The following is a 72,089-nucleotide window of genomic DNA, read 5'->3' on the forward strand; positions in this document are numbered from 1 at the left end:
GTGCCATGGTAGTTTACTGCACCTATCACCTAGGTATTAAGCCCAGCATGCATTAGCTATTTTCCCTAATGCTGTCCCCTCCTTGCCCTCCCTCAACAGGTCAGAGCAAGTGTTGTTCCCTTCCCTGTGTCCATGCGTTCTCATTATTCGGTTCCCACTTATAAGTGAGAATACTCAGTATGTGGTTTTCTCTTCCTGCATTAGTTTGCTAAGTGTAATGGCTTCCAGCTTCATCCATGTCCCTGCAAAGGACATGATCTCATTCTTTTTTATAACTGCATAGTATTACATGGCGTATATGTACCACATTTTCTTTATCCACTCTCTCAGTGATAGGCATTTGGGTTGATTCCAAGTCTTTGCTGTTGTGAATAGTGCTGCAATGAACATACGAATGCATGTATCTTTATAATCGAATGATTTATATTCCTTTGGCTATATACTCAGTAATAGGATTGCTGGGTCAAATGGTATTTCTGGTTCTACATCTCTGAGGAATCACCACACTGTCTTCCACAATGGTTGAACTAACTTCTCAACAGTATAAAAGCATTGCTATTTCTCTGCAACCTCACCAGCATCTGAGATTATCTGATTGGATTAGTTGGAGATTAGATAATATGAAGTGTCATTATTGGGCAACGTTTTGTGGCAACCACCTCGTAGCCTACTGGTCTGCCTTCATTTCCTTATGGAAGTTGGCTTTTGAAGTAGGATAATTCCTCACTGTGCAAATCTGACCCACACATTGCAGGACATTCGCATCTGTCGTCCTGGCACTAAATGCCAATGTGCCTTCCCTGTTTAGACATTGTGATAATCATCCCTTCTTCGTTTCCAAAATAGACTCTGGGCATGTTAGACCTTCAGGCTCTCCTGGATTCTTCTTTGAAAGGGGAACAAAGAGAAAGGCTTTTACCTCACAACTATAATAGGAATTTAGCTTAAATTTTTCTTTAAACATTCTGACCTGAAAGCATACTTTGAAACATATAACTGAGGAGAGCTCTAATTTTTCTTAGTGTAACACTACTGCAGAGAGGAAAATAAACCAGGTCCATTGTGATATGTGATTCTATGTTAATAACATACCCATGTTTTAAATTGTTGTAAAACAGTTTCTTGGTCTCTAAATTTTATTAAGAATCTACTGAAGCCAGGAGCAGTGGCTCATTCCTGTAATCCCAGAACTTTAGGAGGCTAAGGCAGGGATTCACTTAAGCTCAGGAGTTTTGGGAGGATCACTTGAGCCTAGGAATCCTATTTAGGCTGCAGTGAGCTGTGATCACCCACTGCACTTGAGCTGGGCGACAGTGAGACCCCGTCTAAAAAAAAAAAATTCCACTGACTTAATTGGAGCATTCATCTGTCAGTAGGTCTGTAATCTATAGCAGCCACCACAATGTAAGATTTGAAAAATACTACTCAAGAATTGAGTTATAGGCCTGGTAAAGTGGCTTATCCCTGTAATCTCAGCACTTCGTGAGACAGGAGGATCGCTTGAGCCTAGGAGTTCAGGACCCATCTAGGTAATATAGAGATATCCCATCTCTACAAAAAGTTAAAAAATTGAAAAAGAAAATAAAACAATTGAGTTATAAGCCAAGCATTTTTTGAATTCTGATTTCTAACCTTAATTTTGCATTTGACATAAGCATTAGCTGAAACAGGCCACTTTATAATTGATACTTTACAACTTCTAAAAACTACTTGAGTAATAATGTACTTTTGGAAACAGGAACACTAAAACCTAGGCAAGATCCTTTAGCCATATTAAAATTAACAAGAATATCAGAAAACACCTTGAGCACCCAGGCTTAAATCTATGAAGGAAACCATTTCAAAAGATGAGTGTAACTAAAGGACAGAGAGTTCTTACGTTGTCCCATGCTCCTTCTAGGTAAAATTAAAGATGATGTCACCTTTAATTCATGCAGAACTAGCACTACCTCTCCAGAGGCATTTGAAAAAAATATGAGGTGCTTTTGGTTGTCATAATGACTGGGAAGGAGAGTTCTATTGAGATTAGTGTTTGAGAGCCAGGGTTACTAAATCTTGTTCAATATGCAGAACATGAGATAAAAGAACAGTCCTGCCTGAAAGCCAATAGTGCCTGCATGAAGAAACACTGTTATGCATTTAACAGAGATAAACTCAAGTCCCACTGCCTGGGGAAAAGAGCAAGTTAGTCATCTGTCTCTTGACATCAAGATTGAGCACCTTGTTATCAGCCAGGTGCAAATGAGACCCAGAGATGCTGTTCACATGTCTAGTAAGTTTCTCCCTGCTCTGGGTTATTTTCTCTCATTTACAAAGAGGGTATCAATATGTGGTAAATTATTTACACTGCAATATCTCACAAATAGGGTAGAAATCCTTTGCAAACAGGGTTAGGGAAAATCTTTAAATATATTCTTTTGAAATGATGCTTTTTTTTCTCTCTCCCTGATCTCATTCCCTCTCCTTCCAAGTATTCTCTGTGTTTAACCACTGGACATCTAGATGAGAGTAACAACCTCCAAATAGCTACTTCTTCAGGCTAATTTCTCCTCTATCCAATTCAGCCGCTCTCTCCAACTAGTGTTAGACATTCCCTAAACATCGCTTTTCCCACATTGCTTTTCTACTCAAAAATCTTCTAGGAGCTTCTATGTCATCTCACATTACACTTTCATTGTTATACCAAAATGTATAAGGTACAACAGTGTCTTTTCTATCTTTGTATCTTCCATGTTGTTATATAACGAAGTGTCTGACACATAGATGCTGAACATATATTTGCTTAATTACTATACATTAAAATCTTGGTTAACTTTCAAGACTTATGACCAAACGTTTTTTAAAGCTGTTTTGCTTCCTACTTAATTCCAAGTCTTTATTAATTTTCTCTTTTGTATTTCTACAATATTTCTAGAGCAAAGAATAGAACATTTAATTTGCTATTTTCATAATTTGTTACTATTGCAATCTTTTTCTGCTCAATTAATTAGATTATAAACTGCATACTGTTGAACATAAAGCTAAGCAAATGGTAGCAACACTCCGACAGGGCCACAGATAATTGTTTATTGCTTGCTGAGAACAATTCCACAGTTGTTTTACCAAATTCCATCATAATGTATAATGAGTATTTGGGGCTTATAGGTCATTTTATGATGTACCTGGAGTTATAGTATAACCTAATCCTTAATACAACAATATGAGGCTTGTCATAGACTATAGGAGAAGACTGTAGAGTTAATGGAAGTCTACTACCATAGGCCAGGAACTTCACAACAGACCTTTCAGTGAAGAAATATGGAAAAGATAAAGAAGCAGAGCTGGAAAGATAGTGTTATCAAATTGTATTAATTTATATGTAATGAATCCTTCACTTCTGAATTAGCCTTTGCATCTAGCTAATCCCTGAACATTCATTTATTTTCAATGTACAAGAAAGTACTCCGTAAAATACTGCTTCTAAATCTGAAAAGCTTCAAATAGTCTACAGTTCACAATTTCTTTACATTTATAGGTATGGATATGACATGCAAATGTTTTTATATAGTATTTAATCAAACACCTTTACTCCTTAATCTCATATCCAAAGGAGCTGAGATTAAAGAGTAAATCCCCAGCATTTTTCAGAAACAGTACCAGCCCTAAGAGCACGAAGCCTTTAAAAATATTTCCATACATTATTTCTTTTATTCCTTTTAATCCTTTTTAAATAAAGAGAGGAAAGCACTTATCATCTCCATTCAGTTACACAGAATTGGAATGCTGCTATGTGACAGAAATCATCACACTAATGCACAGATATTGAAAGTCAAGCAACTTTGGTCTAGGCTGAATTGAATTAAGTCTTGACCTTGTAAACATTTCCATTGGAGGTAGAACATACACATTTGACTTTTTGTCAAATAAGGGATAGTAAACAATGATTCTGAGATCCTAATAAATTAAAGGTATTGTAAAGACATTAAATATACTTTTTTAAAGAAACCAAAGACAAAAGGGCACACAGATGTTTAATAAATTAGAAAGTGAAATGTAAGTCTTCATAGTTGAAATGTTTGCATCTTTAAATCTTCGCTGGTTTTATTTGATAATTTTTGAAACCATGATTAATAATGAGCTCACATTTTAAACTCTTAGTATGCATGGTAAACTCTGCAAGTATCTCCATTCACTATGGAGTTGTCCACAGTACCAGCGACTTAAAAACAATGTCAGTCACTGCATATTCATTTTTCTTTACTGTCATGGAAGTCTGAGTGAATAAGGATATTTGCACTGTAGAGATATTTTTTAAAGTTTCAGCACCCCTTCTGCATTGGTGGTTTAAGTGCCTCCAGCTGCTGTTCCCATGAACACGGTGTTGATAGGTGGTAAAGAGGACACCATTTCTCTACTGCTTGTTCCATGGGAGTCCAGGGTTTCTTGAGCTGGATACTGGTTGGAAGTTCCATACATACATTGGGATGAGGAAGAAGGAATTGGGGTTTGCAAACTGGAAGCTGTAAGGGAAAATATAATCAGCAATTGAAAATTTATTGACGCTTTCTTTTCTCTGCAAATGCCACTCATTTTAGTTCTCTGTATTTATTTATGCACATAGCACACACACCCATTCTAAATTTGAGTTTGTGTGGTTTACCAGAGCAGTCATCTTTTCTTCCATTTTTTCCCCACTTGCTATTCTCCCAGAAATTATTTCCTCTACATATTTCACAAAGAAAACTCAATTTCAACTTAAGTGCTACCACCAAAATATGTCCTCCAAACCTACCTCCTCTTTCCATCTGCACTTTCACAGTTGCAGTTCAAACCACTATCTTTTCTTTCCTCGACCAACACACCAACCTCCTGACTGGTCCCATGATCTCCACCTTTGTCTCACCCATTCACCCTCCCAAGAGCAGCCAGAATGATGTTGCTGAAGTGTAGATCAAACTTCCACTTGTCTCAAATGCCATAGTGGCTTCCCATACCCTTGGAATATGATCCAGGCTTCTTACCTTATGTAGATGGGTCCCTGCCTTTTGATTTATTTTGCTCTACTCTCTCCTTCACTCAACATGCTTAAAACACACTGGCCGGGTCTCTTGCCCATTGATCTTTTCAAATTTATTCTGATTTCAGTGGTTCTGCATTTACTGCTTCTTCTGCCTGGAACTCCTCCCTCAGATCTTCACATCTCTGCCTCTTTCTCATCACTCAGCTTTCAACTCAAATGTTTCTGCCTCAGGATTCCTTTCTCAGCTATCCTACTGAAAGCAGCTCCTCCTTTACTGTCTGTCATTTTATCCTACTTAATCAAGTTCAGAGTACTTGGCATTATCTTTTTAATGCATTTGCTCATATATTTATTGCCTTACTGTCCCTCTACTAGAATGTAAACTTCTTACAGGCGAGAACTATGGCCTGATCACCGCCATATCCTCACATCTAGGATGGAGGCTAGCTCCTAGTAGGGTCTCAATAAAATTCACTACCTGGCTCACTAGCTCTGTATTTCCCTCACATATGGTTGCTGCCTTCTTGCTGACATGACATGCTCTCTGTCACTAAGAACCAGGCTTTATAATTAAGAAAACCTAGAGCTGAACTCAGTTCTCCTTGCACCACTTATCTACTTATTCTATCCCCTCATTTTACCCTGCAGCACACTTTGCAATCTACTTGTAAGCCAGCCCTGATCAACTAAAGCTTAGAATCCACGCTACTCTTAACCTACGTTTCGTCAAAGCTTTCACTATCTCTTCAAGTAAATAGAACTAATAGTAACAATAGCAACGCAGTATATTTTAGTCCCATGGTGAGAAAACTTCCTGAAGTGGAATTTTCTGCTTCATTAGAGTAACCTAGAAGCAACGACCATTTGCAGATAGCAAGAGATGAGCTGCTAGATTCTGCTCAGGGAGCATGTGTGACAGTGACAGGAAGAGAAGGAGTACTTCCTATTGAATTATTGGAAAGGTACACTGAGTGAGGAGAGATGGAATTGATTTCATTTTCCCTTAGGCTCTGGTTGTGTGTCAATGCCCTTTACTTTTGCTAGTCTGAAATCAATTTCATTGGAAGATTTTAACCATCTCATATAAACATTAACACTCTGCCTTGATACTTAGTGAGTGTATACTGGCCCTATGAAACATTATTAGTAATTTTAGAAACTAAATATATAGTGACTAAATCTATGTTATAAGTAATAACATACTAATTAATTGTTTATAGCCTAAATGTATGTATAGATTTGGTTTTTACTCCATTTTCCACTCACTGATTTATTGAGTTCCTACTGTGGCAGATATTTTGCTAGGTGCTGATGATGCATTTAGCACAAGTTGCAGAATTTCCTCATAGATGAGGATTAAGGAAAGTAACCTTTTTGGAAGAAGATTCCAGGAGGCTTCATGGCAAGCACACCATTTTTCTTATTTTTACTTAAATGATGTGTTGGAGACCAATAAAAATAGCAACACTTTCGAGAGAAGTGTTGAATCACATTTCACATAATGAGAAAGTGATAGTAGCACCCATCACAGGACACCAGCTTTTTTTTAAACATGGAGTGACTTTTGGATACTGATGGAGATCATGAGGTCCAAAGATATTTCTTGGCGCTATAACTGGGTCCACCACTAATCAAGAACGAGAAAAAGATATTATTACTGCCCTTATAAAACTTACAGTTTTTAGACTGCATTTGACAGGTCATATTAATTTTTGCATACTTAATAGATACCAGCTAATTTTTTTGTAAAAAATAACAGATCTAGAAGTTGGTTTCATAATAGAGATATACAGAATAAGAAATGAAAAACTGTTATTAACTGTGTAGTCAGATACAAAAAATACAACTTTAGATCCAAAGTAATAAATCAACTGTGGGAACATGCTTGCTCAGTTCACCCAGCATATCTCCCTCAAGTAACGCTGCATACCTGAGGTCAATGACTTCTTAAAATGTTTTCAAGAACTACTAAAATAATTCACCTAGGACTGGAGTTCGACATGCAACTGGAGATGATGTATCTGCATAAAACGAGCTGGTCTGTTTTCTACCACTGTCATCTAAAATGTTAAGTGGATCGTGGATGTCACTGTAGGGGGGCAGTGAGCGAACACTGCTGATGACAGAAACGTGCTGATTCACCATTGATCCGAGCCTATGGGACTCTGGGTAGTTTATGTTACTTCCATAGTATCCTGTAACAGAAAATGTTGAAAATTTGCTGTTAACTTATCACAAAGAACTTTCAGGGAAAAAAAAGTGACAAAATAATTAAGTGATACTCTAAAGATATCAGACTGCAAGTATTACATGTATATCTACATAGGCTACAGAATTGGATTTGTGCTTGCATATGGATAAGGTTTACTGTGCTGTTTTTTATGTTTATTAATACATAAGAATTGTAGCATAATACATAATTTAATACATAAGAATTGTATTAACTTTAAGACCAGATTACACCTCTGTCACATTTCCCTAATCTACATGAACAAGCTCTGCCTCTGAAGAAAGAAAAAAGCACTTTTAGCCTGTCACAAAAACACTACTTTCATGTATAGATGCATGTTTGTGGGAGACAAAGCCTGGGCTACACTTAGGAGAAAGGCACCAAAGAAACCTACACACAAAGCCTATTTTGGTGACTCAAGGTCACAGATCTCTCTACTTCCCTTAACTTCTATTGGCCTAACTGTTCTGGCCCCAATCTTTAAAATCTGCTTTTAGTTAGCAGGAAGAAATATTGTCCACTAAAAATGTTTTCAAAAGGCAGAACATTCTTCTTTGGGGCTGTTAAGGTAGGTCTCAAACACATGACTTAACTTATCTTTTTTAGCATGTGTGGTATTTAGGAGGGCAATTTTAGGCCAGAGGTGGTATCCCACACCTTTAGAAGGCACCTCAGCACTTCGGGAATCCAAGGAGAGAAGACTGGTTAACTTAGTAGTTTGAGACCAGCTTGGGCAAACATAGCGAGACTCTGTGTCTAGAGAAAATTTAAAATGTAGCCAGGAATGGTGGTGCATGCTTGTAGTCCCAGCTACTTGGGAAGCTGAGATAGGAGGATTTCTTGAGCTCAGAAGTCTGAGACTGCAGTGAATCTTAATCCTGCCAATGCACTCCAGCCTGGGCTGCAGAGCAAGAACCTGTCTCAAAAAAAAAAAAAAAAGAAAAAAAAAGGAAGAAGGGTAACTTTAATAAAGCCACAAAAATTAGGAGGTATATGTGTATGTAATAGAAATCATCTCCAAATATCTAAGACTCCATGATCTTTGGAAGCCATAAATGAAAGAACATGCTACTTAGCAGAGGTGGAGCTCAATGTCTGATTTTACCTCATTGCCATCTCAAAAACTAAGAAAAATTCTTTTAAAATGTCAATACCATTTGGTGAATTAGGAGGCAGTGTCGTTCCTTGGCAGCTGGCAGCCCCTGTGTTGCTCAGGAAATTGAAGCTTCCTGTATTTAAAAACTGCATATTGTGTGAATCCTGGGCTTGCAGGGATGGGCCATAGCTGGATGGTGGCCGGGAGTTATATTGAGAGCCTGCACAACTGCCACTGAAGAAGTCTCTTGAAAGCTGCTGTTCAGTCCAAGCCATGCATCGACCATGCTCAGTGTGATGAGGATAGAGTCCTGATGGTGGGTGGGGCTGTGCCCGAAACACAGTCTGGTAGTTAGAGCTGGTGCTATAAAAGTCATGGTTGGCTTGAGGAAGAGTAGGATAAATGGGCTCTGGGTATGTGGAGCAGTGTGATGGAGCTGACAGTACTGGGCCCACACTTGGGGGTCTCCCTGCCATTGGTCCTTGGTTAATGACACTTCCTCGGCTTGTCATGGCTGGAGAAATGGGTGGTGTCATCAGATGACCAGTATTCTGTGAAAGCTCCATTTGACCTAGAAAAAATTACCAGACGTTCTTTTAGTGTCATATTAAAGTAGATGGGCTCACATCTTTAAACAATATTCAAAAGATGTATTAATATATTGTTTTCCATCTTGCTTAATTCCTGCCCTCCAAAAACAACTAAACTGGAAAGTACCAAAAATCCAATAATTAAAAAAATATTATCACAACACATGTATGTATCACAACAGTGGAGAGTTGGAGTTGGTGACTATAGAGGAGAGTCTGGCTTCATGGTTTCTCCAGAGGTAGCATGGTGAGAGCGTGGGTATCTGCTGCTCATATTTCCCATTAATTAAAAATTGGCTGATTGTTAAACCATTTGATTTTTAGGGTAAAAAGAAAACATCACTAATGTCAAAATGGCCATGGCTTCGAAGCAGTCAATTCAAAATGTCATGCAAATACCTCTGATAAGTAATGTGATTTATGAATGCCACCAACTCTCTTGGGCCTCCAGTGTTCCATTGATAGAATTGGACACCTGAACTATAAGGCTCTTCTAGGTTTAAAATTCTGTAAATCAAATAAAGTAATGTATATAAAAAGATTTCAAAAAAGACACAAGGCAATAAGCAGATTTAAAATACTCCCAAGCAGCTTGTTCAAGCTGTCAAATATTCATTTGGACACAAAGAGAACCTTTAACAAAAAGGGAGAATTATTGTAATGATTATCCTAAAATGGCCAAATCCACTTTTTAATGGAGGAGAAATAATAAAGTCTCCTCAAAATCCAAAAATAAGCAACCCATTTTTTTTAGCTTCAAAGCATCTTAAGGATTTTATGTATACTTCATCTAATTATTTCTTCCACTTAATTAACTAATAATTTCTGATATAACTTATGGAGTGTGTCAAAACATGATACCTGTGTTAATAATAGTATTATTACTATGACTGAAAAATCATAAAAATATTATAAATCTTTATTAAAACTCAGTTAAGATCATCCTTTTTTATTGTTGGAATTCCTGGAGTGGAGGTTACGAGTTTTAAGAAAAATGAAGGAATAGACTTCTCTGAGATGTGTTGAAGCCTAAGCACTTCTCTTTAGCATACCTGTGAGCGGCATGTTGTCTGTATTCCCAGGAGGGAACGGGTGCAGAGCAGGGCCTATGCCTCCAGGTTGACTGGATGGCAGAGGGAGATAGGTTGTCTCCACATGGCTTTCATTCTTTACAGGGTCACTGGAAACCAAGCTCCCTTTATTACGGTTGGCCAGAAAGCATGAACTTGGAGAAGCAGTGAAGGCAGCTTTACTTGCATCTGGAAAACGTTTTTTAAATGGGAAATTTGAGATTTTTTTTTCTCATATTCCTGGTAGATAAACCCAAGTAAAAGAAAATGGAAATGTTTCATTGTTGAGTATTTAATCTGGAAACTCCTAAGCAATGTTTGCCATGGGAAGTGAGGCTGGCAGACCTTTGCTCTTGGCAGGGATGCTGGTATATTTTTAAGCTTCATATTTGTGGATGCAGATGTAGATGAGGAGCACAGAATAATCTACTTTGGAGTGAAGTCTTCAAAATGCAAGTTGCCCCATCCCAAATAGATGTGTTTCCTTCCTTCTCTAAACTCCTATAGAACATATCTTTACACCACTTACCTATGTAGTATACCATATGTATCCTGAATTATACTTATTTTTTGTATTATGGTCACTTCTCCAACTGCACCTAAATTCCCAGAAATTAAGATTACCAGTTTTTTATCCTTCAGAGTTTTCAGTAAAGTAGTTTTGTCTACATATCAATGAATGAAAGAAAAATAGTGCTCCAATAGTGTGAGTATATGGTAAGAATTAGTAATGACATGTTTGGAGAAAAACTCTGAGGTTGATAAACCCACTTAATATCTGCACTTACAAATTTCTGAACTTAAGATTTAAACAAAGAATATGCAAAACAAATAAGTTACCTGAATTCTTCATATACTTGTCCAATAAATTCTGTAACTCTTGCTCTTTGTCATTATTAAACTGAGTCTCCATGGCCAGGAGAATGTATTCATCGAGAAGCATGCGAATCAAATGAAAAGAACCTTGTTTATGGATGGAGAATGAGGAGAGGACAGTGTAAAATGTATAAAAAATGGAGAGAAAGAGAAGGAAAAGGAAAGAAGTCAGTTATCTTTGTGACCATCTCGCAACACTTTACAAGGAGCAACTGAAATAAACAAATACTTGTTGGACTTTAAATGACCTGCTAAGACCAACATGCTTAACTTGGGTCTCTAATCTTTCTGTGTATTGCCTGCCCTGCTCACTGTGTGTACTGTCTTGCCAGCTGTTTGGCCACTAATTACATCAAAGGAAAATACGGATAAAAGTGAGACATGCTTTATGCTTTAAGAGGGCACACATTGGAGTGTGATAAGCTTTAACTTGGGGAGAATGAGCTCTACTCTGCTCTATTTCTGTTTACTTTGTACTAAATAATTAGACAATGGCCAACATAGTCGAGAAAAGGCAAGTAAAGAGATGTCTTTTTAGTCTGAAACAAAATATTCTTAGATTTGGCAAAAACTAAAAGAGTGATTTTCAAGTGAAATATGTTCTGGAAACCTAAAATTTCTTTTAACTATTCAATAGATTTCCCAATAAAAGGATTATTTTTGTAGTAAGACCAGGCATCAATGCTGTATATTTTACAAAACCTTAAATATGGACAAGTCTATTTCAAATAATTGACAATGCATTTTGTTTATTCTTCAATACAAGTTCAATGACTTTATTTAATTCTATAGAACATTAAATAAAACAATTTAGTTAACTGTAACCTCTTTCATAATGTAAAGATTTCCTGAAATGCAGCTACCAAATGCAGAGTTACTACCCATGAGTTTAACATTATAACTACAAAATAGGAATTTCCGGAATTTTAATGAAAAAGAAGGTATTCAATTTTTTAAAAAGCTATCCTGACCCTGTTTGTCTCCCAAGTCATATAGAACAGGAAAAATGGGTCAGAAACATGAGAGTGTGTGTTCTAAGCTGCTTGTTGATTCCTGGAGTGCAGCTATATGTGTTTTCACAAAAGATGCAGGAATTTTCTGTATTGCAATGAATAATAACTTTGGAAAATAATATCTTCATTATTGTTGGTTTGTTTGTTTAACAGAGAAAATTTATCCAAGCACTGATGAAATGTAATGATAATAGCTTCTATGCATTAAGCATTTCCTGAGTGCTAGCCAGTTTGTTTTTATATGCATCATCTCAACAAAGTACCTATACAACCCTTTGAAGAGAATATTCTTCCCCTTTTTCAATGAGCAGATTGGCCTATCGCCAGAGAGAAGCAGTGTTAGGATTTAATCCTGCGTATGGTCTGATTCCAAAACCCAGGCTCATAACTACCATTTTCTCATAGTTCAATATTCAGATACAGTTTAAGAAGTGACAGTGTAACATGTTTAAAAGTCGATAGGAGATGTGACTGGGGAGCAAATGATATAATTTATTTAAGAAGAGTTTTATAAGGCACATATGTTACCAAAGCTGGATGCATTGTTCAAGGTGAGATTATGCATTACTCGAGCACCAAAAAAACTCCACTTTAACAGAAAGTCTTGAGCTCTCTTCTTTAATGACCTTCCATTTTGTTTGCTGGTCTAAAAGTAAAGGAACAAAATAAAACTATAAAATCTGTCCTCTCATTACTGCATGAATCCTATGTTAGATCAAGAGGTAAATAGACTGTCTAACAAATGGACAGATGGCATGGCATTTATTTCATCAAATAAAACTATCTGTCCAGGGATTTTAACGCTAGCCTGTCTTTGCTGACGTTTTAAGGGTAATACCTCTTTATTCAACATGGCTTTGTTTCCTAATAGAGTTAGACAACAAAATGAAATAATTTTCAAAGTATTTTTATTTTTTAATATTCCTTTGACAGAGCTTTAAAAAGAACAGAAGGTGAGGTGTGAAGGAAGGGCTATATATTTTTGTGAATGATTAACTTTGACTTCTTTGGTACTGAATAATAATCTGTTTTCCTTCCAGAAGAAAAAAGTCTCGAAAGTATAACTAGTTTCCTTGACATGGAATGGTTAACACCAACTAGCGATGGATATATTTGTTCTAATTGCTTGTTTCATGATGGATGACTAGGTTAACCAAAGAAGATGAAGAAACCCCAGAGAAAACACAAAATATTGAGCTTTTGGAATTCAGAAATGCAAATGCTTAAAACCATGTTTTCTGTCAGCATTTATAAATCTTCCTTTTTAGAAATGGGCCAGATCGTTCCAGTTTCTAAGTTTATCTTTATCTACTGATGTTACTCAGCTGTAACTTTATTGACCGATAGGGAAGGCAGGGCATCTTGTAGTCTTTGGGCAAGAAAGGAGAAATATAATGGAATCTATGTCCAATGCTCTCAAATCTTGACATATTTCTAATTTCAATAATTGGCTTACCTTATTTGTACAGCATCAAAAGCTTTTCAAAGCCTTTACACACACAGCCTGTCACCCCTCTCCCCCCAGTCAAAAAATTGTAGCCAGTTTAGCATTTACTCTTAACAAGAAATTTATTTTCTGGATCTGTCATTAAAAAGTACCTTAATAACTCTCTGTTCTACCACAGTATCCAGCCATTCAATAAAAGCCTCCACGGTGGCATTCTTCTTAAGGAGATCCTTCAGTTCTTGGAACACAGTGATAGAGTCATCTACCCAGGATAAAAAAAAAAAAAGAAAAGAAAGAAGAATATTTTACTCTACTTACAATCTAAGAGAAAACCTAAAAACTAGGAATTATGAATACTTTGATAGCATAAAAGGGAAAAACAGATAAATGTGTGAAAAGAATTAATTTCATATCTTGAAAACAGTAACAAAAAATCCTTAGTACTGTACTCTTCAATGTTTTTGTCTGTTTGTTTTTGAGACAGGATCTTCTTTTTTTTGTAGAGATAGGGTCTTGCAACGTTGCCCAGGCTGGTCTTGAACTCTTGGGCTCAAGTGATCCTCCTACCTCAGCCTCTTGGAGTGTGCCCAAAATTTTAACAAGTGTATATATCTTGGTATATATTGAAATATAGGTTTAAATATTTTATATATATATGCATATACTAGGAAAGATTACATTGTTAATGTAGTTGAATATTCACTTTGAGTCCAGTGTTTTCATTAAAGGGAACAGATTAGTTAAAAGCTAATGAATGAACCTAAGCTTGGCGATTTCCTGCTTTCCAAAATATCCTTTATCTTTAGTAAAAGTTAAGTTATTCACTGCAGTATTCAGTCATTTAGTTGAATAACTTTTATCATGTAATATTTAAAAGGAGAGTTTTAGACTATCCTTTTATTAACGAATTTAAGGTTTACTGAATCTCAAAAGGTAATACTATTTTATGTTAGGAAATAAAAAGTGGAGTTGAGATTGGTCCCTAGAGAGGAGTTCATAGTTTGTGTTCCAGTGTATAGGAGGCTGCAGATTTTGTCTTTTCAAAGACAGTAGGAGGAAAAAATAGTGGCTGTTATTCCTTAGTAATCAAGCCTAGCTGTCTAGCCACACATATTAGTTTGGTAAGCTCTGTCAGATGGTCCAAATCAGAATAGAGAGTCTGCTTTGAAAAACAATATTGTGCTGAGATACCATTTTGTTATGTATTACATACCACAGGATGACAAGATTATAAAACACATGCAAATTTGTATACATGTAACGTAAAACTGAAAGAAAACTTACAGAACTCAAAACCATTTTGATTATTTTCAGATTATTTCCATTTCATTTATTTCTGGGTAATGAGATTACAGATGACTTTTATTTTCCTCTATATTTTCTGTATTTTCCACATTAGTAATTATAATTATTTTTGATTAGAGGATAAATTTTTTAAATTAAAAATATTTTTATAAACCAGCTTATTTTATAATCAGATGTGATTTTTCAGCTCAGAACACTTTTGACAATGCAGAGAAAGATTTTTGGTTGTCTCAACTTGGGGGAGGCTGCTACTGTCATCTAATGGTTAGAGGTCAGGGATGCTGCTAAACATCCTACAACACACTGGACAGGCTCCTGCAACAGTTACCCAGCTCAAGATGTCAATGTGCTGAGCTTGGGAAACCTTGTTCTAAACAAAGAGAATGGACTTACGTTCAGTGTAGATACCAGATTCAGCGTCTGTGCTGCCTGAAATAGTAAGAAGGGCTTGAGAGCCAATGCTGTTCAAGTCAACCCTTTCAATATCAGATACCATAGAATTAACCACATGCTGGTCAAAGAGAGCTGGTCTGGCAATCTGCATAGAGAAAGTAAAGAAGACACTATGCTATATCATTTCTAATGTATCTAGAAGAAATTTTTAGCTATACGAAAAAATAGTTCCTTGAGAGGAATGTATCATAAATAACTTTTTTCTTATTTTAAAGCTAAAAGCAGCAGCGGAGACTCATGATCATCTCTGTTAAAAGTCTGAAAAATATTTTAAACTTAGAAAACAAAAATAGATTTTCTTTGTCCATGATCACAAAATGAGAATTTTTACATGTTACATTTCCTATCTGAAATTATCTCAAGCTTGCCTTTTAAAATTTAGAAGGCAAGAAACTTTCATAAAGCAAATAATCATTTTGAGGAAGGAAGGAAGAAGTATATTTTAACAATACACAAATGTGGCGTTCTTAATTTATGAATTACTTTTGTTCTCCTTATTTAAGAGAGCCATGATTAGTAGGCATTTTTAAATGTGTTGAGTTTGTGGTTTCACAATATTTAACATCACATAGGCTCATTTCTCACAACCTTAATTTGTACCACTTAGATTCACATGGCAAATAAATGTGATTGCATTCAAGTTCTTTAAATTTCAAATCGCAAAAAAGTTGCAAAGACAGTGCAGAGTATTTCCATATACTCTCCATCCAGCTTCTTATCATCTTCCATAACTATTGTATATGACCCAAATCAGGAAATGAACATTGGTACAATACTATTAACTACAGACATAATTCAAATTTCACCAGCTTTCCCACCAATATCCTTTTTCTGTTATCGCAATCGCTTTTCGGTCTCACATTGCATTTAATCGTTGTCTACTTAGCTTCCTTCAATCTATGAAAGTTCCTCAATCTGTCCTTATCAGAAGATTTATTTTTTTTTGATGACTCAAATGCTGTCAGCTTAGCAACCAACATACCTGAGCAAGATGTAAGAAAGATGTTTGTCGTTTCAGAGAAGACACAAATCTTCGCACAATAGGTATTTTCTTATCAGTCAGGGCTTCTGGCAAGTTTTCCAAGGATGAAACAACCCACTGTTCCCAATTTTTAGCAAAATTTCTTATGTCTGCTAATAAGCTACAAAGAAAGCTATGTGTTAAATGCTTTATTGTTAAAAATGCATTAAACAATTATATTTTAATTGACGTATGCTATTATTCTATGATTTCAAGAGCAGTACTTTTGAAGTCAGACAACCTAGGTCTGCCATTTATCGTATTTTCTTATGATATATTTTTAAATGCTTGTGGCTATGTAGTAGGTGTATATATTTATGGGGTACATGAGACGTTTTGTTATCATCTTGGTCAAAACACTCAAGCTCTTCGAACTCCACTTCAAGTACCCAATTCAGAGTACAGAATAGATATTTAAAGACTGCAATTGATAATTAAAAGATATTATTGACCAGTCTTATACCAAATATTATATAAATAAAATAATATAGAGTAAAAGGTAAATAAAAAGTAAAATTTGTTTTATCAAGCAACATCTATTTATGGAGCACAAACTATGTCCAGTCCTATATGAATTTGTACCCTCAAAGTACTAAATTTTATCAGTTCATTAGACTTTGTTTTTGGAGAAAAATTTGGCTTTTTTTTTTTTCAGAATTCTATTGTTCTTACATTGCAAAGTTTTTTTGAAAAATCTTTAGGTGTTGTTTCAATAAACTATTTGAGATTTTATTCCTTAGTTAAAAGAAGGCAATAATTTCATCATGCCACTTTCTGATTTTCTAATTAAGACTAAAGGTAATAATAAAATGTAATAATTTCTCCTATAGTTTTTATTACTGTGGTTTTCCATCAATTATCTTTTTTATCATAATCAAGCTAGTTTCCATTGAAACATTTCTTGAAGGTCAATGGTGCTTAATTATCTGTTTTTCACTTTAGCAGCTCCCAAAGGTATTGAAGGATTGTTTCATCCATTTTGTTTATTGAGGCCCAACTATAAGACATATCTCTTCCAGCAAATACAGAGGGACAAAAGTAGAAAAATAGACTTCTTGATAAATGAATAAATGGCTACTTAATGTTTTCTTCTAATATAACGTATAAAGTTAAATCCTATACTAGAAAATGCTCATGTTTTATTAACTGAACATACCTTTCAGGCATTTCTTGCATTGTTGCAGGAATGAGAACATCTGTAAGAACCTTAATCATAGGAAAAGAGGTTAATACAAAGCTTTACTTAGTATTTCTATAGAAAGACATATTATTGCTCGACTACTCCTTATTCCTAGCTTGCTAGAGAATCATATGTTAACTCCTTTCTGAGAGTTATAATTTTATTTCTAAAATGAATGTATGTATGAGTTGTGTGTGAGTATGAAAATAAAACAAGAAACAGTATTGTATATGTATGTGCTCAGTATGTTAATTACCAATGGATTGGTCCATGGTAATCATATACTGTTTTTGATGAAAAGTTGACCACTTTCAGAGGTAAAAGGAAGATTTTGCAGAAGTGCATTTTACACTGTTCTACTTACAGAGCTTACTGTGCCTCTCCTGGTCCACCATGAAAAGGAGAAACCAGGTTCATTTAAAGATACTTAAAGTCAGGATTTTAGTGTTAGACTAAAAAATATATATGATTTAAAGGGAAAAGTATATTTTAAAATTATTTCTTGGACAAGCTGAATGATGGTCCAAAAGCTTTTCTCTGATGGAAACGTGTGTGCATGAGCCCAGGTCTTTTCTTACACTCACTCATGGAGCTGTTTCCTCTCCTGTTTTGGGAGCTCTGTCTAGTGTTAAGCAATACAGACAATTCATGCAAATTAAACCATTTTTCTCTAAATGGTGGCATTCATATTCAATCCAGAAAAAAAAAAAAAAACAAGATAATCCTTATTCTCCTTTGAACCTTCTTCAGCTTTAACTTGAACTAAAGGCAGAAAATATATTGTATTTTATTCCTGCTTTCTCCCATCCCGTGATGAGGAAGTACTAGACAGCGGATAAAAATATGAGCTCTCTTATTCAAGCTGTCTCATTAGTTCTTGGTCTGCATGGGGGTTTCTGGACTTAATTTACCTATAAATAGTTTCTGCTTTACTTTTCTGCAAAGCTGAGAATCTGATAGTGGCAACTAACTTAGAAGGATTCTATTTTCTAAATGTTTAACAGGGTCCAGCTTGGGTTTTCTTGCCAACACAGATTATTTTTTAAAAGGAAAGCTTTTGTTTTTCCTTATGATAAGTTAACAGATAAATGTAAGCAAACTCACTTTAAAGTACACACATTGCAATATAGTTTTATCCGTCAGCTTAGACCTTGTAGCCACCAGGGAAGAGACTGTCAGGAATTAGTGTCTTTCTGTCTCCCATTAAATGTCTGGCTAGAAGGACAATCAGTTTGTCTTTATTTAGGATGTCTTCAATATCCTTCTGTAGATACTTAGGAACTCTTATTTGGTTTGAGAAGAGATTTAGACATTAATGCATTAAAGTTAGAGGTTTTTGAGATTTTCAAATTATTAATCTCAGGAGGGTGCCTAACTCTGCTATTTGCCAAAACACTGGCATTATGGGAAGTAAATCCATTACGTTATTTTAATATGAAAACATCTTAGAGACTTAATAAAATTTAACTAAGTTTTCACATATTAATAACTGTATCACATATAGATTCATTATTAGCTGTAAAAAGAAATTGAGTTTGTTTCACTTAATGTAAACTACAATTAAAACATATACACTATTAAATATGCACTATTAAATTGCTAGCTTTCTCATCAGAAAAAAATTGATAGTGTATCTCCACCATGAATAACACATTTACTGAAAATATATGGCAAGAATTTAGATAGAATGCTATGTAAAGAAATAAGTGGATCATTTAAAGACATCCAAAGTGCTTACCTTATATAGAATTGAGTCACAAACACAGAAAATATCAATGATAACAGGATTTTCGAGCAGGGGAAGAAGATGGTCAGGCATTCCTTGCCAAAAGTGTAATAAAAAATGCTGGATCTAGTTGCAGAGTAAAAAGTATGTTAAGATTTTTTCTTTAACATGAACTTGTTAAGAACAGAACATGAAAGTATATATAGCAGGGTCAACAAAGCATTCTTTGTTATTCTTACCTCTTCAAAGTTCCCATTAATTGCATTGTCCAGGATACACTGGCAGTGAGTTTTGTACATCATTATGAGCGTATCAACCTATTTCGAGGAAGAAAAAGCTTAACCAAAGCAACATTTTAAAAAACACTGCCTTTACTTGTTAATTTGTTCAACACACATTTTTTTAAAGATCCTATTATAACCAAGCAGTATGCTCAAGGCTAAAGACTCAAAAATTAAGGCAAAATCCTTATTTCAAGGACCTTACTGCCTTTGAAGGAATAAAAGCAAACAAATGGACAACTACAGTGTAGTATGATAAGAACAATGAAAACGGTAATTGTTCAGAATACTATGGGCCAAAATAACATCCTAGTTTTATGCCTACTAAAAAATTAAATTTTTAAATAAATTTTTTAAATTTAATTTTTGGGTAAATAAAGTAGTAAAAGTAGTAAAAAAGATTTGGGTGAATAAACATAAAGTAGTAAAATACATCAAATCTTCGCACAGTTTTCTGAAGTGGATGCTTGGAGCAGTATGGCATAATGGTTTCCAATTTTGGTTCCGGAGTCAGCTCAACCTGAGTGCCACCTTCACTGCACTACTTACCAGGTATGACTGCAAAAGTTGCTTTGTCTCTGAGCGTCAAGATTTTTAAGTAGGTAGCAATAACATATTATATGGTGTTAAGAAAATCAAATCAAATAAAATGTGATACATATGGAACAGTACCTGGCACCCAGTAAGACCATACTAAACATTATCTAGAATTAGTAGTAAAAATGATGCATTTTCCAAAAAAAAAAAGTTCAAACATTGAATGTCTATTATAAAAAGTCTCTATTTCCAAGTTACCATGGATATTTGCATAGCATAGTTTAAAAAGTTTTAAGTATATTCTAAAATTTGCAATGGGTAATATTCTGGCAACTTAATAACATTCAAACTAAAACTTACTTCACGTGTCAGAAATTTCCCTACCTGTTGCCGGTTACATGTTCTATGTGAAAAGAAACAATGTTTAGAGGTTAAGTATGTGAGCTTTGCTTTCGGATTACCTGGATTTCAATCTCAGCTCTAATTTGACACTTACTAGTTATTACTAGTTATATAACGTTAGGCACGCTACTTGATATTTATGTGCTTTAATTTCCTCATGTCTAAAATTGACATGATAATAACAGTAGCTATAAAATAGGTTGCTAGGAAGACTAAATGAATTAACAAATATAAAGTGTTTGGAATAATCCATAATACATATTAAGAAATTGATGGATGTCAGCTATTTTGATTCCAATAGCATCTAGAGTGGTGGTGGTGATGGAGGTGTCCTATCCTAACCCTTTGCATTTCCCTTTATTCCTACAACCCAATGCACATATCTTTGTGGTTTAGCTTACAGCAGTATAACAATGACATGAATATTACTGATCCATTTGAAGGACCTGTGCTGCCTATAGAATACCTCTAGCAGGATATGTCACCATCAATGTAAATGAGACTTACTCTATACTTCAGGCAATGCTATTATATTTTCAGATTACTCCAAGTCATATTTTTAAAATGAGGATGAGTATGATGTGAAAGATGGAAGTGAAGTCCTAACTGTTGTCAAACATTAACCCTTTCTGTATATATTTAAAAAAAAAAGGAAATCAATATATCAAGGAGAGAGATCTGCTCTCCCATGTTTATGGCAGCACTATTCACAATAGCCAACATATGGAATCAACCTAAGTGCTCATCAATGGATGAATGGAAAAAGAAAATGTGGTATATACACAAAGGAATATTATTCATCCATAAAAAATAAAATCCTCTCATTTGCAGCAACATGGATGGAACTGGAGGGCATTGTGTTAAGTAAAATAAGCCAAGCATAGAAAGACAAATATCACATGCTGTCACTCATATGTGGGACCTAAACAAGTGGATCTTATGAAGGTACAGAGTAGGCTCATGGTTATCAGAGGTCGGGAAGAGGAGGGGGAGAGGAAAATAAACAGAAGTTGATTAATGGGTACAAATACACAGTTTGGTAGAAGAAATAAGATCTAGTGTTTGATAGATCTATAGGGTGATAATAGCTTACAATAATCTATCGCATATTCAAAGTAATTAGAAGAGAACAATTCAAATGTTCCTAGCAAAAAGAAAAGACAAATATTTAAGGTGATCAATAACCCAATTACACTGATTTATCCATACAAATTATATGAGCATATTAAATTATCACATGTGCCCCAAACTATGTACATCAATTCTGTATCAATAAATTCTTTTAAAATTAGTCCTTTGAGTCCTGAAATCTATTAAAGTACAAGTACGCCTTTATCTTCACAAGTCTTTCTATTGTTATAAAATTTATTGCTTTTTATACAAATCATCAAAAATTTTTAATCTTTTTTTTTTATTATTACACTTTAAGTTCTGGGGTACATGCGCAGAAAGTGCAGGTTTGTTACACAAGTATACACAAGCCATGGTGGTTTGCTGCACCCATCAACCCATAATCTACATTAGCTATTTCTCCTAATGCTATCCCTCCTGTTGCTCTCCACCCCTGGCAGGCCCCATGTGTGATGTCCCCCTCTCTCTGTCCAACTCCCACTTATGAGTGAGAACATGCAGTGTTTGGTTTTCTTTTCTTGTGTTAGTTTGTTGAGAATGATAGTTTTCAGCTTCATCCATGTCCCTCCTGCAAAGGACATGAATTCATCCTTTATTATGGCTGTATACTATTCCATGGTGTATAAGTGCCACATTTGTTTTATCCAGTCTATCATTGATGGGCATTTGGGTTGGTTCCAAGCCTTTGTTATTGTGAATAGTGCCACAATAAATATACAAGTGCATATGTCTTTATAGTAGAATGATTTATAATCCTTTGGGTATATACCAAGTAATGGGATTGCTGGGTCTAATGGTATTTCTAGTTCTAAATCCTTCAGAAATTGCCACACTGTCTTCCACAATGGTTGAACTAACTTAATTTGTTTATTTAATACTTACATAGTCTTAGAGCAATAAATTTTAATTCTAGTGTACTTTGCATTCTTTGTAAACATAATCTTAGTCAATTTTCTGAGAATAGACATTATATTAGAGAGGGCAGGAGCAGAGGAAAAACTTAGCTCCACTAAAGACAGTGAGCATGTTGTGGGGGAGGCAATTGCCTCGAGAGACACTATGAGTAGCAGGCCCCTGGATTCAGTCAATACCTTTATGGGGTTAGCTTTTCACTGGGCAGCATCTATTTCTTCTGTCTTAAAGAAGCAAGTGCTGGCTGGGCACGGTGGCTCATGCCTGTAATCCCAATACTTTGGGAGGTCAAGGCAGGTGGATCACTTGAGGTCAGGAGTTTGAGACCAGCCTGGCCAATGTGGAGAAATCCTGTCTCTACTAAAAACACAAAAATTAGCCAGGCATGATGGCAGGTACCTATAATCCCAGCTACAGAGGCTGAAGCAGGAGAATCACTTAAACCCTGGAGGCAAAGGTTGCCGTGAGCCAAGATCACGCCACTGCACTCTAGCCTGGGCAACAGAGCGAGACTCTGTCTCAAAAGAAAAAAAAAAGCAAGTGCCTTAAGTGTTTAATTTTAGTCCCACCACACTTTCTAGGAACTGACAAATTACTTGAGAAACTTGGCTAGTGGCAAAGAAGGTGAAAGAGCTAAATTGTCCTCAAAGAAGGGTGTCAGTCCCTGGCTTTCATGATGGAGTCCACTGGGAATAAACCTAGAAACCAAGGGTTATAAAAGCGCCTTGATACCTGAGTGATAAATGATCTACAGACTAGCCTTTCAAATTGGCAGGAGGACAGGAGAGAAACTGAAGTAAACTATTGGAGCCTGTTTTTTACTTCTCCTTTCTTCTTTGTTGCTCGCCTTTTTGGTCCCCTCCCCCACCAGGTATATTTAAACCATAAACATCTTCACGGTAAGTTTGCATGGAAGCAATCCTCTCCACAAAAGTAACCCAATAATACCCTCCCTCAAAAGACCGAGATCCCCCTGATTTCCACAGGAATCCTCACAAACTGCCACATGTTAGCATTTACTGGGGGTTTCTCAAATATGAACTCATCACATGACACATTACATCTATAAGGTAAAAATTATGTAATAACCTTGAGAAATGTAATGGGAGAGACCAGTCAGAAGTGAACATAGTTCAAGAGACTCCCTTGGATTTGGCATCTGAGAATTACCTTCAATACATTGCCCATTCTTTTTTTAAGGATATATTTTACTTTTTTTTTCAACTTTTATTTTAGATTCAGAGGGTACATATGCATATTTGTTACATAAGTACACTGAGAGATGCTGAGGTTTGGAATACAAATGATTCAATTACCCAGATACTGAGCATAGTACTCAATAGTTAGTCTGTCAACCCATTTCCCCCTCCCCCTTCCCCAGCAGTAGTCCCCAGTGTCTACTGTTGCCATTTTATGACTAGGGATACTCAATGTTTAGCTCTCAATTATATGTGAGAACGTGTAGTATTTAGTTTTCTTCTACTGCATTAATTTGCTCATGTTAATGGCCTCCAGCCACATCCACATTGCTGCAAAAGACATGATTTCACTCTTTTTAAAGAAAGTTTTGCCTGCTCTTAACTAACAGAGTATGGGTGTCATCAAAATGAACCCTGTAAGTTACTATGTATCTCTACTTACATGCCAATAAATTTTTTTAAATCAATATACTACCTTGACTTCCTTTCTATAAAAAGCCCATTACTAAAGTAATGCATCTGGACATTAGTTAATCATATTCCTTTATCTTAGCACCTCAGAAATATGAACTGACTGAATACACTGTAAAAGACATGTTCTTCAAATGCTAATGAAATATATGCTTTGGTTGAAACAAAAATGTATAAATAATTATGCTGTAATTTAATAATGGTCCCTGCTACTAAGCAGCCAACAGATCCCCAACAAATGACTCTAGAAGAACAGAAATAGAAGATTTAGCTTACACGCTGTTACATAAACATTGAAAAGTCATATTGAGAATTATTTATAAACTGAACCCCAATGAAAAGAATTCTTTCTTAACTTGGAAAAATGCAAATGTAAGAGAACATAGAATTTGAGAATTACGGAAAGTTTGTGCTCACCTAGCATAGTCCTGGCATTCATCTAGATACCTCCCCCTCAGTGCTAGAAACAGATTCTGTCCTAGAGAAGTGCTTGATGACTACTTACTTAAATAAAATGGAGATAACTGAAAACATAAAACTTTTAGCTAAAGACAGCGTAAGTGACAGACACATTCTATGATTTTCTTCCTCAATAGAGCTTTAAATAAAAAGTAGTATTTAGTCCTTTAAAGTTTATTTTACCACCCTCTGATTACACACTATCATGGAGATGGTAAATAATTAATTGAAAGTGTTGATGTTAACAAAAGTTTGTCCCTCCTATAAATCAGTCAATTATGTTTGATTATGCAGATTTCTTATCACTTCCTGCAGTGCCATGAAATTCCCAGTAAACTGACATATGGAGCCAACATATCAGAAAATCAATAGAGAAATATCTGCAATTGATACCTTGTCCTTAGAAATGCATCCTTGGTATACAAGGTGTTGAGCGCTGGGGAATTCTGGAAGAAGTGTTCCAGTTTTTGAGCTAAGCGAATATTTACGAGTGAAGCCACCCTATAATTTAGAAAAATGAAAACAAATACATCATTATCAACTATATGCTTCCAAAATACTATTCTAGTAAAATACAAATCCATAAAATTTCATTCTTCATCATCCTGCAAACCATGAGAAATTAGGAGATTTGAGTAGACTGTTTAGATTGCATAACTGAATAAACTAGGCATGTCAGCCAAATGGCTTTCAAACCTTCAATAAATAGTTTCATAGTTAGGATATTTTACTTATCAGTTTGAATTTTAGTTTTGAATATTTGTCAGTTTTCACAACTTTAAAAATTTAAGTACACATTTGCTAATGGCATACATTTAGGAAGATCTGCCTTTGGAACTATTGAAATTATTTTAACTATAAGAGGATCAGGAATTGTCAAATTCAATCTCCTTCTTCACAAATTAAGTAAATGAGATGATTAAAAGTAAATTAATTTATTCAGTCTCAGAGGTAATTACTAGTAGAATTTTCATTGGAGTCTATCTTTTGATTCTCAAGCTAGTTCACTGGACTCTTCCACATCGTTTCCTCTACCCTAAATTCAGGCATGTGTTGTTCATTCACATTTCTTGGGGAAAGCACACCTCTAGCCATTTTCAGAAAATTAGAAAAGTGACAAATAACTTATAATGCTACTGTGCTGGTATACTTACAGGAAACCCATATGGAAAGAACAAATGCACATTCATGACAGAACTGGAGCCTCAGCAAATCTGTCTCCCAGGCCATAACTGATTGTTTCTCCACTTCAAACAAAATTTTAGCAAACTGGTTTGTAATCAATAGTTTGGAGAAAGAATGAAATTATGAATATAATAAAGGGCACAAAGTGTCCCTGACATGGGAAAAATTTTGTTCTTTCCCACAGTTTTCCTTCCTTTATTTCTAGACTGCATTTCTTTGTTTATCGCTGTCCCATTAGAGATGTTTAGTAGACAAAAACTTAAGTACTGTTATAGATAGGTTGGGTTCCCATCCTGTCTTTCTAGAACTTATAATGGTAGAGCGAAAGGAACTGGGAGGACTTTTGAGTCCTTGAACACCAGATATTTTAGAAGCCCTGATTTCTTGTTGACTTATTTAATATAAGACTTAAACAAGTTTTATATTTAAAATATAGTAGAAATTCATTTTTTTAATTAGGTTTAAATTTTCAGCTTTATTAATCTCTTTTCAAGTATAGTTATTAATTTGTTTTAATTAATAACTATTACTAAATAATTATAATAAACTTATATAATAGCAGAGTTAATCTCAATCCACTCTATTTATTATAAGAAATGCTTCAAAGACCTTCAATGCTTTGGGCTTTCCATTTATGAGTACCAATTACTGCTGCACTGTCAAAGAATATCAATAAATAGAGAAAAAATGTAAAATACAAGAAAATAAATAATTTATTCCTTAGAGGAAGGAATTTATATGACAAAATAGAAAACTAACATTTGTTAGACAAGCATAATAAAAATTTACCTAAATCTTAATTTTAGAAAGGTTTGTACTTTTCACATATTTTTTTTTCTCTTGTGTGAAAAGTCATGTTTATTCTTCCCAATATGTGATTTGGTGATATGTGAAAAGAGAAACAAAGAAATATAAACCCCCCAAAATGACAATACACAGTATTATATTAAATTGAAGTTAAGAATAAAGGAATAGTCTTATTTCCATTAAAAATATATAATTAGTAATCAAAAATATTTTTACAAAGAAAAAATAGACTCAAAATATTTTAACAGGTGACATTTTATCAAGCATTCAGGAAACAGACAATTTCACACTTAATAGATTTTTTTTCTGATGATAGCAAAAAAAGATAACTTTCCAATTCAATTGAAAACATATATGTAAAAAGTAAACAAGAACAGAAAAAGAAAAATTATGTTTCAATCTCACTTATCACTACACTTAAAACAGTATTAAACAAAATACTAACAAAATTCAGTAGTGTATAAGTATGATCATACTCGTTAGGTTTAAATTCATCATATTAACAACAAATAGAGGAAAATGCTGTATATTATACAATCATCTCAACTGATGCAGGAAAAAAAAGTTTGTTTAAAATGTAACTACCATTCATTACTTTCTCTCTCTCTCTCTGTGTTTGTGTGTGTGTGTGTGTGTGTGTTTGTGTGTGTGTGTGTGTGTGTGTGTGTAAGCTAGAAATAGAGGAAAACTTAATTATTATACAAAGACTAGCTATCAGAAGCCCACAACAGATGTCTTACTTAGTGGTAAAATACTACAAAAATTCCCTTGAAAACCACAAACAAGATAAAGTTGCCTGCTGTCACCTTTTTTACTCAACACTATACCAGTTTTTATAGCCAGAATAATAATGAACTCAAAAAAGTAATAAAAGGTTAAGTACTGAAAAGGAAGAGACAATATCAGCATTACTTGCCACTGATGTAATTGATTTCACTGAAAAACTAAAACAAATTATACAAAAATTACGGTTAATAAAGTTTTTTTAGCAAAATTGCTGAATACAACATCAATTTAAAAGTCAATTGCAACAATATGGATACAACTGGAAACATTATGGTAAGTGAAATAAGCCAGACACAGAAAGACAAATATCACATGTTCTCACTCATATACGGGAGATAAAAAAATTGATCACATGAAGTTAGAGAATAGAATAGTAGTTACAAGATGATGGGAAGTGAAGTGGGTAATGGGGAATAATGAGGAGTTGATTAATGGTAATTATTTTAAATGTAAATGAATCAAACTCTCCAATCAAAAGATAGATATTGGCAGAATGAAGTTAGACAAAATAGCCTCTAAATTTAAAAAAAATCTTATGAGAGACAAAGAAGGACATTATATATTAATAAAAATTCAATAAAGCAAAAAATATCTAACAATCATAATCCTTTATGTACCTAATAACATAGGTACAGGTAACAGATAATAACAGATAATCAAAATATATGAAGAAAAATTGATAAAATTAAAGGGAGAAATGAAAAGTTTCACAATAATATTGAAGACTTCAACACCTCATTCTCAATAATGGACAGAACAACCAGACAGAAGATAAGTAAGAATACAGAGGATGCAATGGCACAATAAACCAACTAGATTGACCAAACATATGCAGAATACTCTACCCAACAACATAATACACATTATTCTCAAGGGCACATGGGACATCTTCCAGGATAGACCACATACTAGGCCACAAGCTAAGTCTCAATGAATTCAAAAAGATAGATGTCATACAATGTATCTTCTTCAACCAATAAAGGATGAACTTGGAAATAAAAGAGCAAAAAACGAAAATTTACAAATTTGTGGTAATTAACCAACACACTCAAAGAAATGCCGCAGAGTTGGCTTCACCAGTGAATTCTACTAAACATTTAAAGAGGAACTAACACCCATACATCTCAAAGTTTTCCAAGGAATTGAAGAGGAAGGAGTACTTTGTAACTTATTCTATGAGACCAATAATGAACTGATACCAAAGGTTGACAGAAACATTGTAAGGCAGGAAAACTACAGATCAATATCCCTTATGAACTTTGATGCAAAAACTCTCCACAAAATATTAGTAAGCCAAATTCCACACCACAATAATGGGATTATACATCAAAGTGAGATTTATTTCTGGAATGCAAAGATAGTTCAATATATAAAAATCAATAAATGTGTTACATCACATTTATGGAATTTAAAAAAATGATAATCTCATTAGATACAGAAAAAGTATTTGAAAAAATTCCACATCCTTTCATTATAATAATACGCAACGAAGTAGCCATATAGGAAAGCTAACTCAATATAATAAAATTGTTTATGAAAAACCCATACTTCATATGAGTTTTTCAAACAACCCAAAAGTTATTTATGAAAACATCATACTTAATGGTAAAAGACTGAAAGATTTTCCTCTGAGATCAGGAACAAAGCAAGGATGTTTGCTTTCATCACTTCTACTCAACATGGTACTGGAAGTCTTAGCCACAGTAGTTAGGCAAAAAGAAAGGCATCCAATGGCATTAGGAGAAATACCTAATGTAGATGACGGTGTGATGGATACAGCAAACCACCATGGCATGTGTATAACTATGTAACAAACCTGTACATTCCAGACGTGTACCCCAGAACCTAAAGTATAATTTAAAAAAAGGAAAAGAAAAGAAAAAAAAGGCATCCAAAACGAAAAGGAAGAAGTAAAAAATCTCTGTTCACAAATGATATAATCATATATGTACAAAACCCTAAAAATTACACACACACACACAGACACTCACATGCACACACACAAACTAATAAATGGATTCAACAAAGTAGCAGGATTCAAAGCCAGCATGCAAAAATCAGTTGCAGTTCTATTCACTAATAATGAACAGCCTGAAAAGAAAATTAAGAAAACAATTTCATCTACAATAGCATCGAAAAGAATAAAATACTTAAAAACTAATTTAACCAAGGAAGTGAAAGACTTGTACAATGAAAACTACAAAAAAAGAGCTGAAAGAAATAAAAGAAGACATAAATAAATAAAAAGACATCCTATGCTCATGGATTAGAATTAATATTTAAGATAGCAATACTGCCTAGAGTGATACCATGCAAAATCCTAGTGGCAGTTTTTCAGAAACAGAAAAATCCACCTAAAAATCTCTATGGAATCTCAAGGGACCCTAGGTAGCCAAACAATCTTGAAAAAGAAGACCAAAGTCATAGAAGACTTCCTGATTTCAAATGTACTGTAAGTTTACAGTAATCAAAATAATATGGTCCTGTCATGAAGCCAGACACATAGACCAATGGAATAGAACAGAGAGGCCAGTAATAAACCCTTACACATATGGTAAAATAATTTTTGATAGGGATGCCAAAACCATTCAATAGGGAAAGAACAGTCCTTCCAGCAAAAGTGCTGTGAAAGCTGGATGTCCACAGTCAAAGGAATAAAGTCAGATCTTTACCTAACACCATATATAGAAATTAATCCAAAATGAATCAAATATCTACGTAGGAGCTAAAACTATAAAAATCTTGGAAGGAAACATAGAGTAAAAGATTCATGACATGTGATTTGGCAAAACATTTTTATATGTGACACTAAAACACAGGCAACAACAAAACATAGACAAATTATACTTCATAAAAATGAAAGACTTTTTGTTCTTAAGTTATATATATAAAACTGTATATGACACTATGATCAGAGTAGAAAGGCAACATATGGAATGAGAGAAAATATTTGCAAATCATGTTTCATAAGGAATTAATATGCAGAATATATTGAGAACTCCTAAAACTTAAAACATAAAAATAAACAACATGATTCATAATGGGCAAAGGACTTGATATACACTTCTACAGAGAAAATATATGAATGACTGTAGATTCATTAAAAGATGCTCAATGTTACAATAATTAAGGAAATGTGAAACAAACCCTAAATGGGATACCACATCACACCCACTGGGATGGCTGCTATAAACACATACAAACATATACAGCAAAAATAACAAGTGTTGTCAAGGATGTGAAAAAATTGGAATCCTTGTTCATTGTCGGTGAGAATGTAAAATAGTACAGCTGCTATGTAAAACAGTTTGGTAGTTCCCCCCAAAATTAAAAATAGAATTACTATATAACGCAGTAATTCTACTTCTGGGTATATACCTAAAAGAATTATAGCAGGATCTCAAAGAGGTATTTGCACATCCACATTGACAGCAGCATTAGTCACTATGGCTTAAATGCAGAAGCAACACACATGTCCATCAACAGATGACTGGATTAGCAAAATATGGTGCTGTATATACATACAATGAAATATCATTCAGCCTTAAAAGGGAAGGATGTTCTGACATATGGTACAACATGGATGAACCTTGCGGCCATTACGGTAAATGAAATAAGTCAGTCACCAGAAGACTAATACTGTATGGTTCCACTTAAAGAGGAACTTAGAGTAGTACAAATCACAGAGACAGAAAGTAGAATGGTAGTGACCAGGGACTTGGTAAAAGGAAGATGGAGAGTTATTGTTTAATGAATATAGAGTTTCAGTATTGCAAGATGAAAGAGTTCTGAGAGTGGATGGTGGTGATGGTTACACAATGATACCAATGTACTTAATACCACAAAACTGGCACCCTCAAAAATGACTGAGATAGTATATTTTATACGTAGTTTACCACAATAAAAAATTTTTAAAAACCAATTACAAATGAAATGACTCAAATGCTCAGAGTAACTTGATGCTTTCAAAGTAATTTATGGAGAATATTGTTATAATCTTGTAATATGCACATTTTTTAAAAAAGATATAAAAAGCACTAACTGTAAAATAAAAAATTATCTTCATCAAAAGATATGATAGAGTATTGAGTCATGCCACTAATAGGAAGAAGTTATTTACAACACATAACTTACAGAATATTAGTATCCAGAATATATAAAAAACCTCTTAAGCATTAAAATTTCAAACTGAAAAATTATGTAATCTGAACAAACATCTCACAGAAGAGAATTGGCCAGTAAAAATCCAAAAATACATTCTAGCTCATTGGTTGTTAAAAACAACTTTCAAATAAAAACCAGAGACCATTTTACACCCACAAGACTGGCAAAAACTAAAATGTCATTTAATACCAAGCATAAGAATAATGTACAAAAGTAACTATTACACACAGCTGAAGAGACAGAAGTTGATACAACCACTCGGGAAAATAATTTTGCCTTTACTAGTAAAGTTAAAGATGAGTATACCTTAGGACCTGGAATTCGACTCCTATAGATGTGTACCTGGAGAATTGTTTGTGTCAATATTGTTTTTCAGGCAAAAAAAGAAAAATCCCAACCACAATGGAATGAATAAATGCATGGTGATAGTTTCCTACAAGGGAATTTTATACTGCAGTACAAATAAATTAGAACTTCATGTATCAGCATTAAAGAATCACAAAACCTAACATTGAATGAAAACAGAAAGTCACAGGGAAAACAAGGAACCTATTTTTATGTAGGATACAACTGCGCAAATACTAAACAATACACTATTGAGAGATTTATTTGTAAGTGGTAAACTTTAGGGAAAAAACAGTGAGTAACACCATATTGAAGAGAGTGGCAACTTTTGATGAGTAGGAATGAAAAAGTGATTGAAGTGGGTGCACAGTGGAATTCTCTATTTTAAGTTATGAGAAAGGGATTGAGTTTTCATCGTATGATTATTTTTGAAATTCTATACATGTGCTGTGTGTTTGAGAGGTTTAGTAGAGATGAGTGTTGTGAATAATACATTTCTCAGTAAAAAAAAAAGTTAGCATGCTAAAAAAACACATATTAAGAAACAAAGTATATAACTTTTATTCGAATACCTTTTAAAAATTCTCATATTGGTAAATAATTTTGTGTAATCAAAGCTAACAATACCCACAACATCAAGAGGCAAAAGAACCAAAAAAAAACCTTAAAATTAATTTTGTTTCGGATATGTTAGCAACTGGGTACAAAGATGATATAAGTTCCATAAATCAAACAATATCAAGTAAGTGTAACACAAAAAGGAAGGAAGGAGTGATCATCTTTAAAATAGTAAAATGTACTCATTTTAATTCCACTAATACGTTTGCCATTACAATTGTACTGAAAGAGGTGCCAGATCATAGGCCAGCTACAGAGGTCTGGGTTTGTTTTGTTTTTTTCCTTCCTCAACTGATGACTTTGGTACTCTTGGGTGAACTATTAAGAATCGTATTTCTAAAAGAAAACAAGAAGGACCCTACAGAAAAGAAACAAATATGACTAGAAAGCAAGAGGGTCTGATTTATGAGGAAAGATTAAAGGAGTTAAGTTGCACAGCTTGGCTAAGTGATGACAAAGGAGAGCATGATAACAGTCTACAAATATTTGAAAAGCATATACCAAGGAGAGAGGATTTGATATTTATCTTAGTACAAAGTTGTTCAGCTGACTGTGAATGGTTGATGTTAAGGAGAAGAAAACTCAGGCTGTCAAGGAAACTTCCTGGTAGAAATGTATGAAATCAATGGACCTATTCCCTAAGAAATAATGTCAACTTCATTAGCTGCTTGAAACAAAAATTTGGCCCACACTAGAAGATTCACGGGAAAAGAAAAGCTTTCTTTGATGGGGAGAAAATATTATAATTAAATTTTGTTCATTTGTTTTATTCCTGTGAATTAACAGATTCTCAGACAATCTCTAAGATATTTCTGAAATTTAAACCACTCCATTTATGAATAAGATATTTAAAACAATGAAAATTATTTCTAATAAGTAGTAATCGCTCTTACCACCCTTTTCCTGTTTTTTGTATTTTGCTTTTGTTGGTGGTGGTTTTGTTTGCTTTATATTTTGAACTATTTAAAACTTTTTAAGAGATATAGAGAAAAATAATAATAAATACCCACTTACCAACCTGATTAAGACATGAGACACTTCCAACACTAAAGCAGCCTTGCCTAATCTTGTTCCCTTCTTCCCCAACAAGAAATAATGTTCTGGGCTTGGTGTAGATCGTTTCTACTCAAACATTAAAAAATTTACCTAGTATGTAAATGTTCTTAATATTATACTGTTCTTTAAAACTGGTATCCTTACAATATGTATCCTACCTTCAATGTGCTTTTTTCACTCAACTTTATGTTTTTGAAATGACCTTAATTTGATTTTTTTTTTTTTTTTTTTTTTTGAGACAGAGTCTTGCTCTGTCTCCCAGGCTGGAGTACAATGGCGCAATCTTAGTTCACTGCAACCTCTGCCTCCAGGGTTCAAGTGATTCTCCTGCCTCAGCCCTCTGTGCATCTGGGATTACAGGCACTTGCCACCATGCCCAGATAATTTTTGTATTTTTTAGTAGAGATAGAGTTTTGCCATGTTGGCCAGGCTGGTCTCGAACTCCTGACCTCAGGTGATCCACCTGCCTTGGCCTCCCAAAAAGCTGGAATTACACGGATGAGCCACCACACCTGGCCCTAATTTGATTATTATAACCATTGTTCATTTGCTTGTACCCAAAGCAGTATAGTACTCCACTGTATAAATGTATAAAAACTTATTTCCCATTATATCATAATAAACATTTAGATTATTTTTGAGTATTCTGCAATTATAAACCATGTTGCAGTGAACATCCTCATACACACCTCCTTATGCACAATGTGAAGGTTTCTTTAGGAATTCAGTCATAAAGTGTGTAAATCTTCAACTTCACTAGATATTATCCCTTCTACTCTATATGGAGCTCCTTTGGTCCATATTTCTATCAACAATGTATCTTTAGACATTTTAACTGCTGCCAACATAATATTTGTGAGACAATTACACATTAAGATTTTTAATTTTCATTTCCCTCACTAATATTTAGATTGAGCACTTTTTATTGGCAAGGAATGGTATTCAACATATGTGGCAGACACTGGTCAACCACAATGCCAACTAGCACTATTATTCATTCTTTGTTTACCCTGAATTAATTGCTTGTTCATATAATTTGCTATATTTCTGTTGGGCTGTCTTTTCATTATTTACTTGAAATCTATACATAATCTATATCAGTGCTGTCCAATAGAACTTTCTGTTATGATGGAAATGTTCTGTTTCTTTCCTGTCCAATACAGTAACCACTAGCCACATATGACTCTTAAGCACTTGGTAGCTGATGTGACTGAGAACCTAAATATTTTATTTTACTTGTCACATGTGGCTAGTGGCTACCATATTTTACAACATAGTTATAGATATTAATTCTCTGTCATACCGTACTTCTCAACTTACAATGGGGTCACATGCCAATAAAACTATTACAATTGGAAAATAATGTAAGTGAAAAATTCATTTAATATACCTAACTCACTGAACATTATAGCTTAGCCTAGCCTACCTTGAAAGTGCTTGGGACATTTACATTAGCTTACAGTAGGGCAAAATCACGTAACACAAAGCTTATTTTATAATGAAGTATTAAATAATTCAGGTAATTTATTAAATACTGTATTGAAAGTGAGAAGGAGAATGGTTGTATGGGTACTCAGAGAACAGTCTATACTGAATGCATATCCCTTTCACACCATCTTAAAAAATTGTAAGTCAAACCATTTTAAGCCAGGGACCATTTGCATATAATTTATAAATATCCAGTTATGTTTTACATATTTTACATATATTTGCTTTTGTGTCCTTTTTTTTCATAATTAACACTTCTCTATATCATTAACAGAGCCTTTAATAAATAATATGTAGCCACACAAAAGTACAATAAATTATGTAACCATTTCTTTGATATTAGTCACTTAGGTTGCATACAGCTTCTTACTATAGTCAATAAAAATTTTATGCATAATTTTCTGTCTGCATTTTCATAATGAAATACTATGAAATATTTCATAGTGAAATAAAAATAAATTCAAGGCCGGGCGCGGTGGCTCACGTCTGTAATCCCAGCACTTTGGAAGGCCAAGGTGGGTAGATCACCTGAGATCAGTGGTTCAAGACCAACCCGGCCAACATGGCAAAACCCTGTCTCTACTAAAAATACAAATATTAGCCAGGTGTGGTAGCACACGCCTATAATCCCAGCTACTCAGGAGGCTGAGGCATGAGAATCATTTGAACCCCTGAGGTGCAGGTTGCAATGAGCCAAGATCACGCCACTGTACTCCTACCTGAGCAAAAGAGCAAAACTCCAATTTTAAAAAAAAAAAAAAAAAAGAGAGAGAGAGAAAAAGATTCATACAAAATACATACAAAAGTAGAATTAGTAGGAAAAAGGAATAAATACTTTAAAGACTCTTGATGCTGATCTTCCAACCATTTTCCAAAAATTCATTCTGCCTTCAGTAAGATATGAGTTTATCTCATCCTACCTTCACCAACTTCACAATAATTTTTAAATATTTGACAGTTTCATATCATAAAATGTTATCTTAATTTTTGTTTATTTGGTAGTCCTTTTTTCATTCATTTATTAGCTTTTTCTTTCTCATGTGAATCATCTATTCACATCTTTGACTACTTATTGTGGTCTTCACATTTTTTTGTATAAATTATAGGATTTTTACGTACTATGGATATAATTTTATTGTCATATTTGCTGAAGATATTTCCCCCAGTTCTTTATTTGACTTCAAATTTTATGTATGATGCTTTTGATATGAAGAAGTTTCCAAGGTCTATGTTTTTCTTTTTTCTATGAAATTTCTTAAACTGCTTTTATGCTTAGAAAGTGAATAATGCCTTCCAGAAGTGGGGTAGATAAATATATTTCCTCCTAGGTATTCTTTTTATATTTAATTGTTTATATGAAATTCACATAAGTTGTGAGATATGGAATCTTTTTTCAAAATAGTCAATTTTTCTAAAATTATCCCCTGAAGATTTTTATATAGTACTCCACCTTCCTCCAAAAAGGACACGGAATAACATTTTCTTCCTTCATTTGTTGTAAGATCTCTTTGGTCATACACTAAATCCTTATATATACTGGGGTCCTTTGTCAGTTACCTAATCTCTGCTGCAGATTTGTTCTATCTAAAGTTGAGTCATATCACAATGTAATAATATTTTGATATCTGGCAGACAAATCCCCTTTTCACTCTTCTTGTTTACATTTTTCTTAACTATTACTTCCTGTATATTCTTCTAGATTAAGCTCATAACCATATTCATCTCTAAAAATTAATTACCCACTCAAATTTTCATTAGAATATAAAATATCTATACTAATTCAGGAAGAATTGGAAAACATATAATATGTAGCATTCCTATTTAGGCACGTGGTATGTCATTTCATTTGTAATATTTTTTATACCTGTATTTTTTTTCCAAATAGGCAGTATGCTTCTGTTATTATAACTGAATATTTTGCATCTCTTTTGGTTCATGCCATTTAAATTTTACAATCTTCTACATTTCTTGTCTTCCACAAAGACTGTTTTTACCTATCTCAATAAATCTGTGAGAAAATTAAGTCCTACAGAAAATGATTTGAACAACCATTTTGTAAATACTCTCAAGGACAATGATTAACCAATACCATTCTAAATATTCACGCATAAAAGAATTAATTCCTTATATTCAGTGGGTGTCTTAGGGCATTAGGGTTACATTGTCTCTGGTAAACCTGGTTGAGAATAGCCAGGAGTTTAAGTTCCTCAAACTCCTACTTTCTTTCCATAATTTTTGCCACAGCATATGACCTATACTCCCATTCCTGAGAGAAATGCAAAACTACCAAACAGAAGCCACCTCAACTTCCTGCCACAAAAATCTACAAGCCCACTTGAGTCTGAACTTACCTTTTTCTCTTTCTAGTTTTAGTGGAAGAGCTGCTCCTTTTCTCTAGGGCCAAGTCCTCTACTCTGACCTCCTCAGTGACCTTGTGCTCTCAACTTGCCCTTCATTAATATTTTCAGTCTTCACTCTTTACTGAATCTATTTTATTAGCATTAGACATTAGTCTAATTATCCTTCAAAACTAAATTCCAAAAGATTAGCTGGGTGTGGTGGTGTGTGCCTGTAGTCCCAGCTACTTGGGAAGCTGAGGTGGGAGGATCACTTGAGCCTGGGAGGTTGAGGCTGCAGCGCGTCAAGACTGTGCCACTGCACTCCTGCCTGGGTGACAGAGTGAGATCCTGTCTCAAAAACAAAAACAAAACCCCAATTCCCAAGTCCTTTTCCAATTATCACCCTGAACTTGACTAAATGTTCTACATTCATTGCCACTTTCCATTCATTTCACACATCAAATCCCAGCTCAGCACTGAAAAGGCTCTCCCTGAAGTCATTAGTTAATGCCACTTAACTAATTCCATGGGTCCTTTCCAGTCCTTATCTTGATGAGCTTTCGGCACCATTTGAGCATTCCCTTCAGTAGGGAGCATTTCTTTCTCCTGACTCCCGTGACACTGTATTCTCCTCCTTCTCTTCTTACCTCTCTAGACTCTCCTCTGTTATTTCACTGACTGTCTTCCTCTCTCTCACTTTTCACAGCTTGTCTTCTCATTCATTTTCTCCCTAGGTATTTGTATCTATTACCATGGCTTCAATCACCAGCAAACTAAATCTTGAAGTCTTCTTTTCCAATCACATATATCTAATTGCCCACTTCAAATTTATGTTAAGTGTTTCACAAACACATCAAATACGACAAGTCCCAAATTGAACCCATTATCTTTTTACTCTTTCTACATGCTTCTCCTTCAGTATTTCCCAACTAAAATCAGTTACTTCTCTCCATCCCGAGGACTATTATTCTAGTCCAGATCTTCTCTTATACGGACTATCCAGATAGCCTCCAGTGGAGCTACCAGTTTCTGCCTTACACTCTTCTAAAATATTCTCCATATCATGGTCAGAATGAGTTTTATAAAACACAAGTCTGATGGCATAATTCCTCTTTAGTGGCTTCCTGTTACAGAATTTCTAACTTAATGAGACTACACACAATCTAGCCTCTACCTATTACTCCCTACCTCATTCTACACTAGAGCTATGCAGAATTTTTTCTTATTTTTTCTAGAACATGATGCACCTCTTGCTTGCCTTCACATATGCCAGTGGCTGACATTTGGCAATGCCAGAGACATTTTTGGTTGTCACAACAAGGGAGTGGGGGTTTCCTACTAGAATCTAATGGGTAGAGGCCAGAGATGTTGTGATGCTACTAAGTATCCTACAATGTACTTGATAGCTTCCATAAACATTATTATGTGAACCAAAATTTTCATGGTATGGAGGCTGAGAAACCCTGACCTATGCTATTCCGTCTGTCTTAACCACTCTTCTTCCCCCTTCCCCTACTCCACTCCTCCTCTGAACTGTGGCCATATTCTCAGTTATTTCCTTAATACCACTTCCTATGAAGAATGTCCTTAACCCCCTAAACCTAATTACCCCCATGACACCCTTTAGAATTTCTTATAATTACTTATTCAAGGTATGCTTTCCTGCTATACTGTAAAGCTCTGGAACGGCAGGACCAAATCTATTCATTCACCATTTTGTTCCCTATTACCTGTGTAATACCATACATCTGTTAATTAATATCTTGACCATGAGTTTTTAAAAAATAGAATCTTACTCTGACTTCTTAAAAAAGCAAATACATCTCTCAGCCTCATTTTTCTTAGCTATAAATAGCTGACACCATACCTCACAGTTATAAATGTTCAGACGAACTGATGTATATGAAGAGTTGCACCGAAAGTCTTGTGTCTGAGCACACCAACGATGGCTGGTCACCCTAAATACAATTTTTTTTTTGAGACAGGGTCTCACTCTGTTGCCTAGGTGGCAAAATCATGGCTCACTGCAACCTTCCCACCTCTTGGGATCAAGCGATTCTGCTGCCTCAGCTTCCTGCATAGCTGGGATTACAGGTGTGTATCACCATGCCCAACTAATTTTTTGTATTTTTAGTAGAGATAGGGTTTTTCTACATTGACCAGGCTGGCCTCGAAGTTCTGGCCTCAAGTGAACCACCCACCTCAGCCTCCCAAAGAAAATAATTTTTTTAATTTCAATTTTGTTATGAAAATATTTTATTATCACTTTAAAAGTATTTAGAGTAGTTCTGAGCCTTTATAAAACTCTTAGTTGTGTTAATTCCTATAATCATTGAAGTAATGATACACTATTATTGCCTTCAGGTATCCACAGAAAATGGTTAGGCTTAACCAGAATATTTTATTTTATTTTTATTTTACTAACAAAATATACAACAGTATTTGTAGTGTCCTCTTCTAAGGAGGAAAAAGTAAACTTGAGAAATATTTTTCTTTTATTCCACGAAACGAGGCTTGCCATTTATTGGCTGAGAGCTTGCTAATACCACCAGCCTCATCAAACTACTAGAAAGAACACCTGAGAGAAATTACTTAAATTCCCTATTGACATAAACTTTGCTCAAAGTATATTTCTAAGTCACCATTTTTGCAGTTTCACAATTGTTTACCTAATAAAGAGCTATCATTTCATTGATAAAAACAGCAATCTGGAGGATCTTTATTATGTAATTAGCTATTAACTGTATTGAAAGCACTGGTAGAAAGAAATTGGCCATTTAGAGGGTTGGGGGCCTTATATTATTTTTTAAGATAATATGCTTGGATCATTTCACCAAACTAATGGAGTTACACTTTATCTCAGGTCCAGATTTACTACACAACATATTGTCACGTGCCCTTAGCTCAGCAGCACCTCTTCTTAATGATTAGTTAACTTGAGGATAATGAGGGCCTTATCATGTGTCTAATTAGCCATGTAGTCCCTAATGGTAGTCTAACTCATTTAGATAAAATCTGTTCTTGAAGGAGGGGGTGGAGAGGAAGCTTAGGGAGAAAGATTATATATGTGTACGTGTGTGTGTGTGTGTGTGTGTGTGTGTGTGTGTGTGCGCACAGTAGTGAAACAAACCATAGTGTAGCATAGCATTTGGGCTCCTTGAAAACTAGTAAATGTTGTCTAAATGGATACAGTCCAAAGACCAATTCTTTCCATATCCTCAGCTTAAGCTTTTTGTTTAAGTGAAAATTTTTTGATCAATGATAGTCTTTTTGTTTTTTACAATCTTGTATCTGATATTAGGTAAAGATAACCAAAAATATATCTCTCCTAAATTAACTGAAAGTTGTTTGATACATCCACGCAAAGATTCATTTGTTGTCTCAAATCTAATTGAGCTGTATCTGTAGTCCTTAGTTAGTCAAGGGATTCCTAATAAATAACATTTATTTCTACATTTGCCAAAAGGAATAATTAACATGTATTGCTCAGCTTGTAAGACATATTATAGCAGTTGTAAAATAGAGATGAAAAGAATTCTTACCTCATTCTTTAGCTTGCTTCCAGAAAACCTTAAAAAAATGAGTACATTTTCCATTAGTTCAAACAAAATTACAGTTATAGCATTCAATGATATGTAGACAACCTAAAGAAGCAGTAATTTCATACCATGATTAGGGAAATAATCTGGAAATTTTTGATTTTTTTAAAGAACTCAATCATCTTTCTCAACTTACTAAAAAAAAATCTTTTCTTTAGGAAAAAAGTAAAATGAAGAGTATTTAAAGAAGTCAGGTGAGATTTGAGACAAGCAAAGAACACTCACTATTAAACATTTGTGTGTGTTCTAGTCTATATTTACATTTTATAGTGGGGTAGTGGCTAGTAAGCAGCCTTCTATTCCTTGAAATATCTAAATTTATCTTAGTATGACTCAGTGACTAAAATTTTTTTCCACATGATACTTTACTTTTTAAGATAATTTCTTCTTTTAAGAGCTAAGAGCAGTTCTTGATAAATCATACCATAAAGCAATCTCAGATGCAGATTTCATTATTCAGAGTTTCAGTTCAAAAAACAAATGATGTGTTATCACTGGTTTCATTAGATGTAACCTCACTTACTAATATTCCTCTGATAGTTAACAGTTGCTTAGAGCAATGTGCTGTTTATTTTCATTCATGTTTACCTTTCATAGAAACCCAAACAGGTCAGTAGTTTCACCTTAGTAAGGTAAAATGATGGCCAAAGTATATGTGATTAGAGATTATTATAATAAACTTTTATCTTGGTAAGGTACTAGTCAAGCATATAGATTTTTAAAACACGTCTCAGAAAAAATTACATTTACATTTAATCCCTTTATTTTTTTGAATCCAACCTGAAAATAGACTTTGCTTTATGAGTAAATGCTAATTTAAAAGCAATTCTGCTCCTTGATCTCTCCTCTTCATCTCTCTGGCACACCCAGTTCACCATTAATTTCTCATTAATTATGACAAGTTTTATAATTTGCCCAGTAATCTAGATGATATAATTAACCATACAAAGTGGACATTAAGATCTGATAGTTAAATGGAAACATTTTGATAAGCAAAATTAAGAAGTCATTTTATTCGATATGTATCATGCATAAAGAAATACAGATAATTTGTTTTGAAGATGGTATAACTCTACCTTGTCAAGCCCTTTCCAGAATAAACGGAGTGGTAATATGCACTGCTCTCTTTGATGCCAATCCCATAGTAATGATACCTAGAGCAAAGACAGGAACCAGCTCTGTGTTAATGAAGGAGATTTTTGAAGGGGAAAAAGAGACTAAGGTATAACTGAAGTAACTGTGAATAAGAACTGCAAACCCTGATGACGTTTCTTTTCTGACATTTTTCAGGTAGGTAGCTTCTTAAGGTGCTACATCCCTCTTTGATGACCACTACTCCTACTTTTTGTTGTTATATCTGGCTCCAGGCTTGAAAAAAGAATTACCTACTGATAATCCTCTTATATCCCCTAAAACATAAGGTTCCAAATCCCAAGAATGTATAAATATAGGCATTGGCTCTAAGTATATGTATTGTATGTATTTACAAATTGAGTGATTCAACATTAATTTAGTCAATTGGACAAGAAAATCTATGGTTTTCTTTACCATATATCTATTGGATGGGAAAAAAGTATGACATTATGTTTGAAGAAGACCAATCTCATGCATGGGAGTATATATGAGATATGTGACCCTTTACACATTATTTTACTCATGAGGAATCAAAAGTCCAATTCACTATAATTTTTACTTCAAACTTTTGTGCAAGAATAGGGAGAAAGCTATGTTGCAAATTGATGAAAATGACATGCAGAAAATAACAGTCCCATAGATAATTTGTTATAAATATGTCAGTGGATCATAAGCCACAATATAAGTATAGCAACTCATTGATTCTCAAATTATAGCTCATTCTCCTAAGCCATAAACTCTTGACATATTACACATCCATATACAAACACTACAAATATTATACATACGCTAGGGGAATAGTGGGCATTTAGTGAGGATAGCGAGTCCTCTATTGTCTGCTTTTTGTGGTCAGTCCCACTCTCTGCCATCTGTCCCCCATGAAGCACCACTATCTCTGTTTACCAACTCCTTCAATTTGCATTTCTCTAAGATCAGGAAAGGAATGAAAAAAAGAGAATGAGGAGATTTCCAGCAGACTCCAGCCTAACTATATTTTAAAATGTCATTTCGAACATCACCATCTGAGTTTAAAGTGGATCCTTTAAACTGAGAACCCACCATCTGAATTTAAACTTAGATCCTTTATTAAATAATAATAATGAATAATAATATTAAACAATAATAATAAACTTACAGAAACTTTAAACAATAAAGGATCGAAGTTACAAGGCCCTATCTCTGGCCTCAGTGATAAAGAACTTCTTAGCCAAAAGGTTCCACTCCTAAACATTTTCAGGATCCAGGACAGGAGTACAAATGGAATCATACATACCATATGAATAACTATTTGAATTAGCTATTTGAAAACTATAAATTGAGCTAACAAAAATATTCCTGTCCTCTTACATTGACAATTTACCTCCATAATTATCTGGTAGGTAAATATGAATTTAGCATTCTTAGACTCCTGGAGTTCCATATGGGAACATGGTGGTGGGAGGAAGACCCAACTCCACTCCATTTTTCAGCACTGACTCCTTTGTTCACTGTGAGGGAACTGCACTGCACATCCAAGATCCAGCCGCATCTTCATCACCCACAAACAGTTACCCCCTGGCCACACCTCAGTCTAGGATTATGAACACTAGTAGAGCACTGTGGTCTTCTGAGGATGGACTTGGGACATGCCCAATACAGGCCCAAGAAGTGGGTCTGGGGCTGTTGGACAGGGAATTCCAGGGCTCCAGGGACCCAGAAGTGGGATGTGTTTTTTGGATGGACACATTCACTCAGGCCATGGACTCCTGCCTCATGGGAGGATAGCAGCTGGAGGACAGCCAGAATGAGCCCTCCAAAGTGGGAGGCCCAGAGATGGCTTCTCTCTTCTCAGGTGCTAAAGGAAGGACTGTGCCAGTAAACTTAACTGTATTGATTCAAAGTCATTTGAGATGAAGGAAAAAGGATTTTTATTTTTATTTTTATTTATTTATTTATTCTTTTTTTTTTTTTTTTTTTTTTTTTTTTTGAGACGGAGTTTCGCTCTTGTTACCCAGGCTGAGTGCAATGGCGCAATCTCGACTCACCGCAATCTCCGCCTCCTGGGTTCAGGCAATTCTCCTGTCTCAGCCTCCTGAGTAGCTGGGATTACAGGCACGCGCCACCATGCCCAGCTAATGTTTTGTATTTTTAGTAGAGACGGGGTTTCACTATGTTGACCAGGATGGTCTCGATCTCTTGACCTCATGATCCACCCGCCTCGGCCTCCCAAAGTGCTGAGATTACAGGCTTGAGCCACCGCGCCCGGCCGAAAAAGGATTTTTAAACATCAAAACAACAACAGCAGCAACAAATACTATAAGAAATGTTCTCAGAAAGAGTTGTTATATTTGGGAAACAATAATATATGGTGATCAAGGTAAATGAAGATATTTTATAATTCTGGCAGACTGGGAAGATATTTCCAAGTCTTCAATTTTGAAAGACGTATAATTATAGTCTGTTAACCTGAACAAAGGAGCCTCATAACTGTTTGTTTTTGCAGTACAGAAAAAGAAATCCTAGACAGATGAAGAAAAACAACCTCTAAGGTATAATGGAACAAAGGGAGAAATGAAGGAAATTGGAAACTTCAAGATATTGAACTGAGTTATGTTTCTAATTAGAAATGAAAAGAAAGTAGCTTATTTAAGTCATAAAGACTTTACCAAAGGAGCTATATTAATAGACATAGATAAGGGGAATATTTAAAACCATGAAAAAATTATCAGATTTAGATGATAGCCATGTATAGTAGTAGGATTATTAATAAGCCAGAGTCTGAAATAAGTACTAATATTTCTTTTGCTAGATTTTAGAACTAAGATACCAAAGGAAATGTTTATATATTAGAAGAAATAAATCAAGTAATGATTCAAAACAAAAAGATCCATTGGAATGGAAAGACGTTGTAATTTCATGTTCTTTTTGCAAAGCTTGCTGTTTGTTCCATAAGCTTTATAGTTTAAATAACTACAATTTAGCAACTTGCTAAAGCAATACATGCTAAACATTGCCTTAAAAATTGATAAGGTTCTTTTATTATAACTTCAATTTTCTTGTTTCTCATCTCTAATCCTTTTTTCAATATGGTAAAACGATTTGCCAGGCAGATTGAGAACATACTACACTGTCTTCACAGGCGGTAGACAAAAATCACAAGACAAGTCAAAGGGATGACCATGAATTCAGTGAATATTTGTGTAGATACTGTGTCCTGACCACTGTGCTGGTTGTCAGTACAATGATGAACAAAACAGACATTGAAAATCTGATTAGGAATATTCATGTTTCCATTCCTCACTAGTCTATGGCCTCCTGATGCCTGCTGTCGTGAAAAAGTGACTACACTGACCAGCACTGAGGCACATTTTACTTGCAGTTTTTAAAACCACCTGATAATCACATTTTTTTTTAATTGTAACATTTTAAGACCAAATAAACTCTAACTACTGTGGATATGTACTTATGACTTTTAAGGACAGAATGTTTTTATTATGCAATTTATTTTTTTCTTATTGTTATAAATGACTATATTGTTTGGCCCCCTTATTCCCATCCCAGTAATCAGGACAGGATATCTTTACAAACAGAAGTATTTAATGCCTCCACCTACATCCAAAATATTTACATACCAAAAGTCATGATTTTATATATACCAGAAAAGGTGCTTTTTGATTAATGTATTTTATATACAATTCAAATGTAAACAACACCATAAACCCACACAGACACCTGAAGAAAATGACTTGGTCAGCTACATTCAGCTCTACAAGAGAAAAACAGCATGTCCTTTTCTTATTAGCAATGCCTTAGAATTTAGATATGTTCATGTAGCTGATCATAGTCTATCAACACAGTCTTATATATATGCCAGAAGATAGGGAACCAGTGAAAGATTGCACTCCTTTTTTTTTTTCCTACATGTATTCAGTGCTTACTGTGTGCTAGGTGCTAAGGATTCAAGGAGAGTCAGAGAGAGTCTCTGGAGTTGAGAGTCTTGTGTGGGAACAAATAAGGCAAAGAAAGAATTGCAGTACCAAATTAATATTTGCTACAATTGAAGCAGGTGATAGTGAGTCGTGATAGAAATAGTTACCATTTATTGAGCATCTATTACGTGTCAATAATTGTATGCGTACATGATCTCAACTTTTCACAGCAGCCTATAAGTAGAGCATTACCCCAATCCAAAACAGACATTGAAAAATTATGTGATTTGTTTTAAAATGTTACGGGTTTGAAGGCAAAATTTAAACCCATGATTCCACAGACCATATGGCCTCCACATCCAAAATACAAAAGATATCTCTCTTTTGTATCTTCATTTTATTTACAATTAGAAAGTCCTAGTGAAATATAGTTCAAATATGTCTGCACTCATGCACACACACTCTTTGTTCTAGTTTGACGGGAGTAATGTAAGCATGATAACTAACATGAATTATTAAGACCTACACCACTGATCTGGATGCTTCATATTTGACATTCCACATATAAACTCCTACAATGTTAGCTTCCTACAATAGGAAATTAATAAACATTTGTTAGATAAATGAATAAATAACATGAAAAAAATTAAAAATAACAATGTGTCACAAAACCATAAAAAAGAATTTGCCAATTAAGAGAATACATATAGTATCATATACTTAAACATAGCACCACAATTTAAAATTTGGTAGAAATTAAAGATTCTCTTATCTAACATGATGTAAAGAAGTCTACTAACTCCTTTAACCCTATCACATCTATAAACTCAACTATTATTATCAGGGTGACTTGCTCTTCATAAATAGCTTGCCATATCCATGGTGGTGCCTTTCGTTTGTTGAACTCTCCATTGGGAATGCCCTTCTTCCATCTGGTCCTTGTTTCTTAATCATACTTTAAGGCATATTCTTAAGAAATGAAGCTTTGCCTGACATCTCAGGCAAAACTCCTGAACTCTCCTGAACTCCTCCCTTGGTCATTTACTGTATATAGCTTTGTCCTGTATCATTGGCATTTGTATATATGGCTTACCTCCCATACTAAACCCTAAGAAAAAGAGGACAAGAATTTTATCTTTCTCTTCACTGTATTCCTCATTAAAAATTACTGTGAAGAAAAATTCTCATACATTTATTAGTTAAATTAATATGTTCTTCTAGGAATTTAGAAACCAATGAAACAAATTTCCTTAAAGCTGATAGTTTTCAATAACCACTTTCTGACACTGCATTTCCAGGTCATCAGTAAAACACTGGCATTGAACAAAAGTTGCATACCTAAACAATATATAAAGGGCATGAAATTGGTATACTTTGGTGTAAAGACTGTTGCTAGCAATACAAACCTCAGTATTTTGCAATGACCACTTTAATGTTTTAGTACATTTTGTACCCAGTTTCTTCTGGAGCTGACAAAATAACCTTTCCCCTTTAATCTTCCTTTTCGTCTAACTAGGTACATGTTGTCATCTGAGTGATTTAGTGTCTCTGAGAACAGAGAAGAGATAATAAATGAGCAGCTTTCTGTCTTCCTAGCCACTAAAGATAAACCTCATAAAACTGGGGAGAGAGAGTTCATGCAAAGTGTACATAAATTTTTCATCTCACTTGCAATATTTTATAGCATTATTTTGTGGTTAATAGACGACCCTAAAATAAATATTGCTAGGGAGTATTTACCATGCATACTGTGATATAACAAGAAGACATGCTGATGTATGTTAAATAAAAGGTGAGGTTTGTCTCACTGTGGAAGAAATAGTTGTTTTAATATATATACCACTACCTGATGCTTATCCTCTAGGTTACTGTGAATAAAGATTCCCAAACATCTCACAGTGCTTTATCTATATATGATTTTTATCCATTTCTATTAAAGAAGGTTTATGATAAATGCTCAAACATCCTGGGGATGACTAGCTAATTTCTCTAAGAAAATGTGTCATGAAAGCAGCTTCTATGATTATCTAAGAAAATTGTGTTTATTTATTAGCAACTTTCCTCAATCTTATGTCAAATGACAGATCTGATTTAAAATTTATGAAAAAGGAAGAATGCTTGTGGCCACATTTTAATGTGAACATGTTATAAAATATAACAAACTTTTAATAGGACAAATGAAATTATTGCTGTTCTTTTTTACTACTAAAATAATTACTTTGTGTCTAATACTTTTCTTCATTTGCTGAGCAATTTGTAGCTGCAACTATATTTCTTCTTTCTCATTTCAGTCTTTATATAGAATTCCTGAAACATATGTTCCCACTGAGCTAGTAGCCCTGATGTTAGTTTACACTACACAAATGATAACTGATAAGGAAATGATGGGATTAAGCTGTTCAGGGACTTGCAATAACTTGCTATGATAAGAGCAGCTGCCATATCAGTTTTATTAACCCACTAAATCACTACTAATAAATAAGATAATAGCTTTTGTCCATCATGTCTGAAAACCAAGATTTGGCTGATCAAAGTCTACAAAAAATTAAAATGTAACTTAAAATCAAACAGTCTACCATGTGCGTAAAATCTATCTGTGGGCTCAATTACGTTCTCCCTTACTTAACCAAGCCATTCTGAGCAAGGTAGGATACAAGGTTTTTGCTTATCATTGTATCCAAGGACCTAGTTAGCAACAAGACTCTCAGTAAAATGCTTATTAAATAATTAAGATGAATAGCGAAAGTTCTTTGCCAGCAGGCACCCTATTTTACAATTTTTTGCATCTCAAAAACTCTTTAGCATCACGTTTTGTGCATCAATGTCAGTAGGAATGGACTGATTATTCTCAATGCATTTATAACCATAAAATATGCAAGAATTATTCTTCATTATTGTACTTATAGAACTTTGTTTCATTTTTTTATTTATTCAAAACTTGAATTTAAAAATACTACAGAAAATAAAATCAGGTGTATACTTTTGCATTGGTAGTAAGCCTAAAGGGAAGAAAAGAAGAAACATGAAAGTGAAGTCGATTTTTGTCTTAGTACTGGGAATGTACATTGTCTGCTGTTGTGGTTGCTGGTTTTCTTGGCTGGCAGGGAATGGTAAGCGTGAAGGAGCTGGATAGAGAGCTGAACTGCTAATGTGCCTGCAAATTGACTGGCTATGTCCCCAAAGCACACTTGTTAGGTGCTCTAGAGTGAGGCTTCCTGACCCCTCATGTTTATCTTTAGAGATTTTTTTTTCCATAACCAACAGCAGCAGTGGCCTCCTATGTGGAATATTGAACTTGTCACCAGAAACAAATTATTCCATTTTTAATTTTTCCTAATTTTGACAGTGGCTGAAATCGGAGCCTACATAGGGATCTTGTCTGTTTAGATTTTTTTGTTTTAATATATCTGTTTTAAATCAAAAGAAGAGATAAATCTGTTTTATCTCTTCTGCTCGATTGAATAAATTTTGAGCTCATTTTACACAGTCAAAATTTTTCATCTTTCACTTTTCAGTGAGGGCAAGAAGTGGCATCATCACAAATGTAAGAGTTGTGAAGACATCACTGTAATGAATAACCATTTATTTCAAAACTTAGAAAAAATAGAACTTGGAAACAGATACTACATTCATTTATCCATCATTTTTAGACCCTACTAATCATCTATTTGTCACATAGATTAGTGTTTTCCAAACTTTGGGTTTTATATAGGGACCAGTAAAAGTTGGAGAGTGAGCCTCATTGCTTCATAAACCTCAAAGACAGCTAAGAACAATTTTTTAAAAGAGGGTGATATCTCATGCCCAGAGTACAAGAAAACCTTTTGAGTCAATCATAATTTAAAATAAATTCTGTCTGATAGTCCCTGGTGAGATGACTGGACATACTCTAGGTATCCTATAATAATTTGGCAAAAACTGAGAACTCATTTTTTAAGTAATCATCATCAGAACAGTTATACAATATTTATATATATTAATATACAATCAACCCAAGTAAGTTAAAATAAATACCACATTTATTTATACTTTTAAATAACCCAATGAATATTTAGTAATACTATGTTAAAAGCACTCTTTTAAACACCACAATAACAATAAAATACATTTTGCAAAATTACTAGTAAAATTAGAGTAATTATGATTTCCTGATTTTCTAAGGTATACTTACTTTATATTTCTGTCTTTCAATTATTCATATTTCCATAGACATAAAAATATTTTTTATAAAATGTAAGTTTATGAAATAATAAAGAGCCATTAGAAATGGTTGCAAAGATAATGTGCTAACAGAGGAACATTTAGGACTAAAATTAAAAGGCAGAAAATAAAATTGTGTTTGTTTTATTTGCTACAAATTTGTTGTTAGATAAAACATGAATGTCTCTAAATAAAATGCCTTATGATTGAGGCTTCGTAGAGTGCTATTTGCTCTCTGAAGAAGAATCTAATATATTAATAAAATTTAAGAACTGTTAGATCTGTAAAAAACAAAACTTAGTAAAACTTATGTGTCAAAAATCAAACATTCAATTAAACAATTGTTTGTTGATACAATTGATATTGGAAGAAAAGTAGTAGGCTTCCCTTTTTTCACTAGTGGATAAAGCATAAATTTTAGAGTCAGATAAACTTTTATTCAAATGCCAACATTGTTACTGTGTATTATCCGTTTGGCCTTGGGCAAGCCAATAACTTTGGAAATGCAATTTCCGCATTTGTAATACAGTAATTCCTATCTTCTCTCATTATTGCAAGGATTAAAGATGAGTGCATGTATCTGTGTGTGTGTAGTACTCAATAAATAATAACTTTTAATTGTATTGCTGATTTTTTTTACATATTGAGTCATTAATTTTTTATTATAAAGGATAGTGGGGTTGAAAGCATATTCACTCCTATGTTCATTCCTATACTTTATCTCATTTAACTCTCACAACAATCATATAAGATACTGTATACCCACTTTACTGATGAAAAGCTAAATAACCCTACAATAAATCACCAGCTGGAAAGCTGATGTCACACAGCTATACATGGAAACATCAGATTCATGTTTAAAGATGTCTAACTTTAAACCCTATGTCCCTAACCATTGCATACTGCCTTTTGATATTCTATCTTCCAAGATAAAAGCTAAGGATATTTCTTGGAAATAAAGGCAGGAAAAATATCTAGCTAAGAATAATTATATTAAAAAATTACTGTTTAGAAGATCAAACTACATTTTGCTATATTTTTCACTATATGTAGTTTATAGAAAATTATTTTTTCTCTATGATATAAAAATATTTTTTAAAAAAACTCGTGTCATAAAAATCAAATGGCACATCACCACAGCAGAAAAAAATTCAAATTGTGAAGGCTTTGCTCTTGGGCACACCCATGGCTCTTAGATTCAATAAATTGCCAGAAGTCACCACATGTTTTTACATCAACCTAAGTACTAGAGCCCCACTGTGACACAATGGACAAGGTTAATGATTCACCTCTAATCCTAAAGGCTCCTTCTAGGATTAATTGACTTTCCCTGAAGCCTGTCAGCCCACCCTCTTGTAGATCCTGTCAAGAGGGTTTCTCTTCATTGCTTTGCCTCTTTTCCCTCTATCTATTTACTTTAAACACTATCTGATCTTTCCCCCACCTACACAATTCAGTAGTAATCAATTCAGTAGAATCCAGTTAAATTGATTGAACTTTGAAATAAAGTTGGCTTGATTAGAAGGAAAGAACCAATTTTGCCTTTTTCGATCTGGCAATTTATTTCTCTTTCCCAGGCCACAATAATGTTAACATTAATTGCAATCAATTAAATAAGTGTTAATTGATAATCTATTATGTATCGGTCAACAGAAAAGATATAAAAGTGAATGAGACAAAGTTTCTGTCCTCAAAATACATATATCTGTTTAGAGGAATAGATAAGTTAATTTTACATTAAGATAGGTACCAACAAACTGCTATAAGGGTGCAGAGAAGGAGCCTATAATAAATCAATAGATTAAGAAAAGATCTAAAGGAAGAAGCTCAAGAGACATTCCTTCAAATGGGTAAAATTTCAACATCCATATAGGGTAAAAGGTATTCTCCTGGGAGAAGACAGCATAAACTTGAACAGAAGACTGACAGTTGGAGTCAATCAAAGTTTACTGGGATGAGTATTTGGTGAGCACATAGGCTACATGCTAAAAAGTGAGAAATAGGTGGTAGGGTAAAATGAACTGGGACTAAATCATAATGGGCCTTGAATGTCAAGTTGAGGAGAGTTTGTCTTTAATAGCAGAAATTACAAGCCAGTGGAAGTTTTGAACATGGAAGAGATATGATTGAATCTGAACCTTAAAAGATCAGTTTGGAAAAACTGCATGAATGGACAAGAAAGACAGTCAAGGCCAGGCTATGAAAGTAGCAATGAGGAGAGGCCTATTCAAAAGAATTCAAAAAGTAAGACCTATTTTTTGGCAAGTGTCTAAAGCGAGGTATCCAATAAAGCAATAAAGCCACTGGCCATATGTGAGTGTAAGCACATGAAACGTGGCTAGTCTAAACTCACAGGTGATATAAGTGTAAAATACACACTAGATTTCAAAACCATAGTATAAAAAATGTAAAATATCTGATTAATAATTTTATATTGATTCCACAGTGAGATAATGTTTTGGATAAATTGGATTAAATAAAACATCAAAATTGATTTCACTTGTTCCTTTTTACTTTTTAAATGTGGCTTCCAGAAATTTTTGAATTAAATATGTGGCCACATTATACTTTTATCGTACAGTGCTGGATATGATGTCAGGGCAGAAGGAGGCAGTAGACAAGCCAGAAAAAGAGTAGTAGAAGAGGGACGAGGGCCTGGATAGTACGGTGACAGAGAAGCTATAGAGGAAGTGTTCTCCATCTATTTTAAGAAGAAGAATCTATTCAAATGCTAGGCAGGAGCCAAGGCAGATGAGTAACAGTAAAAACCAGTCTTTGGATTTTTGCCATGGTAGAGAAATGGACTAGGCCAGAGGTAGGGGAAGCAACAACTCAAAGAGGGAAATACTAGAGCAATCATGAAGGTTGGAGCTTTTTTCTTTCTCAGTGTAAAGGAGATCTGGACATGCTTATAGGCAGAAGGAAAGGAGAAACTGAAAACACAGCACATAGAGAAAATAGCTGTTGATTGAGAAACTGTACCTGGGAGTTCTCCAGAGACTGTCACAACATAGAGGAAAATTTCAAGATACAAAGAGGGGGAATGTGTGACTGCTTATTTTATGTTTATATTTACATTAAGAAATAACCAAACGGGCCATTTGTGCATGTCATTTGTCTTGAAGAGAAAAGAAGGAGATATCAAGAAATTATTGTCTGGGAAAGAAAACTAGAGGAAGAACCTGAAACATGCTAAGGCACTTCCTTCCTACTCAAAGCTCTATACCCCCTGCTTTGGGCCTTGCTCTTTGGGAACATTGTGGAATCTATTTGGTTCACTATATTTAATTCTCATACATTCCTCCTTCGTGACAATGGTGCCTTCAGTAATAGCTTTAAGATTATGAAAATGACTCATTTAAATTATTTCAGCAGAAATAATAATATATTATGATTTTCATATGTAAAATTTGCTTTTTAAAAATTATTCTAAAATTTACTTTTTTTTTTTTTTTAGTTCTCACAGTTGGTAAAAGTCTGCTTCATCAAGAGACTATCTGGTTCTCTTTGTACTGACAAAGACAATACTTATTTTACCTTTGTGTCAATCCTCATGCACAAGAGCAGAATCTGATTTATATTCATTGATATCTTACTTTGAATGGCCTCTTGTTCCAAGCCGCCTTGTTGTTAGGAGGGGAAACTTCTGGCGAATTGTCTAAAAAGAAAGACAATTACTTTAGGTTTTAGAAAATATATGGTCCTATTACAAGCCACTCGTAGATAATTACTTGGGGAAAGTAAATGTTGAACTCTGAATGAACTGTGAGTGAACACTTACTTAGTCTGGAAAAAGTAATAACTTACACATATTGATAAGCAATGTATCAGCAGAGGCAGGGAGGTACTTTTTTGGTTGAAGGGTTCTACTGACCTGGTCTCAATTTCAAAGGCAAAGCCTACCAATATCTGCTTTTGCTTGATGGTACTATCAAAGAAATTATTACTTCTTGTATGTACGAAGTGACAAGATTTGAGTCTCTTCCTAATAATTCCATTCAGAGATAACCACAATTAAAAATCTATTCCCAACCCCAAAAGGACATATAAAACTTTCTCTGCCTTACTGTATCTCCATTGTAATGTTATAAAATTTTTGTTTTGTATCTTCCTTTCTCTAAATTTGCTAAAAATAGGATCTGATTAAAAATTTCAAAAAGTCTTTTACATAGAACAATTTTAACCTCAATCTTTGAAGATCCATACATGAACTTCAGAGAGCTCCATGGCAAACTATGTATGTGTTAATTTCTTGGAGGCTGGGTCTATAGTTTTACCAGATTTTCAAGGTGCTTCAGGACTGCCAAACAGTTACAAATTGTTCCCATAAGGTGAACTCACAAAATGGTAAAGTTATTATGGATATTACAAGTTGTCTTATCCAAAATCCTCATTTAATAGAATGAGTAAACTGAATTTTAAGGAGATTAAGTGCTTTTCAGAAGGTCTCACAATAAATTAGTCCAGTCTAGGCTAGAACCTAGATTACCTGACTACAATGTGTAATATCACACTCTCTCTTTAAATAGTTAGGTTTTCAAAATAAATAAATAATTTTTTATTATTATTATTTTGAGACAGAGTTTCACCCCTGTTGCCCAGGCTGGAGTGCAATGGCATGATCTCGGCTCACTGCAACATCCACCTCCTGGGTTCAAGCAGTTCTCCTGCCTCAGCCTCCAAAGTAGCTGGGATCACAGGCGTCAGCCACCACGCCTGGCTAATTTTGTATAAATTATTATTTTTTAATGAGAAGCTGGAGCATAGTATTCATTATTTCCTGGACAATGAGTCCTTCTACAGGTTAGAATCTGGATTTCAATTTGTATAAGATACAAGATTTGAGACTCAAGCTTCCTAAAGTATTTCTGGGATATCCTAGGTTCTCAAACACAGCATGACATGACTCTTAAGAACAAGACTTTCTTAAGAGATTGATTTTGATTCTCAAAATGACGTCTCTCTATATAAAGTATAGTAATGTCAGTTATACAGATTCCCATCCTAACTATATAGGTTGGATAGAAAGAAATACTTTAAATGAGAGAATTCTAATCCATCCCATCATAAAATCTTGAGGTTTGGGATGTAAACAGAGTGAAATGGAGAATTAGGAGAACTTTTAATACATGTAAAAATCTGTTAAAAACTCATATATTTGAACTAGCTAAATAATAAGGATAACCACTAACCACTAATTGCATTATCAAGAGACGTATCACTCCATTTAATTTTGCTTCTTAACACTGGCCATACTCTCTACTTTAATGCATCCCTCTTTGAAGGGAAATGCTGCTGTTTAAACAAAGCTTGCTTTCAATTTGCAATAGATCTTCTAATAGTTAGGGTTCTGATATTCAAAATCAAGTTATAAAGATATAGCACTTCCAAACAGAGTCCTTAAGAGAATTTATGCCTGCAAAACAGATGTCTCAGTAGTCTCTAAGAGAACTTACACAGATGAATTTGTTTTTATGCTATCTGCCAGACATGACTTTAGTTATAAGTCACTATAGCCAATATGTGTCATTTACCTTTCCAAAGGTGGCTGCACAAGCTGGCTCTAATTTCTCTTTCCTACAGAAATCTAAGTAGTGTGCATAAAGAATGCACCGTGGTAAGCAAACTCCTTCACATACAATGTAATTCTCTTCAAGCCTAAGAAAAAGGAACAAAAATTAGGTCAAATCTTTTCTTTATTTCTCTTTTTCCTTCCACTTTCTCATTGATTTATTACCTGTTTTGAATATGGATTCTATACAAATGAGATAATGAGTAGACATAAGTAGACTTCTTTTATTCTGGATTTTTTTTTAAATCCGATTATGAGGAATAATGTTATAAGAACAAGAACTCCACTGAAAAATCTGCTAGTGCAGTTAAAATATCATGAGCAACATAAAACCTTGCCTGGTCCACATCACAAATATTAGGTCTCCTTTATAAACCTCATGGGTCATCATGACTTGCTCTGTGACATATAAATATGAAAGGTGAAATTGAAGATGATGGGTATTTAAGAAAAAAACATTCTCAGCACTAACGGGCTGCCAAGCTTCAGGCTGGCAAACGCCTACATTCTGTCACTTTCATTCAAAACCTGTTTCTGAGCCCTGAATAGTTAGGGAAGTACAATGATGTATTTATTTGCAAAACACATGAGGAAAAACTCACTTTACTTAAATCTGAAATGACACTGATATATTTCTATTCCTATACATTTTACTACTGTGATCAGTACTATAGTTATCTAAAACATCCTATACACTTAAAAGATAATGTAATTCTCTATAGATATCTCCAAACATAACATATAAAACTTTGACTTTATGTTATCAAAATAATTATATAACCTTTAAAAATTTGGAGTAATTCCATTTAATTTGCAACTAAGCACAACTTATATATGTGATAAATACATATTTGTGTTACAACTTTCTATAGAGAAATGTAGAAATTAAACTTTTAAATTCCATTCCCAGTTTTCCTAACAGTTCAGTAGGTGATTTTGACTAAAATTTACTTATATCAATTTTATGTATTGTAAGATAACATCTATTATAATGCAGAAATGATGTAATATGGAGTCTGCAGATTAAAATCGGATGAAGCCCTTTGAAGACTTGATTTAAAATATCCTAATGTGTACAAGATAATGGCTATAGAGAGTATTCCCTGAACAGGTAAAATATCAGTCATCCACACATTTTTTATGAAGATAAAATAAAAACTGAAAACTAAGATCTAGTGTTTCAAAATATGAAATCAATATATGTACATAAAATCAATTGACATACTACAGTTGATAATGAAAACTGGAATTAATCAGTCAGCTTTTTCACTTTGATTTTCAGTTCTAGTTTTTAGCAGCCCTGAAATAATCTATAACCTTAAAAAATTTCTCAAAATATGAGTAACTCAGTTTTTTAAAATGTATAGCATTCCATTTTTAGAACAGAATGTGAAAAATTCAAAAAAAAAGATGTTTTATAATTTCAAAAATTTGAAATTGTTATGAGAAACATTTATTATCTATTAAAAATTATATTTTAATTACATGTACACAATGGTCACATTTCATCTTCCTATTTTGATATTGTTGTAGTAGGCATTGTCTTTGTCTTCAAAATATTGAATCATCCTAGACATAAATACGATGTTCATTTGGGATATAACTTTTTTCTTTAATCTTAACTTATAGATATTTATGTATACATTTATTCGTAAAAGAAACATGTATTTTCCACACATTCCAATTTAAATAGAAGAAATAAGAATAATCATTCAAAACAGCTCAGTAATATATCTGAAATCAAAACACTTTTGCCCCAGTTATCCTGCTGCAAATAGTTGTATCCTAAATATCCCAGAGAGTTAACTCAATTACCTAATTGCTCTAATATATTCTTAACTAGTAACCCGGACACCAGCTTCAATAGTTAAACTCCAAATTTAGATGAATATTTGGCTTATATTTCAAATATTTGAAAGAGTTCAAGCATATAATCACAAAAAACTACCATATGTAAATTGTAATTAAATGTTTAAATAAATAATAAAGTTAAAATTTACTAGTTCTTTATATTGTATTTCTCTAAGGCTCCTTAGATCATACTTTACATAAAATTAGGTTATTTAATCAGTAAATATGTAGTCCTTTTTATTAGTTTGTTTGTTTTTTACTTGAAACTCGTGAGGAAATTTATACTCCTATTTCTTCCTACTGTGTAGGGAAGTTTAATATAATGTTTTTACTTTGGAGCCTTTTTTCTTTTAGATATATATTACAAAATGTTCACTCTACGTGGAAATCCTACTGATAAATTTTTGGTTTTAAAAGGTTTTCCACAAAATCCAATTTGTAATATTTTATTATTATAATCATATGTGACAGATGCTATAAAATAGTTGAACATCTTTTTAAGTTTGTAGTGATATCTTAACTGATTTTTCTGTCTTCTATTTCAAACACATTTTATCTTATAGAGTATACACTATTTTTAATTTGCCCTCTTATGAATAAAGGCAGTGTTAAGATCCTTTCTCATTTTGTTTTTAAGAATCGTATTTTATAAACTCAAAAACTATCAAACAGCAAATATGTAAGGACTGAACGGATTGTGTTTTAAGCCAATACGTAGTAAAAACATTCATTAATGCTTACATTTGAAGAAAATATGGTTTTAGTCAATAAGGAACAACGTAATGTGGTTTTTATTTGTATTGCAAATCCTTCATCAGTACTTGTCTATGTCTCTATACCAAACATTCAGTGAAAAAAAAAAATTCTGTGTTAAATTCTAATTAGTTTTTTAAACTTTCCCAAAAAGTTTGAGGCAGAAGTAAATTGTGAAAAACAAAGATCCTGAAGACGCTGGCAGTTAAAACGTCAACAGGTGCTTCAGTGAACCCTGCGGCGAGTCTCACCACTGCAGCGTGAGCTGTGTCTGCTTCTTTTTATCCTTCACAATCTGCGTGATGCTCTTCTTCTGAGACAGGTATTGATCCGCTGCTTTGGTTTTGCTGTCCTGGTTGTCGGCATCCTCTTCCTCAGAGGAAAAGTTATCATTGCTTAAGTGCATTTCTGGTTGCCAGTTGAAGGGATGATAAAGAAAAACAGAATATCAAATCAACTAAGTAGCCTCTAAGTGTACCTTAACTTCAAAGGAGTAGCCTGCTGGGGTGGGGCCGGGGGTAGGAGAGGGAAGCTATGCAAAATCCCTTAGAGTTGACAGTCTCTACTTGACATTTTGCTGAGGAAATACAAAGATTTGGACAGAACATTCTCCATCTGCCTTATGTTTGTTTGTGATGAATTATTATTATTGGATGCCCTTCTTAGAATACATCCTCGTTCCCTTCCCAGCTCTGGATGGGGCAGAGCACTCACCTGATTTCACTGCCCCGGGCAGCTCCGGGTCTTCTCCCTTCTCCCCGCGGTCCAGCTCGCCCCCGGGCTGCGCTCCGGCCGCCAGGTACACTCTCTCCTCCGGATAGACTAGCAAGCCCTTGCCCAGGAGCTGCACACAGCAGTCTTCCTGGATCCCCGGGGACAGTTGGGGCGAAGGCTGCGCCTGCAGGAAGGTGTCTTCCAGGTCCGGGACCTTGGCCATCCTCCTGGCCGCCGGACACCTCGGCGCGCGCGCCCGGCCGGTTCCCTAGCGGAGCCTCAGCCCGGGGCGGGGCGGGGCGGGGCCGGGACCGGGGCCCGCAGGGGCGGGGAAGGAGGCCTCAGGCTCCGGGGTGCCCTGGCTCGGCGGAGAACTGACGCCGCGCACCGGTCAGCTCCGGCCGCCCTGGGGCCGCGATGGGCCGCTGTGGGACTGCGTTTTTCCACCTGTTTGCGGTCCCGGCTGATGCTCCCTCGGAACTCACTTTCTCACCTGCGCCCGTCACGCCAAGGTCACCCACAGCTTCCCCCTCCCTTCAGTTCTCTCAACCTGCGCTGGCCGGAGGACAGTTTTCACACTCAGAGATCCCAGAAAGATCCCGGGAAGCCTCCCTCTCCGCTGCAAGGAAAATGCAGCTGTAACTGGCCCCATCCCTACTTTCAAGGTACACTTTTGGGGCACCTGGCCGCGCAGCCTGGACTCTGCACGCCAGGGACAGGGGGAAAGTACCCCAAAGTACCGCTCAGTCTTTGCCTAGCAGGGGCCGGGCTTTTTACACCGGGAACCATCCGAGGGATTGATGAGGGCTCTTTTCAGCGCTTGAGGAAAGATCCCATCTCGTCACACACTGCCCTGCTCGAGGGCGCACAGTGGTTCGTACTCCTGGGTCCTGCAGCCCTGGAGGACCTGGACTCAACCCTGAGGAAAGAATCTTTCTCTCCCATTTACCGTATTTTGTAATTTAAAGGTGTCCCTGATGATTAATCATCTCATACCTAGCAGTAGTGCAACGGACGTTTAAATGAAATTGCGACAATCTTCCAACCCAAAATGGCAATCTTACGGGGGGGCAAACTATAAACTGTGCCCTCTTTAGGTAGGAGCGGTCACTGGAGACTTGGGGTTGGTGTTACCTGACTGCCAGATCATCCTCCTTTTCTTCCACCCTCTGTTGTTCTGACAAATACACTCGGTGCCTTTATATGCCCAGTGCTCTCCAAGAAAAGCAAGGATTCTGCCTTGGCTCACATTCCTTCATCACAGCCTACAGCCTGTCGTCTGTCTTGCGGCGTTAGAGAGAGAAATCAGTCTTTAACTTTGACAATATTAAACTACATTACATTGAAATTTAACATAGAAAAAACAAAACGGGATCCAAGGTGGTGGGTGGCTGAAGGGTGAATTATGGGAAGGAGTGAAATAGCCTAAGTAATACAGCAAAAGTAGCTAAAATTATGAGCAGATTTGAATCTCCCTCATTTTCAGTACCACTTGTTGGGAAAGGCGGCAACTGTTTTTCAAAGGTTTCACCTTACCTGGCACCTCCAGCAGCTGGAAACAGGATGGGGCTAGCCACCCATCCACACTCCTAACGCTCTGCACTGCCTCAGGACAACTTTGCCAGTTTTCTCTACCTAGTCCTCTAAAAGCCTCAGAGCCTGCTCAGGCCAGAGGGCTTAACTGTACAGCACTAAAGTTTAGAATGTTCGCCCTTTACTGAGATATCCTCAGATTCATTCTGTAGAGGGAGTCCTAGTTTACTTATATGAAATGATCAGAAGAAAAATATTCAGGAAAATTACTAGAATTTATTTTTTAAAATACTGACCACGTGATATCTCGTGTGTGTGTGTATGTGTGTGTGTGTGTAAGTCATTCAGACACTACATGAAAATCTGGCAATTGTTGATTGAACAGATCGATGGAAAGGAAAACCAAGATCAGTTAAGACCCTAAGTGAAATTTTTGCCTTAATTTTAAGTGAATCTGTTTGCCTAGCAAAACAATGTGAAAGTTCTTTGTAGTTCTGTTCAAAAGTAGGAAGTCTAAATAGGCCTATCACAAGTAAACAAATTTCATTAGTAATCCAAATCTTCCAACATAAAAAAGCCCAGGATGAGATGGCTTCATGAATGATTTATACCAAACATTTAAACAGAAGAATCAATCCCAGTCCTTCTCAAACGTATGGTATGCAGTGAAAGCAGAGGAGGGGAAACCTTGTCAATATCCAATTTTACTAATTGTAATTATTATAATTAATCTGAGCTCATAAGACTAGTGTTTTAGAAAACCATTAGTGATAAACAACTCATAAAGTCCCAGGCAGGAAAATAGTTAAAAATAAATAATGATCTTTAAAATAGTGATGTGTAAGATTTTTATTTTTTATATACTCTTCAAGAAATTTTTGTAAGCTATCAATTCTTTCCCGGGGGAAAAAATGCTCATGAACACACTCATGTACAAAATTCTGCACACAGTTTGATAGATTCTAAGTAAAGAATACCTGAAAAGGTTTATTCTGTTTGAAGGGGGAAAAAAAACACATGATGTCTGAAAGAGAAGATTCTTGGAAGTTCCCAAATTATAGCGTCTTCATGATTTGAGGCACAAGAATAAAGGGGAAAGAAAAAGGGTTTGGAGTCAGGTACATTTGCAGTCATTCTCTTTGTGTTTCTGGACACTTAACCTTTCTGTGCCTGATTCCTTCTCTCAAAATTTGAAAAAAAACAGTACATATCTGTAGCAGATTTTGTGGGTGTTCTACTCAGATCCCCTTGGATTCCTTCCACATTTTCTGAGCACCCCTCAACCAGTGTCTGCCTCCTTTGGTTTCCAGTACTAGACCCAAGACCACCACCTGAGAGCTCCTGGGACTTTTCTTTGGAAGCCCTCAGCTACCAGACCACCATTGCCCATGGGCAGAGAGCCTTGGCGCCCCTGGGTAGCACTTAGCCAATGACTGATAGTTAGGAATCTTTACCACATGTCGGATAAATCTGAGGTACAACCTACAACCCAGAGCTCTTCTATGGAATCAGGCTGAAACCATCTCCCACTAGATCTTTCCTAGAATCCCATCCATATTTAGCTTCTTCCTTCCTTTGTCCTGCTACCCCTACTCCCTTTCATGTTTCTCCTGGCAACTTTCTTTAAATAGCTTTCGTAGAAAAATATGTGACTTAGGTCCTGCTGACATAAGACATCACATTATAGAGTTGATATAAACATAAAATAAAACATTATAAAGAAGAAACTAGTACAGTGCCTGAAACCAAGTAAGCCTTCACTAAAAAATATCTAATCTTTTTATTTTAAAACTTTTAGATCTTTTTTAGCTCACATAAGCAAGGAAAAAAAAATCCTTCTTTCATTGGAGAAGAATTTTGAGAAACACCCTTCTCCTTGCCTAGATTATTTCTGGGCATAGTGTTACCTGGAGTAATCATATACTATGAAATTTTCTTCTGTGAAAGTACAGTCTCTCCTAATTTGTTTTTCTGTTTACCAAAATTATATTATAAATACAGCAAGTACTTTGCTTTCTGTTAATGAATTTCATTTTGCTTCTTTCGAATAAAAGTAAAGTGAGGTTATGAACTTATCAACAGAGCCCCAAAATACATGAAGCAACAAGTGCTTCTGTTTTGTGACAAAAGTACTAACACTATTCAATGGAAAAAGATATATAGCCTTTTCAATTAGAAAACCACATCTAAAAGAACAAATTTGGAACACTACTTCACACTATATGCAAAAATAAAAATGGTTCAAAGACCTAAATATAAGAACTTAAACTGTACAACTCTTACAAAAAAAACCTTGGTATAAGTCTTCATCACCTGGAATTAGGCAAAGGTTTATTAAATATGATACAAAAAATACAAGCAATAAAAGAAAAAAATAGATAAACTTAACTCCACCAAAATGCATGCATCAAAAAACACTACCAAGAAAATAAAAAAGACAACTCACAATTGAAAAAATTTGAAAATTATCTATCAGAATATATAAAGAACTCTTACAACTCAGCAATCAAAAGACAACGGCCCAATTTAAAAATACATAAAAGATTTAAATACACATTTCTGCAAATAAGATATATAAATGGCTACTAAGCACATAAAATGCTCAATATCATTAACATTAGGAAAATGCAAATCAAAACCACAGTAAGATATCACTTCACACCCACTATAATTTTTTTAAATGATAGTGAGGTTGTGGAGAAACTGAGACCTTCATACATTGCTGGTAGGAATGTAAAATGATACAACAATTGCGGAAAATGGTTTTGCAATTTTTCAAAAAGTTAAACATATGATCCAGTAATTCTGTTCCTAAGTAGATACTCAAGAGAATTGAAACATAAGTTCATACACAAGAGCTTGTGTTAAAAATGTTTATAACAACATTATGCATAAAAATAAAAGAGTCAACACAACCCAAATGTTCACTAGATGTTCTATACATAAACACAGTGTGGTATATCCATACAAGGGAATATTATACGGTCATTAAAAAACAGTGAAGCCTATGCTGGTGGATTGCTTGAGCTGAGGAGTTCGATACCAGCCTGGGAAACATGTTGAAACCCCATCTGTACTGAAAAGTACAAAAATTAGCTGGGCATGGTGGCACACGCCTGTAATCTCAGCTACTCAGGTGGCTAAGCCAAGATTGCAGCCACTGCACTCCAGCCTGGGTGACAAAGTGAGACCCTGTCTCAAAAGTAAATAAATAAATGAAACAAAACAGTGAACCAGTGATACATACTACAATACATATGAACTTGAAAACATCATGTCAAGTGAAATAAGCCAGTTATAAAAGGCCCTGTATTGTATGATCCATTTACATGTAATGTCCAGAATAAGCAAATCCATAAAGATGGAAAATTGATTAATGGGTTTCCCAGGGGCTAGAAGTAGGGAAAATGAGGTGTGACTCCCTAATGCATATGGGGTTTCTTTCTTGGATGACAAAAATGTTCTGGATAGTGATGATGGCTGTACAATATTGTAACTATACTAAAAGCCACTGAACTGTACACTTCAAGATGGTTAACATGATGACTTCTATGTGAATTTTATTTCAACAAAGTAAAAGTTTTTTAGTAGGAAAGGTCAGATTTATTTATTTATTTGTTTGTTTGTTTGTTTATTTATTTTGGCAACAAAGTCTCATTCTGTTGCCCAGGCAGGAGGGCAGTGGCAAGAACTCAGCTCACTGCAACCTCTGCTTCCTGGGTTCAAGAATTCTCCTGCTTCAGCCTCCTGAGTAGCTGAGACTACAGGCACACACAACCACACCTGACTAACTTTTGTATTTTTAGCAGTGATGAGGTTTCACCATGTTAGCAGGCTGGTCTTGACCTCCTGACCTCAAGTGATCCACCTACCTCAGCCTCCCAAAGAGCTGGGATTACAGGCATGAGTCACTGCACCTGGCCACATTATTTTTAAAAATTAAGAATCTGCTATATTCTTACCTGGTAAGAATTACTACTTAGTCCAAGACTTTGCTGTGAAAGAAGTTAATAAAATTTGGACAAATTTCCTAGGCATGTTCTTAAAATGTGAGCTATCAGTTTTACTGTTGTCCTATAAACATTAAGAGATTAGGCCTCCATTCCTTCTTCAAGTCTGATTTCTTCTTCCTTCAATCTTGGTTGTGCTGTATATTTTTCCTTATTGCATATAGGATGATAGAGATGTAACAGGAAATGTAAAATGAAGAGGAGAGATGAAGAAAAGGAAGAATCAATAAATGGCTGAGAGGATTGAGGGAGTCAATTTAAAAAGAGAGAAAGATAAAATATATTCAGTTGGATATGATTTAAGAGACCAAGTCAATGGGTCCAGTTTCCATGTGGGCAAAACCATTCTTTATCCATAATTGCCTACCAATGTAAAAGATAAAATAATTTGGGGGAAATCCAGCAGAGGAATTCCAGTTTATCAGGGATCAGAATCAGAAAGGGAGTATGTGGTTGGAAATGCAGAGAGTGACAGGTACTGTTATTGAAAGGAAGAATCAGTATTGCCTGGTGACAAATGGGGAGGTCGTGCATGGAAAGAAAAAGTTATTTCCTAGATTGCAATCTTTAGGAAGTATCAAGAAAAATAAAAAGCACTTTCTATGTAATTGGTTGTTTTAACTTACTGTCATCACTGACAAACACAATTGTCAGACAATTTCATGGACAACTATCTCTTCTATCACCATCATTCAAAGATAGACATGTCTTTTAAGCCCAAGACAGGAACTTCAGCTTGAATTGGGGCCCAGAGCTGGAAATTCAACCCTGGACCAGACCAGAAGTATCTTTAATGAGAATGTGTGCTGCTGAGACCTGTTTAGGTGTGTAAACATTTCCTTAGATCTTCCTTAGGGCTGTGATGAGATATTCTTCTTCCCTTGTACCTCTTCATACAATAAACCTTAATGAGCAACAGATTCAAATAGGTTCATTTCTTATTTGATATGTGATTTTGAAAAATAAAAATGTCAGGATAGAGAGTATAAAGGCGCTTATTACATTACTCTCTTTTTTAAAAAGTTATTTCAAAATAAAATTTTAAAAGCTGAGTCTTTTTTAATTGCTCATAAAAGTTAACCTATGGTTGTTTGTAAATAGAAGATATTTATACAATTCTAGGGATGCAAATATAAGCATAAAATATGTTAAAGCTTGAGAAATATGTTTATTATAATGTTAATGTTAAAATGTAGACAAAGTACATTTAAAATATCTCAATATTCACTTCTTTAGTTAAATTACTCTGTGTTTTATTGAGTTATTTTCTTAAACCTTACCATCCAGTGTCTTCAATAACCTTTGTTCTTCACATATAAACAACTTACATTTCCTTTCATTTCCGATAAAAGACAGTCTAATGCTCTTTTTAAGATTAATGTAAAACTACTTGTTTGTTTGCAATAGTGAAGAAAGAAAATAGATTATATTAGTCAGTGTACAAAAGTAAATAATTTACTGCTCTATGTGTATTTAAGAACTGCTCCTTACATACTGTTGTAATAAGTACACATAGTAAATGGCCAAAATATAAGTTGCAAGTCAAATTAAATACTAAATGTGTATGTTAAACAGCAGCTGGCACATAGTGGATACCTATTGAATATTTGTTACAAAAGTAAATGGAAATTGATGGCACCCTTCATCCTTTCATCAACCAAAAATGATTTATTATGACCTAGTGATTCAAATATAAATAAGACATTTTACTTCATTTTCAATGCTCAGTCTAATAGAGGAGGCTGATATATTAGAATACAGCATGTTAAATACAACATGGTGATATGTACAAAGTGTCCCTGGAACACAGAAGCAAGGGTTCACGAAGGGCAGACAGAAAGCTTCACAGAGAAGGTAACATTTAATCGGCCTTGAAGGATTTGTTTGCATTCACAGGTGGAACTATGGGGAAAACACATTCCACACAGAGAGAATAGAATGTACAGGGGCCTAGAGGCAAGAAAGAGTACAGCTGGTTGGTGGAATTAGTATTTGGGTCCAGTTAGAGAAAAGGATCATCATGAGACATGAAAGATCATGAGTTAAGGTCAGATCTTGAGAGGGCTTGATCAAGCTAAGAAACATATACAGCTTTATTATAACCAACAATAACAAATCACTGAGGGGTTTTAGGAAGAAAAATATCATAAAAAGTAAGTGGATTGTGGAGGAGGAAATTTAGGAAGACCAAGTGATAAAACGAAGGCTTGGACTAGGCTATCACAGGGAAGCTAGAAAAGGAGTGATTCAAGAACATTCTGAGGACATACACAGGGTGATTGTGGTAGATTGTTATAGTATTGGCCCCTAATGATTCATGCATCTTCTATCTGTGCTTTTGAGTAATATCTTATCTTGCCTCTGAATTTGGCTGTTAGCAACCAGACAAGCAGCAGTTTGGAAAGAACTTGGGCATTGAGGTTTCACTTCTGTTGCTGATGCTGGAGACCTTGAGACCATCACCAGGAAGCTAAGAGTAGGCTAGCTTGTTGTAGACGTGTTAAGCCCATTATTTCAGTTGATCTCCAGTTGATCTGACAAGCTATTAATAACTACTAGCCAGAAGCCACTGCCAGATATGTATGTGATGTAAGCAAAGCCATTTTTAAATAACCAATGTCTAGCTGACCTGCCACTTGACTACAGCCTCAGGAGTGAGCCTTGGTGAAGCCTAGCCAAACCTGGCCTAAATTGGTGACCGATACAATTGTGTCCTAATAAATACTGTTTAAAGCTACTAAAATTTGAAGCGATTTGTTACACAGCAAAAACTGATACAGTAACAGATTGGCTTTTGCTTTGCATGTCACAAGAAGTTGATTGAACTTTAGAGATGATAAAGTAGCAGCTAGTGGGAGAAGCTGTTTGGAGGGTAGGTGTGAGGCCATTTTTCATTTTTTGCTTTTCAGGGTGTTTTGTTTGCTTTTTATTTTTTTTAAGAAAAAGAGAGGAACTCAAAGGTGAGAAAGATTTTGAATAATAAAACTTACTTCAAACAGATCATATGAAGATCAAATGCCCTAATATACACAAATACACCAAATGAAAAATAATTGTTACCTTATAAGTCTGTGTACATGTAAATTATATGTACTTCATTTTCTATTTTACTTTTTGTAGAACTCACACAAGTGGATGTACACATACAGACATATACACACGTCCTATTTTGGGAAGAAATAACTTAGGTGCCACATTATACTCTGAAGTTTCCGGTCATAAGTAGAATGTAATTTTTTCAAGCAGATCTCTCCTTCTACCCCAAAATCCGGAGAATTATGCAGCTTCTTCTTGGAAATGAAGTGTCTATAAAAAGACAAACTCTACAGGTGTAAACAGACTAAGATATTCCAAGTGTGAACCCTAAACCCTCTTAATAAACTAAGTTTGTCTGAGGGCTAGCCAAAGTCTACTTTGAATTTTTCAGTTAAAATATTCTATTTACCACACATTTTCCTAGTAGTTTTGGGGCTGAAGTATCTATTATTTCAGAAAATAAATTATGTAACAAGATATGACATTTTTTCAAGCATTTAATTTCAAAACATAATGTGCAGTCTATAAGACAAAGGAAATTAACTTCTTATTGTCTTATCAGTGCTCATTTGAGATGAGTGGGAAAAATCAGAATGCTTTTCAGTCCTAATATTCCTATAGCAGAGCAAATAATTAAAATTAAATGTCTTATAAGTATGAATTTTTAGATATGTTTTATCTGCTATCATAAACAATACAAAAGCAATTAAATCATCTAAAATTTAGGGCAGCACACATGATTTTCATGAATTTGTTCTTAATTTTTTGTAATCAATAGCTGACTTCAAACCTGTTTTTCTTCTCAATGTACTTCTCTGTCATTGCTCAGTTGTGAAATATACTCTAAGTTGTTCCTTTACTTAGAATACCTACTCCATTAATATTTAGGATTGTAGCTTTTCTTTTTCTTAGCCTTCCAGTTTTTTTGCATGTTATAAAATTATATGTGAATATGCTGATTTTAATCAGTTTGTTGGTATACGACAATAATGTGTAATAATCATTAGAAATTTTGATGACATACACTGCTTTTAAAATACAATATTGAAATCAATAACTCTTTTCAGAACTCACGTAATTTCCTCAAGCTAAACAAATTAGTTTTGTTTAAATTACTAGTTTTGTACTGTGTCACTGAATGGAATGACTATGTCTATTAACTCAAGGCTGTGGTTCCAAGACTGTGTGTACAATGTATTTATTCCTCATTCCTCACTCTGTTTGAAAGCTTTTGAGGCCAATATATCATCTTTACTGAACCATTTATCAAATGGAAGAACTGAGTAAATGTTGTTCTTTTCATAGCATTATTTTGGGCGCCTGGAGTGGAAAAATAACAATAGAATAACATAATAAGTAAGTAAACATTAGGTCAATAGAAGAGGTGGTTGGCTATATCTAACCCAAGGATTAGAGCAGCGCTTTTTGAAGCTGAGTCGTTTGCATCAGAATTACCTGGAGCAATTGTGAAATATGCAGGTTCCCACCTCAGAAGAAGTTCATCAAATACATGAAATGAATATTAGCAATACTGTATCTTATTTTATAAATTTCTCACATTTGGACAAGGAAAATTAGCTTTTAGAATATGTGAGAAAAGAGAATGTATCCCAGACTAAGCCACAGTCTAAAATTTTAAGAGATATAATAAAGTTCATAATAAATTATAAATCTTGCCTTCAGCAAGATTATAATTTAGCCTTGGTTCCTTTAGAAGGGAAGTGTAAAGAAGAGAGTTGAGGGGTTGGGTAATGAGGAACAGGTTGAAGGAGGAGACAGTAATCACAATTCCTCTGTTGTCTCAGCAGTACTTTTCTGGTGTTTCATATCACGACACGATAGAAAATGACAATGTTACATCCAGTACACTGGGATAAGCCGATGAGTCTGTTCACAAATACAGGCAAGTACACCAGATATTTTGTACACCCTAAAGAGACTAAGGGGATCAATGCAATCCCCTTGGAGACACCTGTTGGGAAATTTCACCAGGCAACATCCATCATTCTGTGAATGTGTTTATCACTAAATTCTTTCAGGATTGCCCAGGCACTGGTTTTACTTTCTGTACTTTGTAGAGTGGAGCGGCTAGTACCAGGAAGTTGCTGGGTCATTCTCCAGCTTCTTTTAAAGAACATGAGATAGTTTTTTCATTTCCATAGTCTATTAGTGAACACTATTTAATGAATGTAATATTATATGTAGAATTTTTTCTTGATTGTTGTATCAGAAAGCACAGGCAATTCACCTGTATTGTCTTTTCAGTTAATTATCTGTGATGTTGTGAAGTGAAACTTCAATTTGATGACTCCACATGAAATAAGAAAAAATATTAGTGCAAAATAAAGAGAACAGTGAGAGAGAGAATCCATTTTTATTCATCCTTAGATAACAATTTTTTTTTAATTTTTTTTAATTTTTTTATTGCATTTTAAGTTTTGGAGTACCTGCGAAGAACATGCAAGATTGTTGCATAGGTACATACATGGCAGTGTGATTTGCTGCCTTCTTCCCCATCACCTATATCTGGCATTTCTCCCCATGCTATCTCTCCCCAACTCCCCACCCCCCACTGTCCCTCCCTTATTTCCCCCCAACAGACCCCAGTGTGTAGTGCTCCCCTCCCTGTGTCCATGTGTTCTCATTGTTCAACACCCGCCTATAAGTGAGAACATGCGGTCTTTGATCTTCTGCTCTTGTGTCAGTTTGCTGAGAATGATGGTTTCCAGGCTCATCCATGTCCCTATAAAGGACACGAACTCATTGTTTCTTATACCTTCATAGTATTCCATGGTGTATATGTGCCACATTTTCCCTGTCCAGTCTATCATCGACGGGCATTTGGGTTGGTTCCAGGTCTTTGCTATTGTAAACAGAGCTGCAATGAACATTCGTGTGCACGTGTCCTTATAGTAGAACAATTTATAATCCTTTGGATATATACCCAGTAATGGGATTGCTGGGTCAAATGGAATTTCTATTTCTAGGTCCTTGAGGAATCGCCACACTGTCTTCCACAATGGTTGAACTAATTTACACTCCCACCAACAGTGTAAAAGTGTTCCTATTTCTCCACATCCTCTCCAGCATCTGTTGTCTCCAGATTTTTTAATGATCGCCATTCTGACTGGCGTGAGATGGTATCTCAATGTGGTTTTGATTTGCATTTCTCTGATGACCAGTGATGATGAGCATTTTTTCGTATGTTTGTTGGCCTCATGAATGTCTTCTTTTGTAAAGTATCTGTTCATATCCTTTGCCCACTTTTGAATGGGCTTGTTTTTTTCTTGTAAACCTGTTTTAGTTCTTTGTAAATTCTGGATATCAGCCCTTTGTCAGATGGGTAAACTGCAAAAATTTTTCCCATTCTGTTGGTTGCCGATTCATGTTTACATTTATATATATATATAATATATATATTATATATATATAGGCCTGGCTCAGTGGCTCACCCCTGTAATCCCAGTACTTTTGGAGGCCTAGGTAGGCAGATCACTTGAGCTAAAGAGTTGGAGACTAGCCTGGCCAAAAATCAGCCAGGCATTGTGGTAGGCGCCTGTAATGCCACCTGCTCAGAGGCTGAAGCAGGAGAATCACTTGAGTCCCAGAGATGGAGGTTGGAGTGAGCTGAGATTACACTACTGCACTCTAGCCTGGGCAACAGAGCAAGACTCCGTCTCAAAAAAAAAAAAAAAAAGAAAAAGAAAGAAAGGAAGAAGAAGAAAAGAAAAACAAACATGCATTCCAGGTAAAAAATAAAATAAAGGTGATGTCAGTGAAACAGAGAAGGCAAAAGATGGCTTTGACACTAAATTTTACAAAATCAAAATCACTAAAAATACTCAGTGTATTAGTCTGTTTTCACGCTGCTAATAAAGACATACCCAAGACTGGATGACTTATAAAGAAAAGAAGTTTAATTGACTCACAGTTCAGCATGGCTGGAGAGGCCTCAGGAAACTTACAATCATGGTGGAAGGAGAAGCAAACACATCTTTCTTCACGTGGCAGCAGGAAGGAGAAGTGTCAAACAAAAGGGGAAAAGCCCCTTATAAAATCATAAGGTCTCATGAGAACTCACTCACTATCATGAGAACAGCATGGGGGTAACTGCCCCCATGATTCAATTACCTGCCACTAGTCCCTCCCATGACATGTGGAGATTATGGGAACTACAATTCCAGATTAGATTTGAGTGAGGACACAACCAAACCGTATCACCAAGTAATTAATATTTTTTTAAAAATTGCCTCTTATTTTCCTCAATTCTGAAGGACTAAAAATGTGGGTTTCCATATATAACTCAAATTATGATGAATTTAAGCAATATATCTGTCATTATTAATTGGATGCATCAAAATATTACAAAATAACTTTGAAAATCATATGTCAACTTTTTAAAAAATTAAATGGCACACAGAGCTAAAAGTAAACTGTAATGACATTTACACTAACATGGGAAGCAAATAATTGCATTTGATTACACACTTTAGGTTGATCTATTTGTAATTTCTATTTGCTCACATTTTCAGAAATGTGAGCAAATCACTAACAAGTAGGAAAACATAAAATCAAATGTAAAACCAAAGTACA

General features: G+C 34.8%; 1 protein-coding gene across 1 annotated transcript; it reads right to left on the minus strand.

Moving 5' to 3' along the window:
* Positions 1-3,665: 3,665 nt before the first annotated feature.
* On the minus strand, positions 3,666-59,203 carry RFX6 (regulatory factor X6). The gene is made up of 19 exons (XM_032274964.1): positions 58,918-59,203; positions 58,455-58,611; positions 55,562-55,685; positions 53,624-53,685; positions 41,862-41,939; positions 40,729-40,756; positions 24,792-24,899; positions 19,246-19,323; positions 19,019-19,132; positions 17,257-17,306; positions 16,062-16,221; positions 15,020-15,164; positions 13,474-13,583; positions 12,403-12,520; positions 10,826-10,948; positions 9,968-10,174; positions 8,384-8,896; positions 6,982-7,194; positions 3,666-4,499 (listed from the first exon to the last, which is right to left on the minus strand). The coding sequence occupies exons 1-19, from the start codon at positions 59,138-59,140 to the stop codon at positions 4,324-4,326; spliced, it is 2,787 nt and encodes a 928-aa protein (XP_032130855.1). The 5' UTR covers positions 59,141-59,203; the 3' UTR covers positions 3,666-4,323.
* Positions 59,204-72,089: the final 12,886 nt, after the last annotated feature.

This window comes from Sapajus apella, unplaced genomic scaffold (genome assembly GCF_009761245.1).
Source record: "Sapajus apella isolate SASKATOON/1434 unplaced genomic scaffold, GSC_monkey_1.0 scaffold6, whole genome shotgun sequence".
Classification (NCBI taxonomy): Eukaryota; Metazoa; Chordata; class Mammalia; order Primates; family Cebidae; genus Sapajus; species Sapajus apella.

Coding starts and splice junctions, on each gene's coding strand:
- RFX6 (XM_032274964.1), bottom strand. CDS start 59,140: ATGGCCAAGGTCCCGGACCTGGAAGACACCTTCCTGCAGGCGCAGCCT. Junction 58,612..58,917: donor GCCCGGGGCAGTGAAATCAG/GTGAGTGCTCTG, acceptor ACTGGCAACCAG/AAATGCACTTAAGCAATGAT. Junction 13,584..15,019: donor ATCTGGTATCTACACTGAAC/GTAAGTCCATTC, acceptor TATCCTGGGTAG/ATGACTCTATCACTGTGTTC.